Genomic DNA, 51,844 nt, shown 5'->3' on the forward strand with positions numbered 1-51,844 from the left:
CACTGTTTTAACTTTTAAGTTTGCAGTAAGTGTACGAAACCAGGACCTTGAAACCTGTTGTGAATTTTTTTGGTTGTCAATCTATTGATGTTGGCATTTCATGATTGATTGTTTCTTTTATTGTTTCACTCTTGAATTTGTATTTGGATGAGATTATAATGTTGTGGTTGTGTAGTTCTTCTAATTTAGATGATATTTTGAAATTTAATATTATATTTTAGTGTATTTATTTATATTTTATTATAAAACAGTTTTTTTTATTGAACCACAGTTGAATCGATTAAACTAGTAACTAGAATAATTCGATGACCAATTTGACTTGTGCCTTTGCTTGTGCAACTGCTTCTCCTACCACCAACTTCTTTAACAGAGTCAGACATACCATGGCAGCGAGAAGGAAAAAGGCTGTGAAATTAAAGCAGAAATCAGGGACCCTCCAATGTCCTAAAGGGGATCAGCTCGAACATCATCAAATTAATCTAGACAAGGATGTTTTTCCTTCGGCATCCTCTCCTTCGTTTGCAATTCACTCTAAAAGAAGCACCACTGAATATGTTGATCTTCTTCCTTTTATTTTTGGTTGTTCTTTTTTGTCTTGGTTGTGAATTTTTCAAACAAGAATTAATTTCTTTGTGGGAAGCTCAAGGCCTATTTACCTCTTTTTTTAGACAGGTGGAAAATTAAGTGTTTGATTTATTGCTATCTGATCAAGTTGTTGTTCCTTCCAGCTGTGGGTTCTTTTTGCACTTTTCTGTCTAAAATCAACCAGAGTCTTTGATAGTGTCCCCAACGATGTTAAGCATTTGTCCATAGATGCTAAAAGCATCAAACATGTTGGTTTTGAATCCTTGGAAAGATTTCAAGATCTAGAAATCCTGTTCGTTACTCACACCTGGGTGTTGATCAAGTCTTGCGTGATCTTTTCTTGAGACTTAAGCACTTGAGGGCGTTAAATTTCAGTAGAAGTCGTATTTCAAAACTGCCTAATTCCTTTGGGAACTTCGAGTTGCTTCGATATCTTATTCAATTGATGGTTTTTCTAGTTTGCAAACTCTAAGGTTAAAGAATTGTTTTAAGCTAGATGGGTTGTCCAAAAAGATTGGAAAACTCACCAGTTTGACACCTCTTATTTTTTGACATTATTGGACAATTGGATTCTATGCCTCATGGGATAAGTAACCTGACTAGTCTGCAAACTTTATCCAAATTCGTTGTTAGTAAGGATCATGGTTGTAAGATTATAGAGCTGAAGGATCTGATTGATCTGACTAGATCATTTATGTAATTTAAGAATGGAAAACCTCTTGAATTTTGAGAAAGCTCACAAAGTTTATTTGAACAATAAGAAGCTCCTCAAATCAACCTCCTGGACTTCTTCAAAATTCTAAACGTTTCCCATTCTTAAAAAATAGATAATGATCCAGTCAGATTAACCAAATCCTTCAGTTCTACAATTCAACAACCATCATCCTTACCAACAACGAATTTGGATAAAATCTAAAAATTAATCAAGTTACCTATCCCATTAAGGATATAATACAATTTTTTCCAATTGTTTATTGAAATCTCTTTATTACCATCAATTTTTTCCAAAGGGTGAAGTACGATTTTCTAATATTTGGGTCAAATTTTAATTTGGCAACATTTTAAACGTCCTATGTCCATCTCAAAATGCTTTAAACGAGTTGTTTAATGTTGTTTTACCATTAAATTTAAATAATAGAGAAATATAACCAAAACCTTCTTATAACACTTTCTTTTCAATCTCCTTATAAAAAAATCTCGAATACTATCAATCAATCTGATGAGTTTGGAAAACTCTAATATTAAAATGATGATGATCAAACATTATTAAACAACAAAATTAATAATTTAATTTTGATTCACATATGATAATTAATTAATTTTGTTGTGCAGGTATGATTTGGGCCGAAAGGAAAGAAAATTGGCAAGCCCAAATGTGTTATTTATAGCTCAGCCTTGGAATAAAATTATATTAATCATTTTGGCTGAAGCAATATGTGGTAATTTGGGCCAGAAAACCAAAATTAAAAGCCCAACAAAGAGGCTGGTCCGAAACTAAAATAAGATGGGGCACAATGTATTTCTTTAACTTGATAAAACCCATTCTTTTACATATGTTTTAAGCTTCCAACGGAATCCATTTCTAATGGAATTCAAATTTCATTAAAGTGAAGTTAATACATGCATTGGAAATATGAGAGAGAGTTGGTCTTTGATTTGATGGACATCATTAAGCTACACGTTGCTCAACAAAGGGAGTGAAAAATCAATTCACCTTTATTCTCTTTCTTTGCTTCATTAATTATTGTTCACAATTTATCTTTCCTCTCTCTCATCTCTTTCTTCTTTATTCGGTCATTACCCAGTAAACCATGGAAGCCATGACTAGACACCGAAGAGAGGATGAAGCACGCCTAAAGACCATCACAATTATGGCAAGAAAAAGCAAACAAAAAGTATGTTGTGGCTAAGATTCTCATTCACTTGTGGTAAGATTTGGTGATGAGATCTTGGCTTCTCCATACCAAAAATGGTAGAGAAGATCTCGGCCAGCAAGGAGATAAAACCGAAAAATATCTCGTGTCAAGTGACGAGACAAAAAGAAAAGTATCGTGGCTAGGGACGAGACAAAAATCTCCCGAAGTTGTTTCAAGGACAAGCAAGTGTTCTGAAGTGAAAAAGGGGCTAAGATTCAACCTCCCCTTCTCTTAGCCACTGAAAGCATCAATTGGTATCAGAGCTTGGTCTCAAAGAGATCAAGCTTTGCAGCTTGAAGAAAAGATCTAGATGGCAGCAAGCAGTGGCTCAAATTTGGTGTCCTACAACCTTACAGAAGGACAGTCAAGCAACAAACCTCCTCTTTTCAATGGAAAAAACTATACCTATTGGAAGGAGAGGATGAAGATTTTTGTGCAAGTAGTAGACTACAGACTTTGGAAGATCATTCTGGAGGGTCCCCAATTCCTAACCATCACAAGCGCAGAAGGAGTAATCTCTCTCAAACCTAAAGCAACCTGGACCGAAGAGGACAGAAAGAAGGTGGAGCTCAATGCCAAGGCTATCAATCTGCTCAACTGTGCTATCAGCTTTGAGGAATACCGACAGATATCACGATGCACAACAGCAAAGAAAATCTGGGACAAACTTCAAATCACTCATGAAGGAACCACCATTGTGAAGAAGACTCGGATAGATATGTTGAACAGAGAGTATAAAATGTTTGTAATGAAGGAAGGAGAATCTATTGATGAACTATTTGAACGTTTCAACATCATCATTGTTGGCTTGGATGCTATGGGAATAACGCATTCTGATTCTGTGCTTGTGAGAAGAGTGTTGAGATGTCTCACTAAAGAGTGGAAAACAAAAGCATTAATCATTTTCGAGAGCAGTGGTCTAGATTCCATGACATATGATGATTTGAGAGGAAACTTACTTGCTTTTGAAAATACTTATTTGAAAAAAGATTAAAAAAAGAAATGAATTGTTTTTTCATCTGTGACTAACCCCTTGGAAGATGAATCCAGTGATAATTCTTCTGAAAATGAGATTGTGTTGTTTGCCAAAAAATTTTGAAAAATGATGAAATCCAAGGAGAGAAGCAAAGGAAGCAGCTTTAGAAAACAAAGAAAGGATCTCAGCAAGGTTACATGCTACAACTGTAAAGAAATCGGACACTTCAAGTCAGATTGTCCTAAGTTGAAGAAAGAAGAGAAACCAAAAGGAAAAAAGAAAAAGGGGCTGATGGCATCATGGGAGGACTTGGAAAATAACTCAGACAGTGATGAAGAATCCGAGACCAAGTCACAACCATGTCTCATGGCAGATAACATTGAACAGGTAGTCTTTCATAATCCAAACACTAAAGATCTTCATCTTATGATAGACCACCTTTCTGAAAAAATAAGATGTTTTTTGCTTGATAACCAAGATTTTGAACAACAAATCACCATCCTTAAAGCAGAAAACAGTTTTCTCAAAGAAAAATTAAGGGAGGCCGAAACTACTTGTGAACTTGTTGAAGAGAATAAGCAGTTAAAAGCCCAATTTAGAAGCTGTGAAAGTGACCATTTTGTTGTTGCATATGTAAACTGTTTCAAAGAAAATGAAGAGTTGCTAAAAAAGGTCAAAAACCTTGAAAATAACTTAGCCAAGTTCACACAAAGTTCTGAAAACTTAAATCAAATTTTGGCCAGTCAAAGACCTCTTTTTGATAAAGCTGGCTTGGGGTTTTACAAAAAATTCAAAACTGTTGTGAAACCTTTTTCTGAAAATGTAGCTTCATCTTCTAATGACACAAGGTTTCATAACCCAACCCACTTTAACAAAACAACAACTCCAAGGTTTTGTAGACTATGCAACCGAAGTGGCCACTTTTCCATTCAATGTTTTTTTGGTGAAAGGATGATTGGTGATAAAGTTTACAAAGTTGTTTTTTATTATAATGGACTAGGACATAAGAGATGGTTTAACGTGAAAGGATCCAAGAAGATTTGGATACCTAAGGTCACTTAAGCTTGTTTTGTAGGTGTGCCTAGCATCCAAACGGAAGGAAAATATGTGGTACATGGACATCGGATGCTCTATGCACATGACCGGAAAGACAACCTTCTTCATAAAGCTTGATGAGTATGATAGAGGACTTGTCATTTTCGGTGATGATGGAAAAGGAAAGATAGTGGCCATTGGAAAAGTCGGTAAAAGCTTTTCATCTTGTATAAATGATGTTCTTCTTGTAAATGGTTTGAAACATAATTTACTTAGTGTAAGTCAATTGTGTGATCTAGGTTTATGAAGTTATTTTTAGAAAGTTTGTGTGTTTGGTTGTTTGTGAAAAAACTGGTGATATTTTATTTGAGGCTAAAAGATGCAATAATGTGTATGGATTGACTCTTGAGGACTTGAAAGAACAAAACGTAACATGTTTTACTTCTCTTGAATCTGAAAAATGGTTATGGCATAGAAAGTTGGGGCATGCTAGCATGTATCAAATTTCTAAGCTAGTCAAGAAAAATTTGGTGAGAGAAATTCCAAATATCAAATTTGATAAAGATCTTACTTGTGATGCTTGTCAATTAGGCAAACAAGTAAAATCTTCTTTTAAACCAAAAGATGGAATTTCAACCAAAAGGCCATTGGAGATATTACACATTGATCTTTTTGGTCCAACAAAAACTCAAAGTTTAGGAGGTAAACACTATGGTTTAGTGGTGGTAGATGATTACTCTAGATTTGGTTGGGTACTTTTTCTTGCTCATAAAAATGATGCTTTTCATGCTTTCTCAACCCTTTGCAAGAAAATTCAAAATGAGAAAGATTTAAAAGTGGCCCATTTGAGAAGTGATCACGGAAAAGAATTTGAAAACCAAGACTTTGAAAAATTCTGTGATGACTTTGGAATTGCTCATAATTTTTCATGCCCTAGAACACCTCAACAAAATGGGGTTGTTGAAAGAAGGAATAGAAGCCTTCAAGAGATGACTAGGGCTATGTTATGTGAAAATGAGGTTCCAAAATTCCTAAGGGCTGAAGCTGTAAATACAGTATGTTACATTTTAAATAGGACCATTATTAGAAAATGGTTAAAGAAAACTCCTTATGAGCTATGGAAAGGAACTCCTCCAAATCTTAAGTATTTTCATGTTTTTGGATGCAAATGTTTTGTGCTAAACAACAAAAAAATATTGGTAAATTTGATCCAAAATCATATGAGGAAATGTTTGTTGGATATTCCACTACTAGCAAGGCCTATAGGATTTATCTCAAAGAACATAGGACCATAGAGGAATCCATAAATGTAACTTTTTGTGATTCTAATTCAATTCCCAGTACTGTGATAGATGATGACACAGATTGTGAAGAAGTTGTCAAGGAAATTAGTGGTGAAAATCCCAAGTCTGCTTAAAATGAAGAATCTGCCAGTCCAGTTTTGTCTCGTCAGATTGGAAGAGATATTTCCATTTTATCTCCTGAGCCAGCACGAGAAACTGAAACAGTGAGACCCACAGAAGCTCATCAAAGTTCAACACCACTCGGGAAGCCTAGAGAATGAAAGTCCATGAGGGGTTATCCTCATGACTTATCATTGGTGATCCCTCTCAAGGTGTAACAACAAGATCCTCAACCAAAAGGCAATCCGAACCAAGCAATTTTGCACTCTTATCACAAATGGAGCCCAACAATGTGAAACAAGCTCTTGAAGATCCATCATGGGTCAAAGCCATGTAAGAAGAGCTTACTCAATTCGACAAGAATGAAGTTTGGACACTAGTACCTTATCCGGATGGTAAGAAGGTAACGGGTACTAAGTGGATTTTTAAAAATAAACTTGGTGAGGATGGACAAGTTGTTTGTAACAAGGCTAGATTAGTGGCCCAAGGTTACGATCAAAGAAGAGGGTATAGATTTTGATGAGTCTTTTGCTCCGGTAGCTAGAATGGAAGCAATTAGGTTGCTTCTTGCCTATGCTGCCCATAAGGGTTTTAAAATGTTTCAAATGGATGTAAAATATGCTTTCCTTAATAGCTTTATTGATAGAGAAGTCTTTGTGGCACAACCCCTCAGTTTTGAAGACAAAGAATTTCCAAACCATGTTTTCAAACTCTCTAAGGCCCTCTATGGTCTTAGACAAGCTCCAAGAGCTTGGTATGAAAGGCTTAGTGCCTTTTTGTTGAAAAATTAATTTCAAAGGGGTACCACAGATACTACTTTATTTATTAAAGCATCTAATGATGATATTCTCCTAGTTCAAGTTTATGTGAATGACATTGTGTTTGGATCGGCCAATGAGTCCTTGTGTGAAGAGTTTGGAAAACTAATGACTAGTGAGTTTGAAATGAGTTTAATGGGAGAGCTAACTTTCTTTCTTGGCCTCCAAATTAAACAAACTCCTAGTAGTACTTTTATTCACCAAGAAAAATATGCACTAGAACTAATCAAGAAATTTGGCCTAGAAAATTCTAAACCAATGGGAACACCAATGCATCCTAACACTAAACTTGAAAAGGATGATAATGGGGAAGATGTGGATGAGACAAGGTATAGAGGAATGATTGGTTCACTCATGTATCTAACCTTCTCTAGACCAGATATTATTCAAAGTGTGGGTGTGTGCTCAAGATTTCAATCTCACCCAAAAGAATTCCATCTTTCAACCGTTAAGCGCATCATTAGATATATTAAGGGAACTAGTGATTATGGCTTATGGTATCCAAGATCTGATGATTTTTGTGCAGTTGGGTTTTGTGATGCAGATTATGCGGGAGATAGGGTGGATAGAAGGAGCACATCCGGCATGTGTTGCTTCCTTGGGAGATCACTCAACATGTGGTCAAGCAAAAAACAAGCAACCGTGGCCCTATCCATAGCTGAAGCTGAATATATTTCTGCATCTGTATGCTGTTCTCAATTAATTTGGTTAAAAACGCAGTTGAAAGATTACAAATTAAAGATCAATAGTATACCCTTATTTTGTGATAATATGAGTGCTATAAACATTTCAAAAAATTCTGTTCTGCACTAAAGAACCAAGCACATTGAAATTAAATATCATTTCATTAGAGAACGTGTGCAAAAGGGTACTATTGATATTCAATTTGTAAAATCTGAAGACCAACTTGCTGACATTTTTACAAAACCCCTCTATGAAGACAAATTCTGCTCTTTAAGAAAAAGCTTGGGAATGATTGATTTAAGCTCTACTGATAACTTGTGAAAATTCTGATTCTGCTCAGTTTTGTCTCGTAGGAATGGAGGAGATAAAAATAAGGTTATGTTGAGAGTGCTATGATCAAGGGGGAGACAGTGCAGAAATAAATTCTTATGGGCCCCATCAAATTCCTTTGACCCTTCCCTGACCGTTTTGTTAGTTTCTCTTTGAGTAAATCACAATATCTTTTTGTTATCTCATCAAATCTTGTTGGAAGTGGTTATTGTCAAATCAAATCTTTCTCTTTCATCTAATCTCTTGATTCTAGAAAACCACTTTTCAGTTTATTTCAAATAAAGGAGAAACTTCCCTGGTTAATAACCGCCCATCAATGGTCATTTAACTCCCTCAAATTCTCTCTTCACTCCACATTTAATGCGCCCTTAACCCCCTCTTTCCCTCACTCAATTCGGTTCTCTTCATCTTCTCCCTCTCCACTTTTTCATTTTCATTATCATGAAAAAGAAAACCGCACCAAGGAAGAGTGAACGACATCTATTCTCCCAAAAACCTACCACACCTCAAACTCACACTCACACACATTCATTCAACTTCATCATCCTCTCCCTCACCTCCCACCAAGCAACCCGAGTCCATGAGGTGCAAAGTGATTGCCCAAAAATCCTCTGGAAGGAGGAAAAGTGGAAAGAACAAGGAACCAAGCATTGAAGAAGAAGAGGAAGAATCACACACCTCACCAATTCCATCACCACCACCATCTCTACCGAAGAAAGCCACACCCGGAAGGAGTACTCAGAAAACCAAAGGATTCGTACTGCACAACACCAAGGAACCAGCAAACCTGGAGTCCTTGGATTTCAAGAACAAATTCAACAAACCACATTCTCACTATGATTCGGCCAGGTTCAACTCTTGTGCTTCTTATGAATTCCACAAGGAGGTTCTGGAAAAACGTCATCTCTGTGCCACCTATCTCGTCAATCTCGACTCACTCACCACCAAAGGGATAAATGTTTCTCCTCTTTTTGAACTTCTCCAATGGACTCCATTGCTCCACATCCAGAAACCGGTTTACCCAGGTTTAGTTCGTGAGTTCTATGCCAACATGCGACTGATTGATGGCACCATTTATTCATATGTGAAGAGGGTTCACATCACTCTTGATACTGGATAATTGGGACGGCTCTGGGCTACAAAGAGAAAGGGTCGAGAGCATATATGGCCGAAAAATGGGATTCACAAATCGACGTCACCTATAAGGTTGTTCTTCAACATATTTGTGTGAATCTCTCTGGGTTGGATGGCACTACTCCTACCCACAAAGTCCTCGGTCCCACCAACTCTCTGCTTCACAGGATCATCACCCACATCTTGACTCCTAAAGTGGCTCTCATAATAGAGTAACATTCTCTGACTCTCTCATCATATTTGCACTTGTTACATCTACTCCTATATCTTTTGGTTATCTCATGATCAGACACATGTGGGAGTCAGTTAAAAGCACCAAAAAGGCGAATCTGCCCTATGAAATATTTTTAACAAGTATTTTTGAATATTTTAAAATTGATCTTCTGAATGAAGCTGTAGAAAACAAGATGTCTATGATCAAAGGAGATGGAGCTGTTAAAGAAACCAAGGGCAAGAAATCTGTGGCTTTGGATAGTGAATATGAAAGTCGGCCTGAGTCCTCTAAAGCAACCGCGTCCATCAAAGAAATTCTCACAGAATTTTCAAATATGTCAAAGCTCATGGTCCAATCCTATAAGGCGGCACGCAAGCTAGCCTATGAGAATGAAAGAGTTTGGATGAGATGCAAGGACAGGGTCATTTTGACGCTAAAAAGTCTTGAGGATGATCTGGGAGTTGCTAGTGAGGAAGGGGCTGAGGAATCTGATCTTAACTTATCTGATGATTAATCTTTTTTTTTTAATATTTGATATTGGCATGTTTAGGCTCAATTTGATACTGTATTTGTCTGTTTAGATACTGCTGAACCTATGACTCTGTGCTACACTCTTGACATTTTGGACATATTTTGAATATTTTGTTTCCGATGACAATTCTTTGCAGGTGCCCCTTGATGCCAAAAGGGGAAGAAATTAGCTAAAAATTGAAATTAACAAAACATGGGATGAAATTCTTTTGAGAATTCATGATCTTCCTTGTTTCAAGTTTCAATAGTTTGTTGCTACTGCTTGATGTTTGAGATTGATTTATCTTAGTAAAATGTTTGCTGTGTTCATGATGCACTTGATTTATGTGATTTACCTTGATAAATGTTTACTGTTTTGAATTATTTTTGGTAGTTCCTTTAAAGTATTATTGTGAAAATAAATCTTGAAAGTTGCTGTCTCTAAAATAATATTGCCTTGATTAAAATATTTTCCTTACCATAATTACCTTGTTCTGATTTGTTGATTGGAAAAATTTTTAACAAAGTAAAACAGCAATTTACTTTGATTGTTTTGTAAGTTAGAGAAGAAAATCAAATCATTGATAATAAATGAGTTTTGATTATCATTCAATTCTGCTCATAAATCAAGCATTCAACATTTCAAAAATTAATATATTGAATAATATAGTTGCCTAAGCTTGATTTCTAAAGTTACAGGTATAAAGCTTCCCTTAGTAAAATAGCATACATTAAGGGGAAGCCTTGTAACATTCGAAAAGGGGAGAAATTCAAATATTCAAAGGGAATACTCTTTACTCCAATCTTAAATTTTTTTTCATTTCAATTTTAATAATGTTTGTCATCAAAGGGGAGATTGATGAGTTTGGAAAACTCTAATATTAAAATGATGATGATCAAACATTATTAAACAACAAAATTAATAATTTAATTTTGATTCATATATGATAATTAATTAATTTTGTTGTGTAGGTATGATTTGGGCCGAAAGGACTCAGCCTTGGAACAAAATTATATTAATCATTTTGGCTGAAGCAATATGTGGTAATTAGGGCCAGAAAATCAAAATTAAAAGTCCAACAAAGAGGCTGGTCCGAAACTAAAATAAGATGGGACACAATGCATTTCTTTAACTTGATAAAATCCATTCTTTTACATATGTTGCAAGCTTCCAACGGAATCCATTTCTAATGGAATTCAAATTTCATTAAAGTGAAGTTAATACATGCATTGAAAATATGAAAGAGAGTTGGTCTTTGATTTGATGGACATCATTAAGCTACACGTTGCTCAGCAAAGGGAGTGAAAAATCAATTCACCTTTATTCTCTTTCTTTGCTTCATTAATTATTGTTCACAATTTATCTTTTCTCTCTCTCATCTCTTTCTTCTCTATTCGATCATTAACCAGTAAACTATGGAAGCCATGACTAGATACCGAAGAGAGGAAGAAGCACGCCTAAAGACCATCACAATGATGGTAAGAAAAAGCAAATAAAAAGTATGATGTGGCTAAGATTCTCATTCACTTGTGGTAAGATTTGGTGATGAGATCTTGGCTTCTCCATACCAAAAATGGTAGAGAAGATCTCGGCCAGCAAGGAAAAGATCTTTGGAGGGATGGCTTGTCTCTGATCTTGCTCAACTACCATAGGAGGTAGCTACAGTGGCTACGTGATGGAAGACGCAGAGATAGGAGCAGATGAAGCTATCATCATCATGAAGCATTAAGGGCCAGAAGTTCATCTTGGAGAGCAAGAAAAGATGAAGGGCTCGGATTGATGAAGATTGGTGACCAAGGAAGGACTAGAGGTAATTACATGTTGGATTTTGCATGGGTTATCTCTTCTCTCTCTCTGGCCGAACCGGTTCTGCTTTTGAAGAAGAAGAAGTTTAGCTTGGTTTGTTTGGTTTCAACCTTGAAGGTTTTCCCTTCTCTATATAAGGGTGAACAGTCAGGGTTTGAAGTAAGGAGTAAGGGTGAGAGTGTAAGGCATAGAGTTCTCAAAGCTACCTAAGCTAACAGATTTTCTTCTCCTTCAATGTATTTTGTTTTGTATTTTTCTGTTTAATTTTGTCATGTCTTGAGTCTCATGGAAAAAGACAAATAGTGAAGTTTGTATGAAAAAGCCATAGAGCGAAAAAAGGCAGAGAGTGCAAAATTAAAAGAAAAAGCCATAGATGTCCTTATAGTTCCTTTATACATCTGTGTTGTGTTTCATGATTCTGTGGGAATCCCCTTGTAAATTGGGTTAACACTTTACAGTTGAAACTTAGCAGTGACCAAGTCAAGTTCAGGATTGGGTTTAGATTCTGGACTTGTCCCGAATAGGAAGGGTAGTTCCTAGGGAGAATTAGTGTATATAATCAAAAATGATTATGGTGAAATTCTATCATTGTTGTGATGGAGACTGGATGTAGGTTGCACTACACTTAACAGCTGAACCAGGATATATCTGGGTGTTATTTTCCTTCTCTTCTACTCCATTTTCTGTTTCTGCTGCAGAGGAGATAAAACCGAAAAATATCTCGTGCCAAGTGACGAGACAAAAAGAAAAGTCTCGTGGCTAAAGACGAGACAAATCTCCCGAAGTTGTTTCAAGGACAAACAAGTGTTCTGAAGTGAAAAGGGGTTAAAATTTAACCCCCTTCTCTTAGCCACGAAAACCATCACAATCATTAACATTCCATAATCAAAAGAAAAACTTTTACATTAGTAATTAGTTGTGGCTTGATTTTATTTATGTACTAGAATCAAACGTTATTAGCCTTTAACTATGTTAATTATTCGTATCAAATTTAAAAGCAAAACAACATTAATTCCATTTGAAACTTTTTATGACTGAAATAAGACGGTTAAACTTTCTACAACTAAAATAAGATGTTTAAAACATTAAATACTGAATTAGAATTTGACTCAAATATTAAGAACTAAAATAATACTTTACCCATTTTCTAATTACATTTCACTTTGAATTTTTTTATTTTTTAATCTAATAGGTGCGAGGATGATGGGCCCTATGTGCCAACATATCAGATTTCTAAAGAGAAGGCAAAGAGTTTGGGAATTGAATTCAAACCCTTGGAAGTAAGCCTCAAAGAAACCGTTGAAAGCTTTAGAGAGAAGAACATTGTCAATTTCTAATCCATGATTTTGTATAAGGTCAACCATGTCCGGTTGGTGACCATATACCATTAGAAACTCCATGAATGGAAGGAATAAGTACCTTATGAGTATTAAACCAGATCAAGTGAATCTTTGGAAAGGGACCAAGTTATATTAATATAAACTTGCATTATCAATAACAATCCGTTAAAAGCTAGGGTAAGGCACCATAACTCAAATTTGGTGAAACTAATTTTCAAAAACTTGTTCACATAAAACTTTCACTATAGTTTCCTTCTGTAATTATGAAAGATACAAAAATCTTAGGGTAACTCCATGGCCCCATGCATTACAAAATTTGCATCTAGGACCATAATCAGCAAATAAGAAGATTACATTCACATGAACCCCAGAAAGCTACTCAAAATTGCTTTGTTTTTATCTCAATCTGTAATAGCAAAACAAAGCTTAGCCTCATCCCAAGGTCCATTGATCTCAAACTTGTACTCCTGGATCCGTATAAGCCAATAAGGGCAGACCACATTGACAAAAACCAGCAAACTAAGCAACAACACGAAAAGTAAGCAATGCAGCATGTACACGAATCTTAATGTCACAACCATCAAACTGATAGAAAAACACAGGTGTAAACGGAACGAATATTTCTTAATGCAGTAAGTAACCAGGGGACCAAATAGGAAAACTTGCAAGGAGAATAGCATGATGGCAAAAACATCTAGTCTTGACGGAAGGCGAGAAGCAATGAATACAGAGGCAACTACAGAAGCATTTACAGAGATGCAACTGGTCAATGCAGGATTTTTGAGAGCCCCCGGTGCATTGACAGTTGATTCCGAATAGTCATGCAGAAAAAGGTGAATCACGAGGAGCGATACGGTTAACGCCCAAATGGAATCAGAACTGATGGATCTTGTAAGGGTTTGGTAGATGGGAGCCAAAACATACAATCCCATTATGAAAAACGAGATATTGAGGAAATAATGATGAACAAGGATGCTAAGGGAAATCTTTTCCTGAGTGAAAAGGAGAATCAAGAAACCCGAAACAAGAAGACTAACATCTATGCACAGAAGACAATTCTCATCAATGGTTGATTCTAGTGTGTAGGTCCATACTAAGACAACAAGAGCTACAATGCATAAGTATTCAGAAATGGAAACAGAGCCTAACATCACCTTTAGCATGTCCCTTCTTACAACATTGGCATTCATGACCATTCCTTCAAGGAAAGATTCATTGGTATGATTGTCATCAAAACCAGGTTGCATACCGCCATATGCTACTTTCCTCCATCTAGGACGAACCTGCGGAGAATCACTAGCCAAGTGATGATCCATCACAAGAAGCTACCCAATTTTCTTCAAATGTTACCTCAAATCTCAAATCTATCATATGAAAACACTTCTCCAACTTCTATTATGTGCTTAAATCTGGCTCCCCAGACATGATGCCACTTTGGGGCATATACAATCAGTAAGGTAAGAAATCATAGTTTATTCACACTCTCTCTTGTGTTTTCAAGCTTGCAGATTTTCATGTCAAAACCCTGAAGATAAAAAGTTGCAGAATTCACATAAATGCAAAGAAACCGAACTCACATTTGCAACTAAAGGCACATATGATTGATAACAGATACATAAATACAAAGACAAAGAATTAAGAATATGATTATGCTACACAACACAAAACAGCTATTGAGACACAAAATCAATTAACAAAAACTTACATTTAGGTAGATAAATGAATAAAGGATTAAATGCAGCAAAGTTGTTAAGGTTTTTTTAAAACCCAAACCTGATTAAAGGTTAACCAGAAATAAGTAGCCACTATCAATAGTTCAAAGAGACTAATTTTTATTCCTCATGTGATGTGTGTGCGCTACACAAATCAAGTTCCGAATGACGTAGCAAATCCATAATGCTCCTGTCACTATTTATGCAAGAGTGATTCTAATTCTATTTTGTTATAATTTGATTATACAGAATTACAGATTAAGCCACAGAAAAATGAATACAGAGAAAATTCCAGATATATTAATCAGCAGAATACAGAAGACCAATGACAGTTATGTAGTTTACCTAAGTGAGAAGAAAAGTAGAACAACGTAGAGAAGAGGGCTATGCATAACTTGTAGATCAAAACTAATTTACTTTACTTCAGTGCTAATTTTAAAATTTTCACTGAAATTGATTCGAAACATTTACTCTAACAAAAATGAATAAAAATAAAAGAAATATCGCAGCAAGCAATAGAAAAAGAAAAAAGGCAATTACAGAGCTACGCATATCTCCAACTTTTTCAAGCCATATCCATTCACAAATTCCAAAGCATATGCTATGCTAATCTACAAGAACAACCAAACAAACAAACATGCCCACAAAACCCTAAGAACCCAAATTCCAAGGCAACAGAAGAGAGGAAAAGTGGAATACCAGAGGGAGAGACAAGAAAGGAGGGAATGGTATGCGTTAATTCAATTGATGTTGGCATTTCATGATTGATTATTTCTTTTATTATTTCACTCTTGAATTTGTATTTGGATGAGATTATAATGTTGTGGTTGTGTAGTTCTTTTAATTTGGATGATATTTTGAAGTTTATATATTATGTTTTAGTGTATTTATTTATATTTTATTATAAAACCCTATTTACCTCTTTTTCTAGACAGGTGGAAGATTAAGTGTTTGATTCATTGCTATCTGATCAAGTTGTTGTTCCTTACAGCTGTGGGTTCTTTTTGCACTTTCCTGTCTAAAATCAACCAGAGTCTTTGATAGTGTCCCCAACTATGTTAAGCATTTGTCCATAGATGCTAAAAGCATCAAACATGTTGGTTTTGAGTCCTTAGAAAGATTTCGAGATCTATAAATCCTGTTCGTTACTCCTACACCTGGGTTTTATGTTGATCATGTATTGCGTGATTTTCTTGAGACTTAAGCACTTGAGGGCATTAAATTTCAGTAGAAGTCGTATTTCGAAACTACCTAATTCCTTTGGGAACTTGGAGTTTGTTCGATATCTTGATCTCTCCTATACGCCCATCAAAAGATTGCCTTATTCAATTGATAGTTTTTCTAGTTTGCAAACTCTAAGGTTAAAAGAATTGTTTTAAGCTAGATGGGTTGCCCAAAAAGATTGGGAATCTCACCAGTTTGACACCTGTTGTTTTTTTACATTATGGACAACTGGATTCTATACCTCATGGGATAAGTAACCTGACTAGTCTGCAGACTTTATCCAAATTCGTTTTTGGTAAAGATGATGGTTGTAGGATTATAGAACTGAAGGATCTGGTTGATCTGACTAGATCATTTATGTAATTTAAGAATGGAAAACCTCTCGAGTTTTGAGAAAGCTCAGAAAGTTGATTTGAACAATAAGAAGCTGCTCAAATCAACCTCCTGGAATTCCTCAAAATTCTAAAAGTTTTCCATTCTTAAAAAATAGATAATGATCCAGTCCGATCAACCAAATCCTTCAGTTCTACAATCCAACAACCATCATCCTTACCAACAATGAATTTGGATAAAATCTGAAAATTAATCAAGTTACCTATCCCATTAAGGATAGAATACAATTGTCTCATAATGTCAAAAATAAGATGGGTCAAACTGGTGAACTTTCCAATTTCTTTGGACAACCCATCTAACTTAAAACAATTCCTCAAATGAGAAAGACTATCAATTGAATCAGACAATCTTTTGATGGGCGTATAGGAGAGATCAAGAGATCGAAGCAACTCCAAGTTCCCAAAAGAACTAGGCAGTCTTGAAATATGACTTCTACTGAAATTTAATGCCCTCAAGTGCTTAAGCCTCAAAAAAGATCACACGGGACTTGATCAACATAAAATCCAGGTGTGGGAATAACCAACAGTGTTTCTAGATTTCTAAATATTTACGATGACTCAAAATCAACATGTTTGATGCTTTCAGCATCTATAAACAAATGCTAACATCAGGGACATCAAAGACTCTGGCATATATACGTTAATTTGGACTGGTTGATTTTATACAGGAAAGTGGGCAAAGAATCCACAAGATGGATCTAACCTGGAAGCAACAACTTTAACAGATTACAATGAATCAAATACTTGATCCTCCACCCCTCTAGAAGAAGTGGTAAAGAGGCCTTGAGCTACCCATAACGAAATTAATTCTTGTTTGGAAAATAAAAGGAAGAAGATCAACATGTTGTTCAGCGGTGCTTCTTTAAGAATGAATTGCAAACGAATGAGACGATGCTGAAGGAGAAACATCCTTATCCAGATTAACTTGATGATGTTCGAGCTGATCCCGTTTAGGACACTGGATGGTCCCTGATTTCGGCGGCTTTAATTTCACAGTCTTTCTCCTTCTCGGTGAGATGGTATATGCGTATCTGACTCTAGTAAAGAAGCTGGTGCTTCTAAAAGGAGAAGCAGATGCAGAAGGCAAAGGCACAAGCGAAAGAAACCCTTAGGCTTGGTTTGGTAAAGCTTTTTGAAGATGTGCTTGTGCTTTTTAAAAGCTCAAGCTCCTCATTTTGTGTTTGGTAAATCAAAAAGATCATGTGCTTGTGCTTGCAGCTTTTAAAAGATCGGAGTACTTTTGAAAGCACCTAGGATAGAACTTTTCAAAGTTGGCTTGTGCTTTTCAAAATTTAAAAGTCTAATATAACCTCATATGTTAACTAATTTTCAAATTTAATGTTTGCATTTATGTCTATTATAGTATTTTTAAATTTTAAAAGCTATTTTACCAAACACAATTGATATTACTTATGTTTATTAAAAGTTGTTTTTGATTTGATTTACCAAACATAAATGCTACAACTTTTAAAAAGCCATCTTTTAAAAGTTAACTTTTATAAGCTACTTTTAAAAAGTAAAAGCTTTACCAAACTAAGCCTAAGTGAGGGCAAAGAAAAGCACAATGTTTAGGGTTGACTTGACAAAGCCAAGGTTCAGACAACCAAACCGGTTGTTACTGGTTTCCTAGTTTAATCGATTCAACTGTGGTTCAATTAAAACACTGTTTCATAAACTAATGTAAACTTTAAAATATCATCCAAATTAAAAGAACTACGCAACCACAACATTATAATCTCATCCAAATACAAACTCAAAAAGTCAAATAATAAAAGAAACAATCAATCATGAAATGCAAAAACCAGGATAAGGACAACAATAGGTACACAACCAAAAAAAATTCACAACAGAATCATAAATCCATAACAGAATCAAAGAAAATCAGTCACTGTAACAACAGAACCATAACAAATTAAAAATAGAACCACAGAATATGATAATCAAGATTCAAGAACATCATCAACATCATCGACAATCCTAAACCAAACCAGAGTAATGACAACAATAGGTACACAACCAAAAAAAAAATTCACAACAGAACCATAAGTCCATAACAGAATTAAAGAAAATCAGGTAACAACAGAACCATAACAAATTAACAATAGAACCACACAATATCAGAATCAAGATTCAAGAACATGATCAATATCATCGACAATCCTAAACCAAACCAAAGTAATGACAACAACAATTGAAGAAGAAAAATGGAAAATCACATATTAACAATGCTAAGAAGAATACCTTCTAGAGCACAGAGGTGAGGGAGAACCGGATGGCTGGAGCAGAGAAGGGTTGGAGCTTGGTGGAACAGAACTGGCGCGGCGGAAAAGCGGCTTTTTGCGACGGAGGAACGATGCGAGATGAGAGCAAGTGACGAAGTGATGGAGACGACAGTGGACGAGAGTGACGGAGCGACGGGAGCAAGTGGACGGTGGCTTTGAGCAGTGGTGGAGAGGCAGTAGTGGGGAAGGCGGTTTCGATCAGTTGCTATGGCGGAGGTGACACGGCGGTGGCTCGATGCTGCTGCTGGTAGGAGTGAGTGAGTGAGTGAGTGAGTGAGTGCTCATTGCTCAACGAAAGGGGAAGGGGATTAGGACATTTTAGGGTTTCCGTTTCATTCTTTTTTTAATGCAAAAACGGTGCCGCTTTGGTGCAAAAATGTGAAAACCGGTCGGATTCCGGTTCTGCGACCCAATAGCGGTTTTCAGAATAGGCAATTTTGGCTTCTGACCAAATTGAAATCCTCGCCGGTCTACAGTATGATCGGTTCGACAGATCGATTTGAACTAATTTTCGAAACCTTGGATAAAGATAACTAAATTTAGTTTTTAAAAGATAATTTTTTTAAAATTATGTTATTTATATTTAGTAAAATAAAATAAAAATAATTTTTAATAAACATAAATAACAAAAAATATGTTTGATAAAATAATTTTTAAAATTTAAAAATATTATAATAGATATTAATATAAATTATATAATAATTAAATTTGGATATTAATTAATATATTAACTTATATCAAATTTTTTAATTTTGATAAGTATTAAGTCATTTTTGAAAAGTTTTACCTAAAATACTTTTAAATAAAGTTATGAGAATCGAACCGATTAGTAAATTGGTTGAGTGATAAGTTTAATGGTTCAATAATTTAACTACGATCGAAATGTAGTTAAATCAATTTAATTAAATATAAAATAAAATTATAAAAAATTAATATATAATTTTAAATATTTAAATGCAATAATTTATAAACTAACAAAATTTAAAGTTCCATAATTTTACATAATAAATTGTCTATAATTTATCATTAAAATTTACAAATAAACTCGAACATTAAGATTTATGATTAAAGAAAACTAAAATACGCAAAAATGATAAGCACATAATATCCACTACCGAAAAAAAATAATATCAAATAAATTTCCAAACTTAATTAATATAAATTTAGTTTGGTTGTACGGTTCATAAAAGTTTTCAAGGCATTAATTTTTTTTTTAACCAAAAATAGGAGACTCAAACCCGCAACCTCTTAATTGAGTATGAGAAGACTATGTTATTTAAACTATAACTCATTGACCAAAGCATTATTTTTATTAACAACATAAGATTCGAACAAATTCAACCAACTGAAACATTAGAACATCTTTATTTTGTATTGTATTAAAATTCAGATAATTATTTACTACAACTTTTTAAAAAATCAAAGAGATAAAAAAGAAAAACATTTTGTTTCGGACTCGATTTTGGTCCTTTCTCGAAATGGTCATTGAATCCGACAATCTCAATATTGAGTATCCTCACGGTTTAAAGACGGATCAATAACTTCCAATATTCTGACCTAACATTTAAATTTAAATACATCCCTTATCTTAGCTAAACAAAGATAATATAAGATAACTACCACAAGCTATATAAAGGAGAGCCAGAGACCTCTTCATGTACTTACTCATTTCACACACCTTATACCTCTCAGATCCATTCTGACTTAAGCATCGGAGTGTTTTTGTAGGTACCACCTCCTGCCGCTCCAAGAAGACGATCTGACAAATGCTTCGACTCGTAAGTCCTCGATCCATCTTACAACATGTACCAGAGACTTCCAGTACATTGGCGACGTCTGTGGGAACTGCCAAGTCTTGGCAACATGACGGAGAACCTCGAGGAGCAATCATCAAGCCATCAGCACAACTCAAACCCATGAAGCCCAGCACTTGACCTTCGGGATAGCCTTTTCTCTACCCACGGGAGCACAACTAGCACCGTGCACTGCCTGCCCACCTCGGACTGGTGGCAACCAAAGGAGAATAATCGTTAGCACGACAAAATTTGAGCACCCGATGGCCTAAGAGAAAAAGCAATCCAGATAATCCAAGAATTGTGCCTCAGAGTGCAAAAATCTCGAAGGTCGAATCACGTCCAAAGAAAAATATCACCCAGAAAACGGGAGCCAAGCAACCTCCAAGATCCAGTCGCATCGCAAAACCAGGAACAACAGGTCACCTGAACAACGACACGACAAATGATGCGATCGCAGCATTTCTAGCGATCCGGAGCGCCTACACGACGAGGACGAAGCAAGCACGAAGCGAGCACATGATAATGGGAGCTACCCCCATTCACCAAGAAAATCCTAAAAGCCAAACTCCTAAAAGGTTTTGACAAACTTCTAGTACACATTTCAACTGTTCTTTATCACAAAATCAAATTATAAATTTATTTGAGTTTAGTTTAACCTATAATTTTAAAAATAAAATCATAAAGAAAAGGCGCTCTTCCGGACATTATCTCTCTGTTGCGCATCTCTAAGAGAAAAATATATATGGGCCTATCCCAATCTGGTCTCACAGAAAAAGTGTCCTATACACCTCGTAGGGAGAATACCATGTACATTTCGCAGGGAGAGTGCCCTATCACACCTTGCAACTAGAGAGAGACATGGGAAAAAAATTTCGAGGGATAGTGCGCTACCATTTTTTTCACTTCTAACAAACAATCAAAAGAGAGTGTGAAAAAATATTTCGAAGGAGAGTGGCTTACCACCTTCTCCACTCCCAACAAAAATATTAAAAGAGGATGTGGGAGAAATATTTCGAGGGAGAGTGTCCCACCACTTTTCTCACTTCCACGTCACATTAAGACAGCGAATCATTCATACTCAACTTATTTAGAGGGATCCTTCATCCTCAACTCGCCTATCCATGAGCGGGACAACGTCACCGTCCTCACACCACACCATAACCACGAACAAGGGGATAAGACCACCGACCTTGTTTGAAACAAATATCACATCACTGTGCATGCAGGATAACACCCGGACCTTGTCACGCAAGCGGGATAAACCTCCGTCCTTGCCAATCCAGCCATTCAGGCCATAAACAGTCAGCATCAATATCTTTTAGCAATTTCATAAGTTATTATACTAAGTAACCCCAATTCGTTATCAATTTATCAAATTTAGATTCATTAGCCCCAATCTTTTATAAGTTACCAATTCCATTATTACGTGAGTAGGACAATACCATCGTCCTCACTATGGGCGAGACTAGGCCACCATCCTTACTTAACCCGGAGCAAGGGAGACGGAGCCACAATCCTTGCATCTTACCCAGGCAATTGTTTAAAATCTTAACCTGGAGCAAGTGGAACAAACCACAATCCTTGCATCTTACCCAAGCAATTAACCAACAATTATTAACTTCAATCAATTTCACAAATTATTATATTTATTAACCCCAGTTCTTTACCAATTAATCAATTTTATTTTTTCGTGAGAGGAATAACACCACCGTCCATGCCAAGCAAAAAATTAATATCACATTTTAAACCAATTTACAATTTCATCCGGTCTGGAAGATTCAACCTAACATAACCTCATTCATTTATTAGCTACTTCAATTTTATTATTCTGCTAGTGGAATGAAACCATCGTCCTTACTGCGGGTGGGACAAAACCACTGTCCCGCAATATTTCATCCAGTTACCTAAGTGTTTATTCAGTAATAGTTCAATTTAATTTGTCACATCACTCCTCAGTATATTCAAGGCTTAACTATCAGTTATTCAACTCCATACGGAAGTTAAAGGGGGTTATAAATATGTTGAGAAGGTCAAATAGTTCAAAAAGTAGTGAAGGTTACAAAAGACTTAAAGAAAGGGGAGTTTGAATCTATGACATTCTTTTACATTATTTGATTAAGCCTTAAAACCAGAACTAAAATGCGATTTCTGTTTGAATAACGAAGCGGAGTATTCATGAGACAATTTAGTTCTGTCTCATAAAAATCAGAAAACAGAACAAAAGTAGAAAAGAAGAAGTTAACACAGTCATGTATCTTGGTTCAGTTGCCTTGTGCAATGCAACCTACATCCAATCTCTATCATAACACTGGTGGAATTTTCACTATAGTCAAAGTATTACATACACCAATTCTCTAGGACTCAACCTAATCCTATTTGGGCACACAAGTTTCAACCTAAACTTGACTTAGTTATGCTAATAGCTAAACTCAATGCACTAAGTGCTTACCCAACTTAACAAGGGGCACCTCTCTGGTACATAACACAAGACATAAAATACAACCAAAAGAAATTTGAAATCACTCTTGGCTTTTTTTTTTCAAGTGTGTCTCTTAGCCTTTTTCACTCTATGACTTTTTCTCAATGCATCTCTTTCTTGTCTTTTACCTCTCAAAGAAAATACAGAAAGATATACATTGAAATTGAAATACAAAACTGTAAATCATGAAGGAGATGATGAATAGTAGCATTAACACTACGATCTGAACCCAACAATAGAACTCAATACTTTATTCTTCATCTTGGCAGAATGCTCCTTTTAGTGTAGGTGCAATGCTTCCAAGACTTCAAACTCAGTAGTGAGGTTTTACACACAACTCTCAATTTGGGTTCTCTCTCCTTGCTCCTCCAACTAGAGTTATTTTTCCTTTTGTACCTTATTCTGAGTCACGGCTAGAGTTCATTCAGAGTCAACTTCTTATACATTGAGCTTTTAGAGATAATCCATTATCTTTTTTCAATCAACCCCAAAAATTAGGGATTTTGAGACTGATATTAACACCGTAGCAGACACAGCAGTAGCACCAATCAACTTTTTCAATGAGCTTATCAACATAAAAACCATTAGATTTGTGCTTTGACCCCAAAAAATATTTTTTACCATTGATATACAGTAGGGATGTTCAGCCTTTATTTTCTTTAACTTTTCCAAAATATTATTGCAGAGAGTAGAAGAAGAAGTGAAGAAATCAACTTGCATGCCAAAGAAAATTATTTACCTTTAACCTCTGACTTAGCTTAACATGCCTTTGATTAGTGTGATTTGATAACGCTTTCTTAGTTAACATTTCTCTTTCTTTCTTCTCTCTGGTGTATGAACTTTAATTGTGAAGCTCTCTCTCTCTCTCTCTCTCTCTCTCTCTCTCTCTCTCTCTCTCTCTCTCTCTCTCTCTCTCTCTCTCTCTCTCTCTCTCTCTCTCTCTCTCTCTCTGGTTTAACCGAAGGAGAACAATGCTAAAACTTAGCTTTGGGGTTTCCTTTCTCTTTGAAATGCATTGGGCTCGGTTGGTGGATCACTCTTCATTAAGCCCACTTGATTTCTTTGTTTCCTTCCTATGGACTTTATTTGTGAATCAATTAATCTTCAACAGCCTTTATTTCTTTGTTTTAATTTGTTGGGCTGCTGCAAACTTTGCTTTTGGGCCTGCATCAATAAATAAAGCAATCAAAGCCAATTGGGTGTTTAACCCAATAAATTAATGTTTGTCATCATCATTAAATTAATTATATTCTTAACTCAACAAGCAGCATTTTGTCCAAAATTGGGTAATTGTGCATAGTGCATACGCACACCTCGTCCATACACAGGGAACCTGAGTCTGGTTTCACAAAAATTTCACATTCGTGCGTACGCATGCCTTGTACGTACACACAAATCCAAGGTCATGCGCATGCACGGAACCTCCATCTACTCCAAATTCTGCAAACTCTGAAATTTTTTATTTTAAATCCTAATTTTCAAATGTTCATAATTTTTGCTACAAAATTTGTTTTTCATCCATCCTTAGACAGTTTTAAAACTCTCATTACCAGTTTTAATTCAAGACAAGTTTCATCAAATTTCAAACTTCGAGCACCAAATTATGACCCGTTGAAATTGGTCAAAAATATATTTTTTTTACCAAATTCTACATAATGGTCAATTTTACAAAATTCCAATTCCTTTCCTTTCAAATCCACCTCAAACCATTCCTAGCATCCTCAACACTTATTTATCAATTCTCAATCATTCAAAACATAATCAATTTCAATTTTAACACATTCAACCATCTCCAAAGTTTTTCCATCAACAATCAAAACTAACAAATCAATTGTTCAACCAAATCTCATCATTTCAATAACCAATCACAACATGACAATTACCCAATTTATCATGACTTACCAAGACAGGGGATACCTCACTCTTTCACGGCCTCCGGCCTAATTTTCATTCCATAGCCTTTCATAGGCAATTATAGCACAACACCTCTCAATTCAATCATACAAATATACCATTATTCACATTCATGCCATTACACATCATTCAACCATCAACCGACACAAAATTCATAGTAAGCCATCAATCATTCACAACAACAATTATTTCATTCAGCACTATCCTAGGGGCATTTAACCTAGGTTTTCACATAATCTTACATAATGTCTACTCGAAACAAAAGCTCGTACTTTATGATGGCGATTTTTCCAAATTCTTGAATATCCTCTCCAATCGAATCCAAACCTCAACCAACACCACCAAACCTCCACCAAGTGCTCCAAAAAAAATCCAACTCTAATTCCACAACACCAACTCAACCAAGTCAGCCATCACTCTTATTCAATCTAATTAAACAATTTATTCACATTTCAAATTAGGGTTTCTTACATAATTAGAAAAAATCAAGGAAAAAGAATTTTCTCACCCTGTACCACGTGTTCATGGATCAAAATCCCACCATAACTCAAGATTAAGTCTTCCTTAAATATCAAAATCTCAAATCTATCAACATCTTAAACCCAAAGCATGAAAGTAGAAGAAAAATTGAAAATGGGACAAGAATTTCAAAATTTCTTACCACAATAATTAGATAGATTTGAAGATGGAGTCGAGATAAATACGTAGTTATAAATGGGTTGTCGATCGGAACTACGATTTGGAAGTTATGAGAATTTGAGTGTGATGGGTGAATAGTATTTTAGGGCATGGTTTTTCACTTCTCTTTTTTCTATGTGTGCACTTTCTCTCTCTATCTTTTAATGGGAAAATGAGCTGAATTGTGAGTAATTTGGGTATATAGGTCATGGGCCTATGGCCAAGTGAGGCCCAATTCAACTTTTGCTCGTTTAGTCCCATCTAAGGTCAAAACCTTTAAGATAAGTGTTCGAATTTTCGTTTTAAATATTTTTTTCGTCATTTTTTATAGTTTTAGTTTTCTCACTCTCAGTACCAGACAAATTTAAGTCGGTACAGTTAATTTTAACGCCAGTACGAATTTTTCCACAATTAATTATATTCTCGCGCTTAGATTTATTTTTTAAGTTATATTTTTATTGGTAATTTCTCAAATTATAAATTTTACATTGTTAACCATCTTAGCTCACTTCTAATTTATTAATTAATTTTTTTCGGTCATACACACTCCACTTAATGGAATAAGGTCTTATTATTGCTGTTATTATCGTATTAAACTTTTATTAGAAGTATAAAAAATAATTCCTACATACATTAATAAAATATCTTAAATTAAAACCAAGCTAGGTTGGTCTAATATTTAGCTCATTAGTCTATTTAAGTAAGTTTCGGGATTCGAATTCTATTTGTGCATACAACAATCCATTAACCAGCGATAAATTTTTAAATAGAGTTCAATACGGCAACGGATTAGTCATTGACCTGCCAAACTAAAAATACTGTTAAAAACCAAAATATCTTAAATTAAAACAAGCCAATCTATTGAAATTACGATAAATCTATTTTTAATACATCAACACAAATTATAATGTGAGACTATTAGTTTTTAGTCTAGGACTTTATTGTTCTGCTACCCTTTTAGTTTTCTCACTTTATTGTTATAGATATCATGAGGTAGATGAAGGAATATATATATTTTCATTCCCAACTATGCATGAAAAAAAAAATTAGGATTTAAATTTTATTTAAAAATTTATTATTGACCAATAAATTAGTATATGCACAAAATAAAATTTAAATTTTGACACTTATTTAAAAGAATTAACGAGATAATCAGATCAACTCATGTTAGAAAAATATATTTCTTTGGGGAGAAATATAATTTTTTCCGTCAAAAAGCTAGGAGGATTTGTAGACTTGTTTGTGGACTTAGTCCTTGAAATTTTGTCATGTAATATGGGCCCAAAAATAGAAAATGTAAAGTTAATTACAAAAATAGGCCCAAATAAAAGACTGAGAATAGATAAAACTCGTGTCCAGAAACAAAAAAGAGACAAAGATAAAAACCAGTAAACCACATATCATTTGGATGAGAGGCTGATGATTGTTTTTGTTTTGCTGCTTTTGTGGTTTTAGAACTCCCGCTCTCAAAAAAAAATATATATATATATGGGGGGCACCCCTGCTCGCGAATTACTAGTTGAATGTTCCATTTGTCCATTTTATGTTTTGCAGATTGCAACAGTCTAGGTAAAAATCAAGTTCACCAAATGTAGAAGCAACGAGGAAAGAGAATTATAATAGAAATAGGAGAATAGTAATAAGGATGATATGATGTTTTCTTTATTATTTTGTTGTCTTTGTTTCTTGACTTAGGCTCTTCTGAGTATTTAGTTGTCCTTTATCCAATGTCAAAGAGAATAACTAATATTCATAAAGAGTTGCTTTGTTGTCTCTCACTTTTTTTGTGGGTAGAATGGTTGTAAATGATCTAAAATAAGCCATATGTAGAAGCAATTGTAATTTGAAATTGATATCTACTATAAAAGTGCGGTATTGCTTTTTTTTTTTAATCAATCATTTTAGTTAAACACATAATTACTCAAATGTATAAAATATAAATTAAAAATAAATTATTAAACTATTTTTTAATTAATAATACAGAATCGTAAAATAATTTCAAATAAAAAAAATTCCATATATTGTAAAAATAACACTAACATAAAAGATATTAAAAAAAAACTAATTAAAAAAAATCATACTTTATGTATATAAAAAATATCATCCATCAATCACAATCATTATATAAGAATATATATTTTGTGTTTGTAAAAACTTTTTTTATTATACTGATATAAATAAGTTTAACTTCACCTATGTTACACTTGTGGTACATAGCCGGTCCCAAGCCCGGATAAAGGAGGAGGGTTGTGTTAGGTTTTCGGCAACCAACATAAAAATATAGTCGAACCCTCATGACATGAATCAAAGACATTATTGCGCTAAAGCTAGGTCGTTGCCTGGAAGCAACGTGCCATATGCCTCGAGTACGGTGTCAAAGCAAGAGCCGTTGCATCGGTGTCCGGATGTAGTGTTAAATGAGCAAGGGTTCTCGCGTTTTCGTGAACGGACGAGGGTAAATAAGCTAGTTCACAAAGTAAAAGGTAAAGCTCGAAGCGACAGAAGGTTGAGATTTGGGACATGGAACATAGGCACTCTAACAGGAAAGTCCATGGAGGTGGTGGACACCATGACAAGGAAGAAGATTAACATTATGTGCCTACAAGAAACGAAATGGGTTGGTGCAAAGGCTAAGGAGTTGGATACTTCTGGTTTCAAACTTTGGTATACAGGAAAAGTGAAGAATAGGAATGGGGTTGGAATAATTGTGGATAAGCAGTGGAAGAAGGACGTAGTGAATGTTAAGAGGGTGGGAGATCGGATCATCTCTATCAAACTTGTGGTGGAGGGAGGTGCTTTCCATGTGATTAGCGCCTATGCACCGCAAGTGGGTTCGGACGAACAACACAAGATAAGGTTTTGGGAAAATCTCGAGAGTTTGGTTCAAGGCATACCTTTGGGAGATAAGATTTTCTTAGGAGGAGATTTAAATGGCCATGTTGGGAGAGAAGTGACTAGATATGGGAGTATTCACGGAGGCCATGGTTTCGGAGTGATCAATGCCGAGGGTAAAACTATTTTAGACTTTTCCTCAACCTTTGATCTTCTCATCGCAAATACATATTTTAAAAAGAGAGACGAATATCTTATAACCTATAAGAGTGGCATGACAAGCTCTCAAATCAACTTCTTCTTGTTGAGGAGAGTCGACCGAAAATTTTGCATTAACTGTAAAATTATCCCGGGAGAGAGTTTGACAACACAACATATGGTGCTCGTCATGGATTTTCGCGTTGAGCAAAAGTTGAGGAAAAGACATCATACGAAGAACCCAAGGACGAGGTGGTGGCGGATGAAAGGTGAAGAATGAAGAAGCTTCCTAAGACGGGTAGGAGAAGAGGCAAAGTGGGATGGGAATGGAAGCGCAGAAGAGACGTGGAGGGAGATGGTAGCAGTTATTAGAAGAATAGCAAAAGAAAGTTTTGGTGAATCTAAAGGAATAGGACCAAGAGACAATGAGTCCTGGTGGTGGAATGTGAGTATACAAGAAAAGATAAAGATAAAAAGGGAATGCTTTAAAGAGTGGTATTTCTGCCGCAATGCAGATAACTGGAAAAAATATAAGGCAGCTAAGAAAGAAACAAAAGTTGCTGTAAGTGAAGCAAGAACAAGAGCATATGAGGGTCTCTACCCGTCTTTGGGCACGAAAGAAGGAGAAAAAGGTATATATAGAATCGCAAAGAGCCAGGAAAGAAGAACGAGAGATTTGGATCAGGTTAAGTGCATAAAGGATAAGGATGGAGAGGTGTTGGCTCAAGAGGAGAAGATTAATGAAAGGTGAAAGAGCTACTTCTACGAGTTATTTAATGAGGGACAGAAGACTCTTCCGAGCCTTAGTCGATTATGCACAAGGGAAGAAGATTAAAACTTTGACTACTATCGAAGGATTCGAGACTTCGAGGTAAAAGAGGCTCTAAAGCAGATGAAAAATGGCAGGGCAGTAGGACCTGATAATATCCCGATTGAGGATTGGAAGGGTCTTGGAGAAAAAGGCATCAACTGGTTAACCAAGCTTTTTAATGAGATTTTAAGGTCAAAGAAGATGCATGATGAGTGGAGAAAGAGCACCTTGGTACCTATCTACAAGAATAAGGGGGATATACAAAGTTTCGAAAACTATAGAGAAATTAAGCTTATGAATCATATTATGAAGATATGAAAAATGGTGATAGAACGGAGGTTGAGAAAAGAGACACAAGTAACAGAGAACCAATTTGGATTTATACTAGGAAGATCTACCACTGAAGCGATATACCTATTAAGAAGGATGATGAAGAGGTATCGTAGTAATAAAATGGATCTACATATGGTGTTTATTGATTTGGAAAAAGCGTATGATAGGGTACCAAGGGAGGTCTTATGGAAGGTTTTAGAAAAAAAGAGAGTAAGGATCGCATATATTCGGGCAATTAAAGACATGTATGATGGGGCCATTAACTAGTGTGAAGACTCAAGGTGGTGTGACGGAGGAATTCCCTATTGGTATAGGATTACACCAGGGATCGTCCTTAAGTCCATACCTTTTCATATTAGTCTTGGAAGTACTCACAGAGCACATCCAAGAGCCTGTGCTATGGTGCATGGTTTTTGCCGATGATATCGTCCTTATGGGAGAGTCAAGGGAAGACCTAAATAAGAAGTTGGAGTTATGGAGAGAAGCTTTAGAAGTATATGGTTTGTGCATAAGCCGTAGCAAGACGGAATATATGGAATGTAAGTTCAGTCTGAGAAGAAAAAACCCCAATATAGAGGTGAAGATTGGAGAAAACATCATAGGAAAAGTTAAAAATTTTAAGTATCTTGGGTGCACCATTCAGGATAATGGAGAGATTGAACATGATGTAAATCATAGGATCCAAGCAGATTGGTCAAAATGGCGAAGTGCATATGGTTTTATATGCGACAAAAAAGTGCCTTTAAAACTTAAAGGTAAATTCTATCGCATCGCTATAAGACTGGCTATGTTGTATGGTACAGAGTGTTGGGCGGCTAAAGGGGAGCACGAACATAAGCTGAGTGTGGCAGAGATGAAGATGTTGAGATGAATGAGTGGTCATACGCGATTGGATAAAATAAGGAATGAAGATATACGGGAGAAAGTTAGAGTAGCACCCATTGTAGAAAAGATGGTTGAATCGCGTCTCAGGTGGTTTGGATATGTGAGAAGAAGACCGATAGAACATCTAGTCAGGAGAGTGAATGAAATGGAAGATGGACAAAGGGCAAAAGGCAGAGGATGACCTAAGAAGACCATCCATGAGGTGGTCAAACGATATCTACATGTAAACGGTCTCTCTGTAGACATGATACATGACAGAGCACAATAACATTGTTTGATTCATGTAGTCGACCCCATTTAGTGGGACAATGCTTTGTTGATGTTGTTTGATATAAATAAGTTTAGTTTTTTTTGTGACTTAAATAAGTTTAGTTATTCAACTGTAAAAAAAAATTATTTTATTAAAAAAATGTAAAATAATATATAAATAATATACTCAAAGTCAAAGAGATAATAGCTAATTTGATGTCAAAACTTTAGTGTTTATGAAATTTTTTTAAATTGAAGAAACTTTTTCCTTGAGTCTCGATAAAATAACATTTACCTGCTACATATATAGTATCTTATCTTCTGCCGGCCAATATAATAATTAACATTAATATATAATGTGTTCAGCACCTTAGATTTTACAATAATAACATATCCAAAAGGAAGACGAAGCATCAGTTTCAGGGACTGGCTGATGATACTTCTTCTTCTCTTGTTTCTTTTTCTTGCTAAATTCATACTTGAAAGAAATAATAAGAACAACAAAAATCTACCACCAATTCCAACTTCTCTACCAATCATAGGTCACCTTCATCTCATAAATCAACCCTTACATCGAAGCCTACACAACCTAACAAAGAAATATGGCCACATCCTATTCCTCAAACTTGGCACACGCAACGTTCTTGTCGTCTCTTCACCTTCCGCCATTGAAGAATGCTTCACAAACAATGATATCATTTTTGCAAACCGTCCCCAAACACTTGCTGGGAAGCATCTCTCAACTACAATTGTAAGACAATGGCGTTTGTTCCCTATGGCGACCATTGGCGCAGCCTCCGCCGTCTAACATCTCTTGAGCTCTTCACCGCCAACCGTCTTGCCATGCTTGCTAGAGTCCGAGAGGACGAGGTTCAGTTGTTGCTGAAACAACTTTTTCAAGATTGCAAAGCTCAAAACTTAAAGGTATAAGTTTAGACCTAAAATTTTAAGTATGAATTGTAAAAATATTTTATTGCAAGATCACTTATTCAAAAGTTTAACTTGTTCCTATTTAACAGGTTTTGTGGAAAGTCTTCTAGAAAAATTTAATACGTCATTTTATATAAGAATTTTATATAAATTTTTTTATATAATTTAATCAAATATAAAAAAATATAAATAATTATACCTTTAATACGTCTTTTATATAATTTTTTTAATTTATCTAAAATAAAAATCAAATTATATTCTAAACTTTAAATTATATGAAAATTTTGATACCATCTCTGATTAAGTAAACATGTATATTGATATCTTAAAATTTTCAATATATATATTAAAAAATTGTAAAAAAAATTGATAAAAAATAAACCTTTTACTAAATTTAGAAAAAATATGACAATTCTTATTTTAGTATTTTTTTTGTACTAAAAAAATTAATTTTAGACTTTATCAAAACTTTACTTTTTACCAATATCATTTTTTGTTGAATCTAATATGTTCGAAGGGAGCTATTCCCATAAAGATATCTAAAACGTCTTTTTTTAATGATATTTTTTAATAATTAAAATTTAATACATATAATCAATTAAATTATATTATTTTTGTCAAAATTAGGCCAAATAAATTAATTTGACCGAAAAATGGTAAATCAAAATTTGAATCAGTCTAAATCAATATTATTTTTTATAAAAAATGATTACAACACCTATATTATAAAAAAATGACTAAAATACTCTTATTATATATATTAATTTTGAGAATTCTATATTTTAATTCTTTTCTTTTCCGTCGTCGTAGAGATAAGATTTAGAGTTTTCAAAATATATATATATATATATATATTAGTTATTTTTTATAATAAGAATATTATAGTAATTTTTTATAAAAAAATATTAATTCATACCGATTTAAAATTTAATTTATTAATTTTTTGTTAAATTAATTTATTCGGCCTAATTTTAATAAAAATAACATAATTTATTTGATTATATATATTAAATTTTTATTTTTAAAAAATATCTTAAAATTTTTTGACATTTTTATCTAAGTAGTCCCAAATTTGAATCAGGTAAATAACTATGCCATCGGAAATTAAAGTTGCTAACTTCCTTATATATGTCGTTTAATTTAATCCATTAATTTGAATCTTGTAACTTGTAAGTGACCGCAACAGGTAGAACTAAGGCCGAGATTTTTTGAGCTTTCTTTCAATATCATGCTAAGGATGATATCTGGGAAGCGTTACTATGGAAAGGATATTGACGACGAAGGGAAAGAGTTCCAGATTCTAGTGAAGGAGATGGCGGAGCTTCTGGGTAGTGGGAACTTGAATGACTTCATTCCACTGCTAAAATGGATTGATTTCCAAGGTGTGGAAAAGAGAATGGTGAGGTTGATGAAAAAGATGGATGGCTTCTTACAGAAATTACTTGATGATCATCGAAGAAATAAGAGCAACAAAGGAAACCAACAAAATAATATGAATAATCTCAATTTAATTGATGTCATGTTGGATCTTCAACACAAGGATCCTGAATTCTACACGCATGAAACTGTGAAAGGAGCCATTCTGGTCAGAATTCTTTCTTTCTACAATTTTTCTATTAAAAATTAATATGGTAATTATTTTAAAAATACTCTCTATGTATAAAAATATATGAATAATTTAATTTATTTTTAATAAATGTTTTATATTAATAATTATTTTTAATGTAGTGGCAGTTGATATTATTTATTTATAAGTCCTAGACATCTAGACTAGCAGCAACGCAACCACTAGTTCGAATAGGACAAGAAGAAAATATCTATTTAATATATTAAAATTGGGTTTTCCCCCCGACTACTAAAGGTGACGTATCGATTTCTCATGCCTCCATTTTTCCTCTAAAACGAATAAAATTTTTTTTTCTATTCTAAATTATTTTATTGTAATTATATTATAATTAATACTAAATGAATAATATATAATTATACTAATTTAGCAATATATCTTCATTATAATTATATCAAATCAATATTTAATGCACTATTAAATTATTTATTAATTATCAATTAAAAATATTTTTAATAATTTTAATGATAATAATAATATCAATAATAGTAATAATAATAATAATAAATATTTGTTACCCGATTCACGTATATCAAATAATTTTTTTTAAATTATTTTATAAAAAATATCTTTAATATAATTATATTGTAATTAATATTTAATGAATAATATATAATTATACTAATTTAGAAACATATCTTCATTATAATGGTATCAAATCAAAATTTAATGCATTATTAAAAAATTACCTTAATAATAGGTAATTTACATATTTATTTTTGTTTTACTAAAGTCTATATATAGTGTTTTCCTGTGATATATGAATCTAAATTTGAGAGTCAATTCATAATTTTATATTTAGTGTTTTTTTACTACTTCATATAATAAGAATGTATTCTACGTTTTTTATTGAAGTTGATCCTTTTAAAGTAGAATTTATAATTTTTTATAATATTTTTCATATACTCATTCTATTATATTATTTTTTGATAATTTTTATTTGTTGTTACTCTAAGTTATTCTTATCGTCTAATGTTCCAGTTCGATTGTCTTTTGCCACAATCATTTACAATGCATCACATCCATGAAATACCTCATCGAGTTGTCTTTACTGATTCGGGTTCCAACTACATGGATATAAGCGTTTAAAGAAGAGGAAATAGTCTCTACTTTACCGAAGGATGGTTGGATCTATTCACCTATTATGACTAACCCAATGGAATGTGGTTAAAGTTAGATTTCTTAGGAGGAGCTCGATTTTTGATTGAGAAATTGCATCCACGAAATTTTATAGGGCAAGTTCAAGTTCTATCCCCTCCATGCTTTTTACGTTTGCTCGAAAATCTTCGAAGTTGAGCACATAATGAAATTGAATTCCCTCACTTTCAGTTCAGTTTTGCTAAATTCGTGACAAATTTAGATATGCAATTTCAACTATTGGTAATATATTTAAATTTTCTTAGTTTAAGCTGTTCATTATTAGAATAATTTTTTAACATATTTTAATTTTTTTCAGAAATTACCAGCTTTCTTTTGCATGCATGCAATGCCATTGAGGGGAATAAGAGTTAGTTTGGTTTCTCGGTGTGACGATTCTATACCTTGCCGCATTGCATAGATAGCGGATGATGAAGCTTATCTAATAAGAGGATGGTCTGATTTTGCACGAATTCTAAATATTTAAACTTACGATGTTATTTTAGTTGGTTGTCGTTACAAGAATGATTCTATACTATACGTGGCTAAGGACTATAATATGTTCAATATTGTTTAGGTAATTTGGTTTTACTATTAGTATTTGATTAAATTATAATTATAGAATTTTAAATTATTGCCTCAATTTATATATTACGATTATTTTTTGTGGATTTGGTATTTTTAAATAATTTAATAAAATGTAGTGTCAGATATTATTAAGTTTATTTTTATCCTTTATTTCTTTATTTGTATTTTCATTATATTTGACAAAAAAATGAACCTACACATATATTAAATCATTGACCTAAAGACAATTTATTTGCCAATAAAAACAGATTTTATTTATAATTGGAATAAAATTTATTTGTCAATAATCGGTGGATAAAATTGAAATTACACCCGTGTCATATAATTATAATTGATTAATTGGTATAAAATAAAATTATACCCGTGCCATGAGTAATAATCTAAATAATTATATCTTAACAAAATATAATTTAAAATAATTTATAAACAATTATCTTAACAAAAATAAATATTTAATAATTGATTTAAAAATTAATAAAAAAATAATTATTAATAATAGTATTATTAACTGGGTAAATAATATTAATTTGACAAAAATTACCAATTAATTGAATTAACTGACATAAAAAATTGCATACTAATTTTACAAAAATTGCATGGCACGGGTAATTGAAATATAAATAATATATGAAAATTTATCGAATAAATTAATGATTTTGCACCTTAATAATTTGATAATTATTACTCAATTAACCAATTAATTGAATTAGTAATAACAATTTTTAATTTTAAATTTTATATATTAAGTAGTTATTAAAAATTGGGTAATAACGATTTACACAGGAAAATCATTGATAAATTCAATTAACCATGTAGAAGATAATATACTAACAGTTTTAGTATATTATTTATGGCAAGCAAAATTATTTTCTCATATTTTCTATTAAAACTGAAATTAGTAATAATTTAAAAAAAAGTTTATTAATAAAATTACTAATAGTCACATTTTTATACACAGGATATATGTTTTCTATATATTATTTAAAAAATATAGTGAAACATGAATAATGAATGAGTATGTTATTTTTTCGAATAGCTAATTAATGCAAAATCGAATACCCTTTTTTATTTCATTGAGGTCATATTCTGTTTGGTGAAAGTTTCAATCACCTTAATTAAATCATGTGTTTGTGCCTTAACTTATTAAGGTAGTAATATATTACATATTATATCTAAGTAGTTATTTCTCATAGTGGAGATATAAAAAATCATATTAAGATTTATTGCCAAATAATTAGTGGATGAATAATAGTAGATTATATTATTTTGGGAAAGTATTTTCGTTATAATTATATCAAATCAATATTTAATTATGATAAAATATGTTAATTATAATTATATCATAGAATTATAATAATTACGATATTTATATTATATATTTTAATCATTAATGTACGTAAATAATTAGAAATCAAAATATAACTTATAATTATCCGTGCCATACAAGATTAAATAAGATATATAATAACATAGATGATTTGTTACTTATATTGATTAAATACAATAAATACATATTAATTTAGTTAAAAAAAATCATTGTCTCCTATGTTTTCCTATTTATTTTTTAATTTATTAAATCCAATCAATTATAATAAATTAATTATATCAACTAATTAATTCAATCAATTATTTTCTAATTTATTTTTTGAATTCAATAAATCAAATAAAATTAATTATACTAATTATTTGTATTGACTAATTGATTTGATTAATTCTTAAAAATACTTTTATTTAATTTATTTTATTTATTTAAATATAACTAATTAATTATTTAATTTTATTAGGATAAATATCAAATTCTATTTCTAATATAAAAATACAAAATTTTATTCATTCCATTTTTATTTTACCGCTATAAAAGACCATATATGCTAGAAGAAAATATAATTCATTTACCAATTACTCTTTCATTGGGTAGCTTTTACAACAAAACTTTTTCTTCCTATGAGGCGCCGTCACAAGAAGGCAACTATCATGAACACAAATCAGCACACACTCTTCAACTCCCGTGCTCATCATTTAGAGCAATATATGATATGTTATCCATTAAGCATTTATAGACCACGGTGTTATCATGTTTGCATAAATAAATAAAAAATCCATAATTAAGCTTAAGTCATTTATCTATTTGTGTGGTATTTTGTAGTGTGAAATTACTTTTAATTTGTGTTGTGCAATGATATTATGGTTTAATTTAAATTTTTATTTTAGAATTGTGTTATGATTTTATCTCATCTTTTTTTCTTAGATATTAAGTTGATGTAAATTTATTTATTATTATTGAAGCAGATGTGATATAAAATTTGTAAAAAGAAAAAAAACTTACATTCAATTTATTTTATTGTTGTCTTTTATTCTTCTATTTTTTTGTTCTTTTATTCATTTTATTTTCTTTTTAAATATCATATAATTTATTATAATTTATACCAATTAATTAATTATAATTCGTTATATCAGTTAGTTTAATTCATTAATTTATAATATACATGATAAAATAGATCATTTGTTACTTATACGTTTATTTTTCTAAAATCTAAATCTGAATAATTATATTTTCAATTTTTTATGAACAAAATATTATTAATAATGAATAATAATTAACCATTCATACTTTTAATTAAAGTGTTTGGATGATTTTTATATTTATTAATATTAATTATTGATTTTTTTTCATAAATAAATTATATTATAATTTTATGTTAGTTCATAATTGATTAATGATTAATGTTTATAAAGCTATATTACTCTAAATTTTATATTTTATAAATATTTTATTTAAATATAATTTTTTTAACATAAAAATGTATTATTTTTAATAATATCATAAATTTATATTTTTTAATTATTCTAAATGAATATTTTATCAAATACTAATTAAAGCTATTCTTCCATTTGCTTTTACTAATATATTTTCTAACTATTATATAAAATTAAAATCGTATTAATGAATTTAATATTAAAGTTAATTTGGCTTTTTATTATTTAGAGTGTTTTTCAATCAATAATTTTATACTCTTTACTTTTTTTTAGTTTCATTTTGAATTTTAATTTAGTACTCAAAGGTAGTGAAATTCTATTGATATTGAAATAAAGTTACAAAAGGGTCCATAGGGTAGAATAAGTAAAATAATGTGATACCCACATTGCAACATTCAAATGAAACAACTTAAGATCTAAAATGTTTATCTTTCTATTTCTCGCCGTCTATTATATTATCTATCCTATTATATAAAAATCGAATTTTCATCTTTAATGATAAAATCAACGTAGCATGCTTCTGTATTATTTTGTTTAACTCATTAAAGTCAATTTATTATGATGAATTAATTATATCAACTAATTGATTTGAATAAATATTTAAGTATCATATAATTTAAAATTATGTATATTAATTATTTGATTTAATTTTTATGATATATAAATTTAAGGAATAAATTAAAATAAGATAATTTATTACTTATTTAAATTGAATACAACAAATATAAATTAATTTAGTTAAAAATTTACTATTTTCTAATCTTCTATACATAAAAATGACAAAACAAAATTATAAAAATAATCTTTTTATCACTTTTACTATTTTAATTTTATTTTCTTTGTTTTTTTTATGTATAATTTTATTTTATATTAACTTTGTTTATTTAATAATAAAATATACTCATATTAATTCTATCATATAATAATATATTTTTCTCCTATATTAATCAAAGAATTTCAATAGTTATCAACTACATCTAATAGAATGACTGAGAAGTGAGAACTACGAGAAGTTAAACCCAAGTTCAAAATGTTTAAACAAAGAAAAGAAAATAGTGGATATATGATTAGAGAAAAATGTATAATAATGACAAAATATACTAAAATTGGATTTTTTTCCAACTAATAAAAGTGAGGTGTTAATTCCTCATGAATTTATTTTTTCTCCAAAATGAAATCACTATTCTCTCTTCTAAATTTATTTTAAAAAATATATTTATTATAATTATATTACAATTTACATTTAACGAATAATGCATGATTATACTAATTTAGAGAAATATTTTTATTATAATTATATAAAATCAATATTTAATACATTATCAACTAATAAAATTGAGGTGTCAATTTCTCATGAATTTATTTTCCCTCCAAAATGAAAGTACTATTCTCTCTTCTAAATTTATTTTAGAAAAATATCTTTATTATAATTATATTACAATATTACAATTAGCATTTAATGAATAATGCATAATTATAATAATTTAGAAAAATAAAATAAAGTCCAGTAATTTATCTTCCGACTGCACACATGTATATAATAACTTTTAAGAAGGAGTCATGTATAGTAAATACGGTCGATGATTGTAAAACTGTATACTAACATTGATATAATATTATTTTAGATATATGTTTTGCAAGTATCAAAGAAAAGTGTTGAGTTGTTTTTTAGTAGATTTAAATTATTCATTGTTTATTAGAGAATTTTGTGCATTAGAATTCTCTAATAATTTATTATTTATTTTGAGCTAATTTTGATATGTTCTTATTTGACAGTAAAATAACATATAAAAATTTGTTGGTGGGTCTAACTATTATTAAGTTATTTATGGTCACATTGAGTATATATGGTTGATTTATTAAAAAAAGTAGATTACTAAAACCAATTAATAACTATTTAGAGTTAATATATTTAACACTAGTTTAAGAAAAAACAAATAATACATAACATGTTATATTTTTATTAATCAAATTATTATAATTTAAATTAATCTTAATAAAATAATTTAAAATTATAATTTTAATCTTATTACGTGCATGTCACGGGTTAATACACTTGGAAATTACTGCACGATGAATGTGGTATATAGAGAAGTTTTTGAGAGGCCTATAATAAAAAGGTAATAACAAAATGTCTTACTAAATCTATTTATTTATTAAAATTTATTACTATCACTTAAAAAAATTTAGAAATTCTAGGAACTAATAGATGAATTCTTATTGTACATTAATAGTTTGAAAATATTAAAATTATCATAAAAATTCGTATAATTTTATTCTCTTGACAAACAATTTTATAATTACGTTAATCATATAATTTTATATACAAACATTGATACAGTGTTGTTTCATGTATATATTTTGTAGGTATCAAAGGATAGCATTGAATTGTTATTCAGTAGGTTTAAATTATTTATTGTTTATTACAAATCTTTCTGCATTAGGATTCTCTATTAATTTGTTCTTCATTTTGAGCTGATTTTGATATTTTCTTACTTCACAGTATACCAACATATAAAATTTTGTTGGTAGATTTAAGTATTACTAAATTATTTATGGTCATATTGAATATATATGCCTGATTTATTGAAAAAAGTAGATTAAATACTATTTTATAGTTAATACAATTAACACTATATTAAGAAAAAAAAAACAACATATACAAGCTATTTTTTTATTAATTAAATTATTATAATTAAAATAAAATTTAACATAACAACTTAAAATTATAATTTTAATCTTATCACGTGCATGACACGAGTGATTAAACTTGTTATATACTAAAATCAAATAGAAGCCAAAAGAAAAAGTTTATTTTAAAAGGGAATTTACTGTTTTCCATGCTCTCAGCCTCTAAACGAGAATCAAATCTCTTACACTTAATTAAGAGAGAATGAATTTCATCCGCTCAACCTCACTTTTAAATTGAAATAAAGAAACCTTATTTTGATCAATAAATTGTATGTGAATGATTACCATATGATTGAATTATTAATTCTTATTTTCCTATCAAATGGCTGACATCCGTGCAAAATTATTAGTCAAAATACTTAAATTTATTAGGAGTTGCTTTCAATGCTAGCTAAATTAACAAGTATATTACGGAAATAATAAAAAATTAATATAAAATAAATTAAAATTAAAATTTAGAATTTTTAAATTATTATTAAATAATTAAATAATATTAAATGTAATAAATATTTAATTATAAATATTAAAATATTAAATTAAATATAATTTTAGATTATTATTGTGTCTATAACTTATTGGAAGCTTTTTTGCATGCATATGAAGGCAATGAAATTTCTAAATCGATTGTCTTTATGTGTGAGTGGAATATGTGATGTTAGAATAATGCACTTCTATAATGCTACTAATAATGTATTTTCTTTAGTTATGTTTTCACAATTCTATTCTATTAGCCAACTAACTTTTTGTGTAACCAATAATAAATTTATAAAATGGTGAATGATAAAGGTATTAAGGTAATATAAGAATTTGAATTGCTATTATTATTGTTAAAAAATATTGGTTTTTATTTTTTATATTTTTATATTACTTTTTTTAAAAGATAAAAAGACAGATATGCTTGATCGTTTAATTTATTTTACATTTTTCTTCTACTAGAGGCTTTCCTTGTAACAATTATGAAACATTGTAGCCAAATTATGGTTGCAAAAAGCAAGTTAGAGAGCCATAGTATAAACTAAAATGACAAACTGTTAATTTCTTTTTACAATATTAAGCATTATTCATGTTATATATGTAGGCAATGCTCACAGCTGGGTCCGAAACTTCAGCTACTACTCTGGAATGGGCAGTGTCACTTCTCCTCAACAACCCTAAAACAATGAAGAAACTTGAAGCTGAGATAGAAACTCACGCAGGCCATGGTCAACTCTTGAATGAATCAGAAGCAACCAAACTCAAGTACCTGCAAACCGTAATAACCGAGACTCTTCGCCTTTACCCAGCGGCTCCGCTTCTTCTACCTCACGAGTCTTCAAATGATTGCAAAGTTTGTGGTTATGATATACCAAAAGGAACAATGCTACTTGTGAATGCGTGGACACTGCAAAGAGACCCTGATTTATGGGTGGATCCTGCAATGTTTGTGCCAGAGAGATTTGATCTGGGAGATGGAAGTGGCGGTGGTGATCACGTAGTTTATAATATGGTTCCATTTGGGGTTGGAAGACGAGTTTGCCCTGGAGCTGCTTTGGCAAAACGTGTTATGGTACATGCATTGGGAGCATTGGTTCAGTGTTTTGAGTTGGACAAAATTGGAAATGAAGAAATCAACATGAAGGAAGGACTAGGTCTTACCATGCCCAAAGTTGAACCTTTGGTTGTGTTATGCAGCCCTCGCCAACAAATGATTAAGATTCTGTCCGATATGTAATAATTCAAGGTATTATAGTGTGCATCTTGCTGTGACGTTAGATTTTTATTGGTTGAATAACGTGACATTAGATTTTTATTCATCAATTTCTGCATAGTAAATAAACATCCTACGACTTCCCAGTAAACCTAACACTAATAGACTAATTCTAACATTCTCTCCGTGATTTTGATACAATTTCACTCTCTCTATTGATTAAGCAGCTAACTACTTCTTGGTTTTCCAGTAAACCTATGAGTCTGATCTATTTATCATGTTTGTACATATCCACACAACAACACAAACTTCAAAATCTCTAATATTATTTAAACCCACATTCTTTTTCCACATTCTTCATTAACTTTAGAGCGAAAATGACAAAAGGATTATTTGATTCTCTTGTTCATGTATACCTGGTCTCCTTTCCGGGGCAAGGCCACGTCGACCCTCTCCTGAGGCTAGCAAGCGCTTAGCCACAAAAGGTCTGCTGGTCACCATTTGCACGCCGGAGAGCTGGGCAAAACAAATGACTCTTGCCAGCGATATAGTCCCGGGTAAGCCGTCCCTAAACTGGGGACGGCTCGAGTCCTTCGAAGACCAGTGGGCCGAGGACGAGCCACGTCGCCAAGACTTGGACCAGTATCTTCCCAGCTAGAATCCGTTGGAAAGAGAGTCCTCCCTGTCATCATTAAGAACCAACACCCTCCGGTGTCTTGCCTCATCAACAACCCCTTCATTCCATGGGTTTCCGACGTGGCGGAGTCCCTCCGCCTCCCTTCCGCCATGCTCTGGGTTCAATCCTGCGCATGCTTCTCCGCCTACTACCATTACTACCACAAATTGGTGCCGTTTCCGTCCGAAACCGACCTAGAGCTCGACGTTCACTTACCCTGCATGCCGTTGCTGAAGTCCGACGAAATTCCCAGTTTTCTGCACCCTAATACTCCTGAACCTTTTCTGAGAAGGGCCATCCTGGGACAGTATAGGAACTTGGAGTTGGAGAAACCGTTTTGCGTTCTCATAGACACATTTATGGAGTTGGAGCACGAGAATGTTGACTTCATGTCTAAGATCCGACCTATCAAGACGGTGGGACCGTTGTTCAGAAACCCCAAGGAAGCCAACAACGCCGCCGTGAAGGGTGGCTTGCTAAAGGCTGATGACTGTATCATTCAGTGGCTCGACACAAAGCCAACGTTCTCGGTGGTTTACGTGTCTTTCGGCAGCGTAGTGTATTTGAAGCAGAAGCAGGTGGATGAGATCGCTTACGGTCTTTTGGATTCAGGAGTCACTTTTCTTTTCTTTTCTTCGGGTGATGAAGCCGCCGCACAAAGATTCTGAGCTCAAGATTCACTTGCTGCCGGAGGGAATTATTAAATCACTCTTCTACTTCAGCTCATGACAACAATAAAAACGTCTCACGGCCCACAAATTCAGCCCAACAGAATACACAAATTCAATTATAATTTTAGTCTTTATCTTATTTTATAGTTATCTTTATCTTTATCTCTATTTTATCTTTATCTTATCTTTTATCTTTCATAAACTAATGCTCTATATATACTTAGTTTTACCTTCATAGTGAACAATTCAATCAATCAACAATCAATAAAATTTCTTCATCTTTTCTTTTCTTTAATTATTATTCTTTCACAATTTTATTATCTTTATATACTCTTTCCGTTTTATTATGGTATCAGAGCTCCTCTTGAGCTCTGCTGACATCCATGGATCAAGGAGAAAGGGCACAACAGCAACTTCATCCGGAGCCTCTTTTGAACCTTTCATCAATCCAACACTTTTCTTTCATGGTATTTCCTTTCAATGAAGAAGCTCGTCCTTCAAACAAACTTGAGCTTTTGCCAAGTCCAACTACTCATTATCTTTGTTCTTTCAATACTTTTTCGACTGTTAACAATTCTTCAAATCGAGATTCATTCTTGAATACTTAGATCATTGATTCTGGTGCCACAGATCACATTGCATCAAATTTGTCTTGGTTTATTTCTTACACACAAATTTCTCCTATTATTGTTCATTTACCAAATGGTTCTCAAGCTACTGTTTCTTATAAAGGCATCGTTCAATTTTCACCATCCTTGGTTCTTCATGATGTTCTTTATTTACCTCATTTCAACTTTAATATTATCTCTATTTCAAAAATTACTTCAGCACTCACATGTGAACTCACTTTTTCATCTTCTTCTTGCACTTTACAGAGCAACAATTTGGGGACGATTGATTTGGCCAGAATGAGAGAGGGATTATATGTCTTTGAACCCAATTTTGGTAAAAATTCATTCACTACACATTCCATAAATTCCATCCAATCTTCACCCATTACACCTTCCAATATATGACATTTTCGTTTAGGACACCGTTCTGGGCAAAGACTTAATCATTTACATAAAAATTTCCTTTTATCTCTATACATCATGATGAGGCTGTGACATTTGTCATCTTTCTAAGCAAAAGAAACTTTTATTTTCTCAAAGTTTTAAACAAAGCCAATGCAAGTTTTGATTTATCACATTTTGATATTTGAGGTCCGTTTCGACAAAGTTCTATTCATAATCATAAATATTTTTTTACTATTGTTGATGATTTTAGCCGCTTTACATGGGTTACTTTATTAAAATCAAAAGGAGAAATGCAAAATCAAATAAAAAATTTTATTACTTTAATTGAAACACAATTCAACTCAAAAGTCAAAACTATTCGTTTCGATAATGGACCAGAATTTATTTTACCTGATTTTTATGCTTCAAATGGCATTATTTATCAACGTAGTTGTGTTGAAACTCCTCAACAAAATGGAAGGGTAGAACGCAAGCATCAACATATTTTGAATATAGCTCGTGCTCTTATGTTTCAATCTAATTTACCATAATCTTTTTTGTCTTATGCTGTTAGACATGTTGTTTATCTACTTAACAGAGTTCCATCATCTGCAATTAATTTTAAAACACCATTTGAGATTATATTCAATCATCCACCAAATTATCATGACCTTAAAATTTTTGGATGCTTATGTTTTGTTTCTATCCTAAAGGCAAATAGATCAAAATTTGATCCAAGAGCCAAAAAGGTTGTATTATTGGCTTTCAAAGTGGTTTTAAATGATATATTGTTTATGTTTTAGAAGATAAAAGAATTGAGATTTTTAGAAACGTGATTTTTTATGAAATGATCTTGCCCTTAGTCACAAAAAAATGTCCAATTCCATACACTCAGCCCAACATTGCCAAACACACCTTCTCAAAAACAAGATTCAGTTAGTCTTCCAGTTGAACCCTCACCTATACCCATTGACCCAACTCCACCTAGTTCTTTACTTTCTCCAACAACCTCTCCCTCTTCCTCACTATCGTTACCTAGCCAAGTTGAACCCATGACCACCGAAACACTTTCAACACACACCCATCTCTCCTTCCGCACTAGACACCAGTCCACCATCACCTTCTCATCCCCGTCACCTTTTTCACCACCTGAGCAACCCCATCCTCGTCATTTCGACCGGCCTCACCGACCTCCAGCATATCTCTCTGATTACTTGTGTAATTCCTCTCTCATCTCTACAAATCAATCTCCCTCAAAGGGCAAGTATCCTTTATCTTCAGTCATGTCTTTTTCTTCTCTTTCATCTCCACATAAAAGGTTTCTTTTATCTCTACATTCTGACGTTGAGCCAAAGTCTTTTAAGGACGCCAATCAACACTCTAATTGGCGTAGTGCTATGAAAGATGAGTTGGATGCTCTTGAGCTAAACAAAACTTGGCATCTTGTTGATTGCCCTGCAGGGGTTAAGCCGGTTGGCTGTAAATGGGTCTATCGCATCAAACGCAAGCCAGATGGTTCAATTGATCGATATAAAGCACGCTTTGTGGCTAAAGGGTTCACTCAAACTGAAGGTGTTGATTTTTTAGAAACTTTCTCCCTTGTTGTCAAGCCTGCCACCATCAGATTAGTTTTGGCATTGGCCTCTATGAAGCGTTGGCCCATACATCAGTTGGATGTCAATAATGCTTTCTTACATGGGGATCTTTCTAAGGATGTTTATATGACTCTGCCACCTGGATTTACATCTCCTCAACCAAATCAATGCTGTAAGCTACTAAAGTCACTGTATGGTTTACGACAATCTAGTCGTATGTGGTATGACAAACTTTCTCATCTTTTGCTATCTCATGGATATCAGCAGATCTCATCTGATTATAGCCTATTTGTTAAATTCATTGGTGATCAAATTTCTATCCTTCTAGTCTATGTTGACGACATTGTTCTCACTGGTAATTCCATTTCTGAACTTGCTACCATTAAGTCTATTTTGCACCAACACTTCCGAATTAAAGACTTTGGCCCATTAAAATATTTTTTAGGTATTGAAATTGCTCAATCAGAAAAGGGAATTTGCTTATCTCAAAGAAAATACTGTCTTGATCTTTTAGAGGATTCTGGTTTATTAGGTGCTAAACCTGCTTCTGTTCCAATGGATAATACCACAAGACTATATCAAGACAAAAATCCCCTACTATCCGACCCTTTTGTATATCGCCGTTTGGTTGGCCGTCTTATCTATCTCACCATTATTCGACCGGACATCATGTATGCAACTCAACAATTAAGTCAATTCATGGCATCTCCTACTGAATCTCATCTTCAAGCTGCCAAGCATGTGTTACGATATCTGAAAACTAGTCCCGGCAAAGGACTTTTCTTTCTAAGGGAATCAGAAATTCAGCTTCTTGACTTCAGTGACTCTGATTGGGCTGGATGTCCTGACACTCGACGATCTTTAACAGGTTATTGTTTCTTCTTAGGCAATTCTTTAGTCTCTTGGAAGACCAAGAAACAAACCACCGTTGCCCGCTCATCTACGGAAGCAGAATATCGTGCACTTGCCAACACAACTTGTGAACTTCAATGGATACTAAATGTGTTACAATTTTTACACATCTCCCCTATCCGCCCATCAGTTTTATATTGTGATAATCAGAGTGCTCTTCATATTGCTGCTAACCCGGTTTTTCATGAACGAACCAAACATTTAGAGGTTGATTGTCACTTGGTTCGACAAAAAGCTCAAGCTGGAGTGATGAAACTTCTCCCAATTTCCTCTTCTGGGCAACTAGCCGACATCTTCACCAAGCCTTTGTCTCCTCAACCCTTCCATCTTAATCTAAATAAGCTTAGTATTTTTGACATCTTTCATCCTCCAGCTTGCGGGGGCGTATTAAATCACTCTTCTACTTCAGCCCATGACAACAATAAAGACGTCTCACGGCTCACAAATTCAGCCTAACAGAATACACAAATTCAATTTTAATTTTAGTCTTTATCTTATCTTATAGTTATTTTTATCTTTATCTCTATTTTATCTTTATCTTATCTTTTATCTTTCACAGTTTTATCTTTATAGTGAACAATTCAATCAATCAACAATCAATAAAATTTCTTCATCTTTTCTTTTCTTTCATTGTTATTCTTTCACAATTTTATTATTTTTATATACTCTTTCCGTTTTATTAGGAATGTTGAAGAAGGCGGGAAACAATGATAAGATAGTGTGGTGGAGTCCCCAGGAGCAAGTCCTGGAGCAGTCCTCTGTGGCGTGCTTCGTCACCCACTGTTTCTCTTAGTGAGGTTGGTGATTTTCTTGAAGAAGCCAATTCCTAACAGCAAGGAACAGTTAGTTTGAACTTTGCAGCTTTGATCTATATTGCATTAATTAATAAGAGAATAAAGTTCTGAGGAAAAAAAGTGATGCGCTATTTCTGTTGTTGTTCCCACCGTTATGAACGAATTAAAATCATTCCAAGAGAAAACACAACACTATTGCACTGCAAACAACCCAATCGCACATGGAGGTGTATTAATATTTTATGTAAAGTTTTCACATATAATTATGCTTGTTCTGTTAGTTGTTTGTAATTCCTCGTCTAGTTTTCACTTTTGCTTCTTCTCATATTCAACTTAATCTAAGCTAATAAGCTATTATGTGTCCGGTTGTTGGAAAATAATGTACACAAATTATTCTAATTAAATATATAGACTCTAATTAAGGAGTAAATATATTAGTATATTTAACATAATTTTTGAATTGAATTTTGAGAATAAAATAATATTTAAAATTTTTTATTATTAAAAATTCTTTGATTAGTTTGTTTAAGATTGTTATTTTGAGATTTTATTTTCTGATATATTGAGTATGATTTTATTTTGATATTTTTTATATTATTAATTAATAATTTTTTTTCTAATCTTAAAAGTATTATACTTATAGAAGGAACGTGCATATATATTAATACATAATTATGAGTAAAAAAATATTTATATATTATTAATTAGAATGTATGTAATAATGTTTTAAATCAATTAACGAGAAATGTATTTGTATATATTATTAGAAAAAATATAATATTCTAATTTTTTATTAATTATACTAAATATAAATTATACTACAATTATACATAATTATTTGTTACTGAATTAGAAAACTAAATTATTATATTATTAATTAATTATTTTTTAAATTAATCTTAAAAGTAACTAAATCAAAATTAGTTTATTTTAGATTGTTGTTTTAAGATTTTGTTTCTTAACATATTGGGTATGATTTTATTTTGATGGTCTTTATTTTCTCTATACCTGTATATGGGTGTTTTAGGAGTGTACAACTATTACAAAAAAAATATTTAATAATATTAAATACTTTTTGAAGGTATTTACAAATTTGATTAATTAATATTATTGATATTATTATTAATATTAATAAATGGTTACTAACCGTTTAGTACCATTTGGTTGAAAGGACACAACCTTTTAAGGATTGTGTATGTTCAAAACATTGTGTTTATTGGTTAAAAGGACACAACTTTTTAAGAATTATGTATATTCAAAATATTGTATCTATTGGCAATAGAAAAGACACAACAATTTGTATACGTAACTAATCATAATTACTACGTACGATATGTATAAATAAATCATTGTCCACTATTTCAGAAATATAAGTATTAAGTGTACATTTTAATCAACTATTAAGAGATTTTCTTTGTTATAATCAAGATAAATTTTTTTAACACATATAAGACATTAAAGATACAATTAATATATTACTATTACTATTATGTTTCTTTTTATTTTATACTATTGTTTGGTATTTGTATAAATAACCAAAGATATATAATTATTTTATACAATTTAAATATATTCATGATAAATTTCATTTAAAAATATATTTCAAACATAAATATAAAAAAATAAATATTGAATATTTTTATGATAAGAGCTTTAAAGTAAAATTTTTAGAAGAATATCTAGCTGATATATTTAATGAATTATCTTAATGCACAAATACTATGTACTCCATGTAATCCATTGTGTTTAAAAAAGAAAAAATTAAATCTTGTTTGATACGATTTGATTCGATACGAAGATTACCATTAAATTTTTAGACTAAAACATCGCTAAATTAATAAGTTCTAATTTTTTCATATAAAATATGGAAAGGACATTAATCGAATCTTAAAAATATTAGTGTTTGAAAATCTTTTATATATGTTAAGAGATTATATACTAATAACTTAATGTTAAATTTAATAAATGAAATTTATTGAATACTCTAAAAGAATAAGATATTATTTTTATCATCTTTTCACGACAAAATATTTATGGCAAGAGGTTTTTAATTTTTTTAATTTTTTATTTTTTTAGAAAAAGAAACTCTCTCAAAAAAATAAGGTGCATAGATAAAATTTAATAAGTAATTGAGTTTGGGACATTCACGAATCTCTATCTTTCGAAGACTTGCAGGATATCTAATTATAAGAAGGATTTATAGAATAGGACAATGGCTTACGGTAAGTTGATACAGCATACTGAGGATAGGTATGTCATCCTCCTTTAAGCATGTCATCCTCCTTTAAAGCTCTCCAGCTTTAGGTCTTGCATGTTATGTAATGTAACATATTTCGACCTACTAATCTGTTAAATGCAAAGATCTTTTAGCATGAGAAAATAGCTAAAAAAAAGGAGAAAATTATATAAATATAATTAATCAAAACAATATTCTCAATCTTTGTAAAAAATTTAATTATTAAAATAAAATGATACATAAAATGGTTAATATACATTTTTTTGTTATTAAAGATTTAAATTTGATTATATAATTTTTTTGTGAATTCTATTAAATAGATATAGAGACTCAAGAGACATGTGAAGATTGAATCATAATAAAATTCTTTGTTTTTTACTAATTTACTATTTTTTTTCTTATAATTATTTTTTTGTTATTAATAATGATCTATTTTGAAGAATGAAAAAAATAATATTTAATCTTATATATAATTGATTTGTATTTTTTATTGTTTTAATTTTAAAATTTGTGTAGGTCATGACGGTGGTGTATATGTATATTACTACTAATTTTTTAAGGACTACTTTTGTCTTTTTATTTTTAGATATTGGGTAATTTTTTAACTATATTATTTCAAGTATATTATGCATATATATTTTACACCTCTATTTTATGATTTAAACATAAGATTCTGTGTAGTAGAGTATTATAAAAAGTAGTTAAGAGAATTCCATATTCATTCCATCCCTTCTATCACATACCAAACTTCAATTTCATCAATTTCATTTCAAACAATCCACAACCAAAACAACATGATTCATCATTATACATTATCGTAATCAAACACCAAATTCATCAATCAACAAAGTCATCATTCATCAATTCATTTTCAATATAATTCTATGTTTCCATCAAGGTTATTAAACATCCACATACGTATACATTTTTAACCTATCATATGATTATGTAACCTACGTTTTTATGAAACATTATATATTATCTACGGCAACCTAAACCCATACATTGGTCGATTCCTCCCTAAACTCGAAACACGTCAATTATCCACTGTTTCTCAATCTCCAAAACTCCAACTCTTCGCCAATTGAATTTCTAGCTCCCAGAATTCAATATTTCAAGTTTTTAATATCTACCAATTTAACTCCTAGTCACCAAATTCAACACAATTCAATCTAATTTGGGTTTACATAATTGAATAACCACAAGGGTTTAGAGTTTTTTTACCTTACCTATGGATTAATTAGATAAAATCCAACAATTATTCACCTGCGATATCTTAGATGAGTATGGGAAAATTATGCCATTTGAGTTATAACTCATTGGCTGAGATTGTATCTTTTTGTTAAGCACAAGAAGAGAAAAATGAATTGTATTTGAGTATTATGAAAGTAATTTTGCAATCTCATAAAATATTTTTTTAATAAATATTTGATTACTAAATTATATAAAATTTTCACGTTTTGTCTTTTACACTAGTTAGATAAAGAAAATCACTTAAAATATAGATTTTTAAGTACCAGATTTACATAATTACATGAATATTAAGACATGTTGAACCTAATTTTTTTGTTTTTTATTTAATGTGTTTTGAATTTAATTATATACTAATTTTTAGAATTTTGAATATTTTGTGAATGACAATATAGTATAGATAAATTTATTTTTTTTAATGGCATTTATCTTTGTATACTATTCTGGCCGGTTCCGGCTGGCCTAAAGCCTAAATCCGAGTAACCGGCTGATCCGACAGTTTTAACGCAACCTGAATCGGGGAGGCGAGCCAAATGTCACCTCCCTTTCCACGAGGTACCTGACAGTTGAGAAGGAAGCTTTCTAGAAGGTGGATCTGCCCATGTGGGACCCGCTCTAATACAGACTATATTAGAGAGGGTCCTACCCCTCCCCAAAGATACGACACTTATCCTTTATTCTATCTGTCGCATTCGTACGAACACTGATTTGAACGTCGAAGTCCTATTGCAAGTGTTCCAATTCTAAGCCGTCAGCTCGACGG

The 51,844-nt window shown here is 32.1% G+C and overlaps 3 protein-coding genes, 1 long non-coding RNA gene and 1 pseudogene across 7 annotated transcripts in view; 4 read left to right on the forward strand and 1 right to left on the reverse strand.

Moving 5' to 3' along the window:
* Positions 1-727, forward strand: part of LOC112789280 (uncharacterized) — a 2,671-nt gene extending 1,944 nt beyond the window's left edge. Inside the window, exon 2 of the long non-coding RNA XR_003196224.3 lies at positions 371-727. This is a non-coding gene — a long non-coding RNA (uncharacterized lncRNA). The remainder of the gene's footprint in view (positions 1-370) is intronic.
* A 12,222-nt stretch (positions 728-12,949) lies between these two features.
* Positions 12,950-18,677, reverse strand: LOC112789281 (phosphatidylinositol N-acetylglucosaminyltransferase subunit C). Of its 2 annotated transcripts, none has more exons than XM_025831124.2 (2): positions 18,322-18,677; positions 12,950-14,277 (listed from the first exon to the last, which is right to left on the reverse strand). In XM_025831124.2, exon 2 carries the CDS (start codon positions 14,066-14,068, stop codon positions 13,154-13,156), a length of 915 nt encoding a protein of 304 aa, XP_025686909.1. In that variant the 5' UTR covers positions 14,069-14,277; positions 18,322-18,677; the 3' UTR covers positions 12,950-13,153. The 2 variants fall into 2 exon arrangements, with proteins under 2 accessions (XP_025686909.1, XP_025686911.1); XM_025831126.3 differs by having other exon boundaries at positions 12,950-14,035; positions 18,322-18,652.
* A 12,259-nt stretch (positions 18,678-30,936) lies between these two features.
* LOC112772473 (cytochrome P450 81Q32) lies at positions 30,937-34,899 on the forward strand. Of its 3 annotated transcripts, XR_011879492.1 has the most exons (4): positions 30,937-31,461; positions 32,654-33,052; positions 34,073-34,471; positions 34,548-34,899. XR_011879492.1 is itself a non-coding variant. In XM_072232322.1 (3 exons), the coding sequence occupies exons 1-3, from the start codon at positions 31,297-31,299 to the stop codon at positions 34,178-34,180; spliced, it is 672 nt and encodes a 223-aa protein (XP_072088423.1). In that variant the 5' UTR covers positions 30,937-31,296; the 3' UTR covers positions 34,181-34,899. The 3 variants fall into 3 exon arrangements, 2 of the variants coding, with proteins under 2 accessions (XP_072088423.1, XP_072088424.1); XM_072232322.1 differs by having other exon boundaries at positions 34,073-34,899; XM_072232323.1 differs by lacking the exon at positions 34,073-34,471.
* Positions 34,900-41,034: 6,135 nt separating this feature from the next.
* On the forward strand, positions 41,035-42,017 carry LOC140182928 (cytochrome P450 81Q32-like). The gene is made up of 2 exons (XM_072230901.1): positions 41,035-41,058; positions 41,343-42,017. The coding sequence occupies exons 1-2, from the start codon at positions 41,035-41,037 to the stop codon at positions 41,973-41,975; spliced, it is 657 nt and encodes a 218-aa protein (XP_072087002.1). The 3' UTR covers positions 41,976-42,017.
* Positions 42,018-42,328: 311 nt separating this feature from the next.
* LOC112772477 (gallate 1-beta-glucosyltransferase 84A24-like) lies at positions 42,329-47,593 on the forward strand (annotated as a pseudogene).
* The last annotated feature ends 4,251 nt before the right edge of the window (positions 47,594-51,844 follow it).

Source organism: Arachis hypogaea, chromosome 3 (genome assembly GCF_003086295.3).
Source record: "Arachis hypogaea cultivar Tifrunner chromosome 3, arahy.Tifrunner.gnm2.J5K5, whole genome shotgun sequence".
NCBI classification, from domain to species: domain Eukaryota; kingdom Viridiplantae; phylum Streptophyta; class Magnoliopsida; order Fabales; family Fabaceae; genus Arachis; species Arachis hypogaea.

Coding starts and splice junctions, on each gene's coding strand:
- LOC112772473 (XM_072232322.1), top strand. CDS start 31,297: ATGGCGTTTGTTCCCTATGGCGACCATTGGCGCAGCCTCCGCCGTCTA. Junction 31,462..32,653: donor GCAAAGCTCAAAACTTAAAG/GTATAAGTTTAG, acceptor TGACCGCAACAG/GTAGAACTAAGGCCGAGATT. Junction 33,053..34,072: donor CTGTGAAAGGAGCCATTCTG/GTCAGAATTCTT, acceptor CTAATGTTCCAG/TTCGATTGTCTTTTGCCACA.
- LOC112789281 (XM_025831124.2), bottom strand. CDS start 14,068: ATGGATCATCACTTGGCTAGTGATTCTCCGCAGGTTCGTCCTAGATGG.
- LOC140182928 (XM_072230901.1), top strand. CDS start 41,035: ATGGTGAATGATAAAGGTATTAAG. Junction 41,059..41,342: donor TGAATGATAAAGGTATTAAG/GTAATATAAGAA, acceptor TTATATATGTAG/GCAATGCTCACAGCTGGGTC.